Source organism: Girardinichthys multiradiatus, chromosome 23 (assembly GCF_021462225.1).
Source record: "Girardinichthys multiradiatus isolate DD_20200921_A chromosome 23, DD_fGirMul_XY1, whole genome shotgun sequence".
In the NCBI taxonomy this organism is placed as follows: Eukaryota; Metazoa; Chordata; class Actinopteri; order Cyprinodontiformes; family Goodeidae; genus Girardinichthys; species Girardinichthys multiradiatus.
In genome coordinates this window covers 45,502,575-45,574,663 of record NC_061815.1, presented here as the reverse complement: position 1 = coordinate 45,574,663, position 72,089 = coordinate 45,502,575, and the positions used below count along the sequence as shown (strand labels likewise).

General features: G+C 38.3%; 1 long non-coding RNA gene across 2 annotated transcripts; it reads right to left on the bottom strand.

Moving 5' to 3' along the window:
- Nucleotides 1-30,180: 30,180 nt before the first annotated feature.
- LOC124860701 lies at nt 30,181-56,803 on the bottom strand. Of its 2 annotated transcripts, XR_007036420.1 has the most exons (3): nt 55,540-56,803; nt 43,048-43,261; nt 30,181-30,443 (listed from the first exon to the last, which is right to left on the bottom strand). It is a non-coding gene; the product is annotated as an uncharacterized LOC124860701 (long non-coding RNA). The 2 variants fall into 2 exon arrangements; XR_007036419.1 differs by lacking the exon at nt 30,181-30,443 and having other exon boundaries at nt 42,795-43,261.
- Between the last annotated feature and the right edge of the window lie 15,286 nt (nt 56,804-72,089).

Below are 72,089 nucleotides of genomic sequence, written 5' to 3'. Positions count from 1 at the left end.
TTCAGTTTTTATCACACCAAAAGAACAAACTAAAAAACACATGTTCAACAATAGTCCCTCAGACACTGCACATCTAGATGGCACTGCATCATCTATATATGGTGCTCAATTCCTATTGTTAAAAGAAGTGTCACTACAAAGACCAGATATATTGCTCATCAGCTTTGAAAACTAATGGAAAGGCATATTATTTTTTTATGTTTCATACATTTCTAAGTTTAATGACTGTAAAGTATATTATATTTTCCCTTAAATTTCATTCAACAAACTCAATGTGATGTACTCACTGTCTTAACTATCATTATTCAATCAGTTCTTTCTGCCCAATTTAAAATGTAATTTGTTTTAGAAACTATTCCTAAGTTTAAGTATTGCATATTTGTTCACATACCCGATAAATAAAAGCTTGACAAAAGAGCAAAGCATGAATTAGAAGTGATTTTATCATAAAACCTTATATGACATTAAATAAAGAGTATATAGACACATTGTGTTTCATAGCTGAACAGCCACATTTTAAATTGCAAATCATAAAGAGCTACAGACTCCCCTGGTCCCGCTGCATATGGCCTGGCACGACTGATGTAACACACTCTCCAGAGGGAGTTGACAGGTTAAAGAAACAAGCAGTGGCATAAAAGAGCACCTTGTCTGAGTAAACAGCTCAGAGCTTTTCATTTTCATGAATGTAAATGTTATATCCACTGCCAGGTGAATGTACAATCTACTGGCTGTTACTGACTGGGTTTTTTCATTTACCCTCACGTTGTAGAGGACCAGTTAACTCAAAGGAATCATGCAGCCCCCGTTGGTCACTAATCCCTCATCTTGCTGCTTAACCACCAAATTATGATGAACCACTTGACCAAAGTTTGTATTTAAGGAGGGCTTAGTTTCTCTGGCATAGAAACATAGAGCACATATTAGTAAAAATGTTCAGTTAAAACGGTTCAGCTTGATCGGTGACACTTGTGAGGGTGAAGCTGATTAGATACGATGCCTTTTGTCCTCTGGATTTAACTCATTGCGCTCTTTTAGATGAAGATTGATGGCTACACATGACATGGTTCAGTGCCTTTACATTTCCAACGGAAATAACTGATTTTGCTTTCATATATTCCATCTATTCCGCATTGTTTCTTTATTCATTCATTAACAACAACAAAAAAGCTAAATGTAGCAAACTGTAGCACAATTTTTAGGCATAAAGCATCAACTGAATTTCTGTAGGCTTAAATGCCCTGTTCAAAGGCACATCACTGTTTCACGAATTTTATTCTGAATTCTCTGTGATAATGGGGAGCTGTCTAATTTGTTAGAATATACAACTATTACTACTACTACTACTACTACTACTACTACTACTACTACTAGACCTCCAGTGATAATGTGTAGTTTGTTCAGCATCAATTGCTTTTATCAATTTTGTTTTAGCACCACCTGTTAAATGGCTACTCCATTTGTGCACTTAGAAAGGCTTCATTAGCCTCAACCTAACACCTGTGAACTATCCTTCTTTCATAATGAAACACAAGAATATTTTTTATGCTGCCTGTCCACTACGTACTGGATTGGCCACTTCTGTCATCCCAGCAACTGTCACAGACAGTATAATGTGGTTGATATTGGATTGCTCTCCTCCCTTTTGCTGTTGTCTGAGGAAATCCCTAAAACCAACATAAGGAAGAGTTCTATGTTAATGAACCCACATTATATGACCATGGGAAGAACAAAAAGGACTGAACAGCACACAGAACAACATCAAATAAGTATACAGTTTGCACACAGTAGCTCTAGCCATAAGGATATTCTCACAGTACATGTTGCCACTGAGTTTAGTCATAGCCAAACACAACCTCCAGTTTCATTTTTATGCAGATGATCAACAGGTTTTTTTCTGCCAATTGTCCCCAATAACACAAGATAAAATATTTCCAAATTTTGTTTCAGATCTTGGTACTTCGGCTCCTTAATGTAGACCCGTGATGAGGAATTTGATTGTATTGTAAGAGCTAACTTTTTTCAACTCCCACTTCTGGCTAAAGTTAAACCTTTCTTAAGTCAAATGGACCTCGAAAGGCTATGCATGGTTTCATGAGCTCCTGTTTAGACTGTTGCAATGCACTTTATGTTGAAACAAACCAGTGTTCCCTCAATCGGCTCTAGTTGGTCCATCCCGCTGCTGCTTGCCTGTTGACTAACACTAGGAGACACAGTCACATCCCTCCTGTAGGCCTACTTTACTACCTCCACTGGTTTCCAGTACACTTTATATATGATTTTAAACTGTCAATGCCTATTTGTAAAGTTGATAATGACATTGAACCTTCTTATCTACGTGACATTTTACAAGCACATAATCCTGCCAAAGTTCTTCGGTCTGCTGACCAACATCTTGTGGAAGTCCCCAGGTCAAAGTCCAAACTGTGGGGTGATTGTTCATTTGCTGTAGCTGGCCCAAAGCTGTGGAATCCATTACCTTTTGAACTGCGAATCATCAATGATTTATCTTTGTTTAAAGCTAAGTTAAAAACATATTTGTTTGGAAGTGCTTTTAGTACATAACAGCACTGTGACACTTATATATATATATGTTTTGGATGCATTTACTAAAGTCAAATTTTTGTCTCTCTTCTAGGTTGTTTTATTACTCTTGGATTGATGTAAAGCACTCTGGCTCTGTAGTGACTGTTGTGGAGTGCTATACAAATAAAATCTGATTGATTGGTAAGCTACATTTACACCATGAAATAAATATTTATAGCAACTAAATGAAATTACAAAGCTACATAATATACCTACTGTATACAGCTATTTACATCCTATTTACAAAAAAAAACAAAACATTTCACAGTACAGTGGTGCTAGTGGTCTGTAAAACCAGAACCAAGACAGAACCAAACATGGAGAAGTAGCTTTTAGTTCTTATGCTCCACTAATCTGGAATAAAGTCCCAGAAAACATCGCTGAAACCCTAAGTTGCTTTAAATCAAGATGAAAAACTTATTTATTTAGAGTGGCCTTTGACTGTGCTATCTAAGCATAATTAGTTAAGTTTTCTGTCCAACTTTCCTTTCATTTTCTTAACAATCATTTTATTATTAATCCTTCATATTTACTCTGTTTTATTATCATCTTATCATTTTAATTATTGATTTTTTTTCACTTTAATCATTTGTGTTCATAAATTATTTATTACCTTTGTGCCACTGCATTGTACTTTTCCTATTATGTATTTTTCTTTTTTTTCATGTACAGCACTTTAAATTGTATTACTACTGAAATGTGCTATATAAATAAACTTGCCTTGCCTTTTTATTACTACATCCACTGGAGGGCTGAACAACTACCTACTCAACCTCACCTCTTCTTCTACAGCTATACTTTCCTAGATGTGCTGTAGTAATATTAATTGGGTATTGCTTCACATTTAAATCTATGTAAGATTTACTATTTTAACATCTAGGTAACTAGGACAGCTGGTGCCCAACCAGACCTCCTGTAACTGAGGAATGCAACATGCTTCACCTTATGAAAAGCACCAGTTAACTGGGCCCATGTGTACTGGTTTCTTTTTTATTTTTGCAAAGTCCTTGACTTCCTTCCAGGGCTCATTATTATCACAGACAGTCAGTATGCACAAGATTGTAACTCATGGTGGTTATGAAATCAAGGAAAGTATTTTATCCCTGAGGGTTTCTTCCTGCATTCTCTTATGGCAGAGAAAGGGGCCGTAACTTCCCACATGTCAATGTATGACATCTCCATTGTGCCAGGAGAAAACACTCACGCAGAGTAAAGAATGTGAATTTTGACAGTGGGACATATATCAAAGCAGAAACTACATATCACACAGCCCAAGTCAACAGGCTTGCTGGTGAGAAACAATGAGACTGTTAATAATGGGCTTCTTAGAATGAGTTGGTTATTTTCCATGCATTTAGGGGTCCATCAGTGTTGGTGTTGAAGGTTGCAGAGGCTGTAATTCTCCTGGGAGTTCTGTGAATCCCCAGCATAATGTTCTAAGAACATGTTCACAACCCAAACACCCCAAAAATTACAAAGCTGTAAATAAAAAAAGTAAAATGTTGCTAATCATTTCAAACTTATTTGATCTCTTCAATGGTATTGTTAGGTTCAAACACCAAACACTTTCACAATTCTGCACAAAGAAAGACACAGAGAAGTTAGTTCATTTTAACCTGCAGGTGAGAGTGTTTTCAGAGGCTGCCCAGTTACAATCCTCCACCAACACTCTGAAGACAGCCTCTGCTCCCTCTGCATTTTATTGATAAGAGATAAGAGAAAAAACGCCCTGGTTACAAAATGCTCCAACCACTAAAGGGAGGGATGCACACTCATAAGATTGGATACAGCTGCACCGACAGAATGTTCTAGAACATCCTGTCTCTATCTTGCAGCTCTTGTACATATAAGATATAATCACTCTGAACAGCAAGCTTCACTTCTATTAAAGTTAAAACATATATAATCATTAATTAACCCTAACATTTTCCTCCTCTTTATAAATGTTTTAAACACTTGATACATCAATCATTAACCTTTTCTTCTCAGATTTTCAGTTAAGACATCATGGTGTGTTTTATCTGTACATGTCATTAAAAAAGTAGCAGGAGGTCTTTAAGTTTACTGTATACAACTAATTGTCGTCAGGGTCAGGATACAGATCAGGGAAATGCAGAGAAGTCTCTTCTTCTTCCTGGTCATCATCATCATCATCACTGGCTCCTTCTGTCTCCTCAGGTCTCAGGAGGGCATACATCTCTGACATTTCTGTTTTGACTGGCTGAATAGCAGAGGTTATTATGCGAGTGCACAAAGCTCTTATACACGGAATACAGCAACATCCACACAATGTGAGAATAGCTGCAAAGACTGCTATTGACATAAGGATAGACAACACTAATTGTTTATATTTACCAAACATTTCTCCAAACCCATCCCACATTGTGGTGTCAACTCCAGAATGATCTTTCATTTTGCTGTTAAGTGACCTAAGGCCCTCCAGGGCCTTGGTGAGGCTCCCATCAGCTGCGGTGTTATTTGGAATAAATGTACAACATTGATGCCCAAATATTGAACATACTCCACCTTTTTCAGCTAAGAGCATATCGACAGCAATTCTATTTTGGAAAGCCATTAAAGAGGTAGCTGACAATTGTTCATGGATGGCTGAGAATCCTTCTTCAGTTTTATTTCCTAGTCGTTGCACATTGTAATGGATGTAATTTATTCTGTCAACATTTTTATTTATTGTGCACCACCAGCATATGGTGGATTCAAAACCTGCTGCTACTTGATCTGCTAACTTATATTCATCAGGAACTCCTCTTGGTATTCCTATGCTATCTATATAAGTAGGGTCGTCTTTACTCCATCCTGATCTTTTTTCTCTATTTTTCCAGGTGTGTGGAAATATGCTGGCTACTGTACCCAACAAATCTGCTACTGAGAGTGGAATAACAGACACGGGAAATATTAATGACACTGATGCACACAATCCAGTTGTGTTGTATGGCAACCTGTCATACAGTTTATCGTCTCCACACCACCACCAGATGTCGCTGCGTGCTTTAGGTTTAAAGCTGACACCTACTGCTATGATGGAGTGACATTGATCTTTATTGAGTCTGCTTATGTTTGATCCCACACCTGTTCGGTTTATACAGGAAAAATTTCCTGGAGCAACCTTATTTGAAAACATCGGTTTTTGTTTTTCGGCGGTAGTCAAAGGATAAATCTTATCCCACATAGTACAGTTTGTTGAGAGTCTTGTGCTGTTCATTACTTCTACTAAGCATTTTTCTGTCAACGTTGAGGGAACCACTTGTAGCAGGGGTCTGGCTCCCATGCATACTACACAATCTGTTTTTACTGCCTGGGCAGCCTGTTCTGCCATTAAGAGCCAGTTGTTATCTATTTTAGATATTCCTGTAGTTATTTTAAACCAGTCATCCGGGGTTACTGGTTCTGTCTTAAACTCCACTAATAGTTTTAGCCCCATATGCCATTTGTTTGTTGTGTTTTCAGGTGTGGCGGCATCATGCCGTATTACCGCAAGTGGCTTAGTAATGTTTTTAACGCATATTTGAATCTGCCAGTAATATTGGCCTTGGCTAGAATCTACATATGGTGCCGCCACAAAGTCTGTACATCCCGTGTTGTTGGGGGAGATTACAGTCAAGGTTAGACCTCCTTCATCTTTTATCAGGGTCAATTGTCTTCTCCATTTAATTGCTGGACCTGTGGACCAATCAGACCAGTCCTGTCCTGTTTCTGCTACTAAGTATTTCCAACTCCACCATTGCACATCTCCATAGGTCAAATACCACTCCCATTTCTTATACATTGAGGCTTGTTCATTTGTGCCATCACGTGCTGTTCCAAGCGTTCCCCAGGGTATTTTTACTGTAGTGGTTTTCTGTACTGGTACACATAGTTTTGTGGTTCTGATGCTTACATCATTTGGGCAGGAATTAACATTTATTTGTCTTTTACTCAAATCTTTTCTTTCTTCGTAAAAACGTTCCCATAGTAAAATAGCTCCTACAATTACCACTGAGATTATTCCAGCTACTAGCACTATTTTCTTGTGTGTGGGGGTGTACATCTTACTTATAGATTGGAACCTTTCCTAAGCACCTTTAAACAGAGTTGTGGAGATCTTCACCGGTTTGAGACAATTGTAAACTATAATTACAATTCCCTTTGTAGCCGGACTTTCCTCTGTAGGTTTGTTGAAAAGTCACAATGCTACAGCAGATACCACAATGCTATGACCACAACACAAATTATGATGGTTAGAATATACACTGCTATTAAGAAACTTATTTTAGTCATGTTCTATTATTCTTTTACAATGTGTCAGATGGATCCATGAGTTTCTTTCTGCAATCTTAATTGCAGTTCCAGTGGTCAACAACACCTGATAGGGCCCTTCCCACTTAGGTGAATGCCAATGCTTCTTCTTTATGCTTTTTATCAGGACCCAGTCTCCAGGTTCAACTAATGGTTTTTCCTGTGTAGACACAAAAGGCTCATGGTCACTTGCGTGTTCATCTGTTTGTTGTTTTTGCTGTAACATTTTTCTCATGTAATCTGCTAGTGTGCTTTCATCATCAGTTTCCCATTTATTTTTAAAGAATGGTAATCTATATGGCCTCCCAAACAGGGTTTCATAGGGTGTTAGTCCTCCTGTGCTTGTGATGTTTATGTAGAGCTTTACTAAGTCTAAACATTTAGTCCATGGTCTTCCTGTTTCTTCCATGCACTTTTTTAATCGATTTTTTATTGTTCCATTCATTCGTTCTACTAGACCAGCGCTTTGAGGGTGATAAGCGCAGTGATGTCTAAGATCCATTTGTAGGGCTTCTCCTATTTTTTCTATCATTTGATTGACGAAATGAGTTCCATTATCACTATATATTTTTTCTGGAATTCCATATCTAGGTATGATATCTTTACATAGTGCTTTTGCTACGGTCAATGCATCAGGATTTTGTGTAGGAAATAACTCTATCCATTTAGAAAAAGAGTCTATTATTACTAAACAGTACTTTTTTCCTTCACTTTTATTTAATTCTATGAAATCCATATGTATGTGTTGGAAAGGATATTTTGCTTTGGGGAACTGTCCCCTTTTTGGTCTGAAGTTCCCTTGTGCATTGTGTTTGGCACAGATCAAACATGTTCTACAAAAATTTTTTGAATAAGAGTTAAATCCATATGTTGTGTATATTTTGTTCACTAATCCTACCATTCCTCCTCTCGAGACATGAGAAACTCCATGACTCGATATTGCTGCCCATTTGTATAGGTTTTTTGGTAGGATAGGTTTATTTTCTGGTCAGGTGTATATTCCTTCTTTAAGTTGAGCTCCCTTTTTTAGCCAGGTTTGTATTTCATTTTGGGGTGATTGTTGTTGCATTTCCAGTAATGTTTCATCTTTTAGTTCCATTGTTACTAGGAGAAGACTACTTGGTTGTTGTTCTGCAGCTGCTTTAGCAGTTTTATCAGCAAAGGCGTTGCCTTTAGTCACAGTGTCTGTTCCTGTGGTGTGTGCTGCACATTTGCATATTGCAAGCTTTTTTGGCAGTTGGACTGCTTGCAATAGCTCTGTTAATAGTGCTGCATGTGTTACAGGTTTTCCAGTGGAGGTAATCATACCCCTATTTTTCCAATGTTGTGCAAAAGTATGCGTTGTTGCATATGCATACTGGCTATCAGTGTATATTGTTGCACTTTTTCCTGTCATTAATTTGCATGCTTCAGTTAAGGCTACTAACTCAGCAGCTTGCGCTGAGTAGTGTGAAGGGAGTGCTTCTGCTTTTAGTACTTTATTAAGAGTCACTACAGCATATCCGGTTTTTGTTTTACCTTTCTCATCCTTTTTGGAAGACCCGTCTACAAATAATATTTCTCCTTCTGTCAAAGGAGTATCTTTTAAGTCTTTTCTGCTTTTTGCTATTTCCTCAGATAATGTTTCACAATCATGAGTTTCTCCATCCTCCTCTGTGGGGATTAATGTTGCTGGGTTTAGTGCTGTACACCGTTCTATTTTGAGATGTGGTTGTGACAGCAGGATAGACATACAGGAAAGATGTCTTGCAGGTGACAGAAAACTCATTTTAGTTTGCAAAAGCAGTGCTGAAACTGCATGAGGTACTTTCAAAGTGAGTGGATGGAATAGTACAACATCTGCGCTAGACGTGACTGCTAGGGAAGCAGCCACCACTGCTCTAACGCAATGTGGAAGGGCACACGCCACTGCATCCATTTTGGTTGAATAGTAGGCTACTGGTTTATATTTACTTCCATGTAGCTGTGTCAACACGGAGGTCATGAAATTTCCTTTGCAGTCTACCATTTGTACAAAGTCTTTGTTGTAATCTGGTAATGCTAACACACAACTTCCCACCATAGTTTGTTTCAATTTACAGAGTGCATCTTCTGCTTCAGAACTCCATTTTAGGTAGTCAGACATTTTAAGTTCCTCTTTGTACATCAGGCTTTGCAAGGGTGCTGTTAGCTCTGCATAATTTGGCACCCAACGTCTACAGTAATTAGTGAGTCCTAAAAAAGACATCATTTGTTTCTTTGTCAATGGTTTTGGTGCTTGCAGAATTGCAGTTTTCCTTTCCTCCATTATTGTTTTTCCCCCTGAACTGAGCTGATGGCCCAGATATTTCACACTTTCCTTACAAAACTGTAATTTGTTTTTGCTGACTTTGTGGCCTTCTTTAGCCAAATGTTTCAGGAGTGCTATGGAGTCTTTTTTGCATTTTTCTTCGGTTTCAGATGCAACTAGTATGTCATCCACATACGTGAGCAATTGGCTCTGTTGTGGTGGGTCAAAAGTGGCCAAGCTGGATGTAAGAACTTGGGAGTAGATGGTGGGGCTTTCACAATATCCTTGTGGTAATCTGGTATAAGTGTATCTTTTCCCTTTAAAGGTGAAAGCAAACCAGTATTGACTGTCTTTGTGTAGTGGTACAGAAAAGAATGCATTGCTTATGTCCACCACAGTGAAGTATTTTGCTTTTGGGTTCAAAGAGTTTAATAACGTGTGTGGATCTGCTACACACGGAGATCTTTGTATTACTGCATTATTTACCGCTTGTAAATCTTGAACCATCCTCCATCCCACAGATGGGGGTGCCTTTTTTACAGGGAATATTGGTGTGTTACAGGGTGATTCAGCACACTCAATTAATACTCCAGCCTTCTTTAAATCTTCAATAACAGGTTCTATTCCCACCATTGCATCTGGTTTTAGAGGATATTGTTTAACTCTGGGTCTGTACTCTGTTTTTGGTCTTATCACAACAGGAAGTGCTCCTTTTACCAGGCCAACATCAGTAGGTCCTTGTGACCATAGTCTCTCAGGAACTTGTTTAAGTAGTTCCTCTTCTTCTTTTGTGAAAAAGATGTGTCATTTTTGTTTTGGGTCTAGGTGCACTCCAGCCTGGACAGTTACTGTCCAGAACAATGCCTTTTTGGTCATTTCAGTGGACTGGCTATACCATGTGTTCATGCCGGTTACCACCCAATCCCTTGCTCTTTCACCTCTGTCCACTAGTTTTGCTAAGTTTTTCCATTCTTCCTTTTTGTCTTTGCATAAGGATATGTGTGGCCCAGAAAGTTGTCTGAACAGTGGTTTGACAGTTTCTGGCAATATTACTGCAGCTGCTGCATTTGCTTCTACATCTGAGTACACATATGAGACTGTTATCTTTGTTGGGGTCATCCTGTTCAGTTCACTCATGTACTTGGTGTCTGGCTTTGCAGTATACCACATTGTCACATGTAATTCATCTGGTGACATAACATCTTGTGGGCTCCGCATTGATTGTTTGCCTTCATCCACTAACGATGCCCCTGTTGCAGTTGGCGGTTTGTTAGGGATGTCTAAAGTGTAGTAATAATTTGGTGTTCCCGTCCCTTGTACTACATAGACTTCCTCAGGTTTGCCTCTGACCACTCTCAAACCCTCTGGGGTTGGTGTTAGGCTTAGGCAGAGGGCTATTAAGCCATCTCTTCCTAATAGGTTCACTGGACATTCTGGTAACATCAAAACTGATAACTGACATGTTTTTCCTTCTGGATCTCTGATCCATAAGGGTTCTGTTTCATTTACTTGTTTGATTTTACCTTGTGCGGCCTGAACTGTGGTACATTTCCCACTGGGTCTCACATATGGTAATTGTTCTCTAATTGTTGTCCTGCAAGCTCCACTATCACAAAGAAACGTGATAGGTGTGCCTTGTACCAGCAGGGTTATTTCAGGTCTTATTTTTTCAACATAGAATAGGTCATCTAAATTTAGTATTTCCTCATCTTCTGAGGTGGTTTTCTCTTGTATTAAATTTTGATCCAATTCTGTCCCGTTTGTCTCACGATCTAGTCATGCATTTTTAGTTTGTGGGGGAGGACCTCCCCTACAATCCCTGGCTAGATGTCCTTCTTTACCGCAGGACCAACATGCTCTAAGATTTTGTGCTCCAAAGTGTCCTCTACCTCTTCCTCTACCTCGGCCTCTGCCTCTTCCCCTGCCCTGTGACTGTTGATAGTACACAGTGTTGTCCTCCTCTTGGTAAAACACTGCGTCTCTGACTGTGTCCTTTTTACCCTTTTTACTTTTTATAACTTTTTCAGCATGCAGCGCATGATTTATGTAGTCTGCAAGCGAGCCCCCACTCATTCCTATGTAGTGCCGGTTCACCCAGCCATGTATGTCGGGTGTTGAGCCTGAGTGGAGTGCATTTTTTAGTTGCTGCTGATAAGCACCATTTTCATCCTCGCTTGGTTCCAGTCCACTGTGAACTTTAAAAACTTTCGCCATTCTTACTCTGTATTCATCAAAAGGTTCATCTGGTTTTTGTTTACATCTTCCTATTTCAGTGTAATTTGCTCTCTTTTTATATTTTCCTTTTACTCTATCCAGGAGAGGATCTAACTGGGTTGTTAGCTCTCCGCTACCAGCTGCAAGAGGTGCTCCTAATGTAGTTGATGGATTATAACCTCCCTTCACGTGATACCAGTCAGGGCCTAGTTTGCACATCCATGCTTGTTGGACTTCCATTCCATTCAGATGGTAGGCTTTTCTAAGATCCTCCATCTGCCTCACACTCTCATCCACATCCTCTCTAGGGTGTGGGATTCCTTCTACAGCCTTTTTAACATCATCTTGGGTCCAAGTTCGATAAACTCTAATTATGTCTGATTGGCCTTCTGCGCCTGCTCGTGGGTTAGGGAGTTCAATGAGGGGAAAAGTTTGCACATCCCCTCCTTCATCTAGGGTCATGGGACTAACCCTAGGTAATGGAGATAATAAATGTCCCAATGTTGCAGACCATTTACCCACTGCACCAGTGCTTCGAGTAGCAATTGGTGTTCGTGGTGTATATCCAGGTGGTGATGGTGGTGGTGGAGCAGTGGGTGCATCTATATCATTTCTCCCCACTGCCCCTCCCTGTTGCTGCAGTAACTGCTGTTGCAACGCTAAGTAGGGACCAGAATATTCATTATCTTCCCTTCTGTGAAACATTATGTTCTCATGTCCTGCTTCTTTCCATTTTGCTTCCTCTTTTTCTCTCTTTTGCTCTTCTTCACTTGCTTTTTTTTTCTCTTTATTTTGTCGCTTCCTTTCCTCTCTTTCCTGTTTTGCCAGTCTTTCTCCTTCCTCACGTTGTTTTGCTATTTTAACCCAGACTTGAGTCTGTGCATAACCTTCCTTTCTCATTTGTTTTTCATTATTTTTGCATTTAATTTTTATTTTATTCTGTAATTCTGTTAGGGCACTTGTAGACAGCTTTCCATTATAATTATAGGTTTTTATCCAATAACATAGGGGTTCTACTGCATCTTGATTTTCTTTTTCTACCGCTTTCCAATCTTTGCATGTAAGGTTATCAAGTAACTTTTGTTTCTCTTTACTTTGCCCCTTTCCCATTTTGAACTAAATTTAGATCCAGTATGTTTTTTAATACCTGGTGTATTCTAAATACTGGATTTATGTATTTGAAAACAGGATGGTGATCAAGAAGTCAGTTGTGGTAAAATCCACTTCAACCCTGTTCAGGTGGGATTTTCTTGCCTACAAGCATCCACAAAGGCTCACCATTTACTATCTGTTTTCAGTTTATATGAAAGGTAAGGACCTAATGGTCGTTACGATTCCATTCACTCTTCCACTCGTTTTTCAGTCACACTTTTTTACGCGTTTTACTCTTACTGTAATTACTTTCACAAAAACATAACAGAGGACTCCGCCGTCCTGTGTAGAGTTTAATTAGTCTATTTCAACTAAGGGAGTCTACCCTCCTGCGGAATTTAACTGTCTATTTTAGTTCAACAGAGGACTCCGCCGTCCTGTGTAGAGTTTAATTAGTCTATTTCAACTAAGGGAGTCTACCCTCCTGCGGAATGTAACTGTTTATTTTAGTTCACCTGATAGTGTCTAGAATTGTCAGGGTTTCTCTATACTGTACTATTTTAGGTCATTTGCATTTCATCACTCATTCCTTTTAAATGAAAGACCTACTCACTGGTTCTCTGTGTCCTCGGGAGTACCGTCAGCCGTCAGACCCCAGCCTGTCAGGGAGGGACCAGTCCCGGAAAGGGTATTAGTACTGTGGCCACAGATTTGTCTGGAATCTCACTCACCCACTGGGATCGTCAAGCGTCTTGGTCTCCGGCTCGAAGGACCATTTATGTTAGGTTCAAACACCAAACACTTTCACAATTCTGCACAAAGAAAGACACAGAGAAGTTAGTTCATTTTAACCTGCAGGTGAGAGTGTTTTCAGAGGCTGCCCAGTTACAATCCTCCACCAACACTCTGAAGACAGCCTCTGCTCCCTCTGCATTTTATTGATAAGAGATAAGAGAAAAAACGCCCTGGTTACAAAATGCTCCAACCACTAAAGGGAGGGATGCACACTCATAAGATTGGATACAGCTGCACCGACAGAATGTTCTAGAACATCCTGTCTCTATCTTGCAGCTCTTGTACATATAAGATATAATCACTCTGAACAGCAAGCTTCACTTCTATTAAAGTTAAAACATATATAATCATTAATTAACCCTAACAGGTATAAATGGAAAAATAAGACTGTTTTTGTCTTTTCATTGACTATGCATTGTGCCTTTGATTGTGATCTAATCCATTTTTGTTTTTCGTTCATATTGGTTAGGGTTATAAATTATGTAAATCCATCCATCCATCCATCCATCCATCCATCCATCCATCCATCCGACAGTCTCCATCTTATGCAAGTTTTAGTCACTTGGTTAACAGGTCCATGACAGAAACCCAGAGATCCCTGAATCTGGGGTAGATATCACCTCTGTACCAAATTCTACTACCAGTAGTACATGTCTGGAAAATCAAAGGTATTACAACCGGAGAGACATTATTTACTCATGTCTTAAAATCAAACCTCACACTCTACTCACATTGTTGTATTGTTGTGACATACTGTAACACCATGAAAGAATAGAAGGATGCCCCGGGCTCAAACATTATTGATGAAACAGACCAAAAACATATTGAATATAAAGCAGTCAGAAATGTAGTAAAGTTTTGTTTGATACAATTCCAAGATCCTGGCTCAAAATAGACCATTAAACAACATTAACAAAATGTAATACAGGAAAGCACAGACCTGGAAAATAAGCTTTAATGGTAGACAAGAGACAAACAGTGGTGCTGGTTTTTATAGGCGATATCTCCCTGCAGCAAATGATCACAGTAACTGCCCCCTACATGACTTACACACAATTTTTATTAGGGCAGTCTTCACATATGTGCCCATGATAGATGGGTGTGCTTTCTTATTTCTTTTTTTTTTTTTGGCTAACCAAAGTGGGTCAGGGCCATGGTACACTGGAAAGTTTTACTGCATTTGCTCAGATAATCTAATTAACGATATTAGAAAGGATTACCACAAACGTATAGTTAAAAGCTGTTGTCTGTGAAACTAAGATCAAATTTAAATGTATGTAATTGAAGTTGAACCTGCTGGGATTGAATTGTGTTGGTTTGATCTGATTATATATATCTGGATTTGTCAATAATGCAATGACAGTATGTTTTTTCAACAGTTTACAAAAACTCTTACTCCAACTTTTCAAGTAAATGTACAAATGTTCTCAACTTAATATGCAATATACTTTTTTTCTTATTAACCTGACTGGGAGTCAAATTATTAATGCATCTACACATTTATTTAGGACCAAACTAGTCCAGGTGCTCTGCACATCCTCCACAGATCTCTGTTGTCAGCTTTGCCAAAAATAGAACTTGAAGACGCTGTGGTACGGTGTGAAAAATGATTTCTAACAACTCTGACAAAATCCCAAATGGTTCTACATTTACTAAGCTTGATGGTGTTAACAGGTTACTGATATGCTTGCTGCTGTGCTTTGCTCCAGTTATTGGTGACTGCCTTCAGTGTGCCATGATGCATGAAATTGGGGAGTGGTGACTTAGTGGTTAGAGAGCAGGGCATTTGTATCCTGGAGAGGCCACAAGTACACTGGTTCGAATCCCACACCGTGCCACTCTGGGTTCCTGAGCAAGACCCTTAGCCCCTAAATGCTCCCTGGGTGCCACACAATGGCAAAATGCAAAGGATCATGTCTCCTTTGTAAGATCAATAGTCAAAATTATTAATATTAAATTCTGCTTATTTTTTTGGTCCATTCTCATGACTGATATAATTTGATCATTAGTTACCTCTCTGTAAATGATGACTTTAACTAAAGGATGCAAATAACCAAATGTCATGAAAATCCACCAGGACAGGTTATTCAGATTCATTGTAACTGATGGGTGGCTTGGGTTCATTATTAACTATTAAAGCAATATTTTAGGTGTCTATGCAACCATATTTTATAGAGTTTATTTAATAATTCTCTAATCATTTGTTTGTTTATGGTTTGCAGGTTAACAGGGATGTGTATACTTTTGAGAGCCTGTGTTTGTGTGTAAAAATATGAAACATCTGCCTTAAAAAAACATCTCTAAAAATCCAAGAAGTGTGTACACCACCTATTATGCAGTCAGAGAATATTGCTGGCTCTCTGCTGCTGTCATGACTGACATCTATACAGTAAAAGCGAAGAATGGAATTCTGAAAAGCTCACCTCAATAATACATATTTATATTAGTTATCATAATGCTATTGAAATATATCTGACCTTGCCTCAGCTTGGGAACAAAAATGAATTATATATAGCCCATACAGACCTTACTTGGCAAACAAGGGGGAATAATACATACTATGAAGCGCTGAAGATGCACTTTTCAAGCTGTTAAGCCAGGGGGACATTCTTATTGGTGAAATGTCAAAGCCTGGAATCCACAGGAGATGCATTCCTGGATTTGTAAAAGGATTTTCTTTGAAGCGGATGCTGGTGAATATTAATGTCCAGCGGTACTGTGGTTGTCTGGCTTTGTGTGGCTCAAAATGGTCATGACAGCATGCAAAGACACCGCACAGGTTGGATGACTGAAATCAGAGAAAGCAAACTACTTTTTAAATCTACATTTAAAGGTAAATTTGACTTTGGGAGGGAGATAATATAGAGAAAACTGAAATCTCAAAGCAGTATGTGGTTTGACTACTTTTTAGGTTATAAGCGGAAAATGATCAGTGAAAGACTCATTGGTTATTATACTGTCTTTATATCTAATGGTAAACTGCTTTTGTAGTGAATGAGGGCACATAAATTAACTGAATCAAATTCAACTCAACTTCAAGTGGATCCCTTCAGTAATGTCTTTCTATTGGTTATGTTGTGTCAATTAATTTGATTAAACTGAGCAATAGTTTATTTTTAATTATAGGAGCATGTTTTTTTTCTTTCAGATTTGCCTTGACTAATGCTCCACACATGCTAATGCTATTAGCCTTGTATTCATTTAGACCTCTGTCTCAGTAACTCTGCTTTATAACAATTAATCTTCAGGAAGCTTGCCCTTTTAAAGGGGCAGAAGTTTTTAAAAAAGGCCATATGAAACTCAATTTTGAAAGGCAATATGTCAATTTCACTTACACCAGGACCTGCTGGATTTAAGATTATACAACATGAAACATATAATCTTAGAGATAACTGCATTTGGCAGCAGTTTTCTAGCTAAAGTAAAAATCCTTTGTCTGAGAAACCTGTTGTGCTGCAGCATTCTATGCATTACTCTTCCCAGTAAGTGGGCTTGAATGTTTTCCTTTGCTTGTTGTTCAGTGTGCGCCCCCTGTCACTACAATCCCTGTCTATGTTGCCTGACTTATTTTTTTCTGCACATTCTCCCATGCTTCTATCTCTGTCTTTTTGTTCTTGTTTCTTTCAATCATGTCCTCTGACCATTGTTTTTATTTTAAAACTCATTTCACATTTGCCATTTTGCCATTTTAAAACTCCAATATGTAATATTAGGAAAACCAACACAAAATACTGCAGAACTGTGAGGTGTAAGGAAAATTATGCACGATTTTCAAAATCGACTGCTTTACTCTGACACACCTAAATAAAATCCAGTGCTATTAATTATCTTCAGAAATCTTGATTAATCAATTCACAGCATATTTCATTTAAAGTACAAGAAAAATGGATCCAATTCATATCCATATAAAAATACTACAGATCAAACATTTAGAAGCAAGTTAATGTTACTGTTTACAGTTAATCTCTTAAAAATTAGGATTTTGGGATGTATTTAGTGAATAATCAAACTTTGCTTTCATTGATACGCACTATTTACCTCAGTTTAGCTTGAGGTATACATTGATGAGTGTTTTTGAATTGGATTGAATTGAATTGAATTGAATGATACCAGAACGTGGCTGAATAAATGTTAACAAAAAAGGGCTTAGTTTCAAGGTTGAGAAAATTTGCAAGATTTACAACTTCATTGCTATATTAAAAAACAGATTAACAATCACAGTTTGTGTGTCATGTGCACATATGCCATGCTGTTATTAAAGTCAGAAGAGACTTAGTCTGAAGAAAGCAAAATCTAAGCAGGAAAAACCCAAATATCTGATAATTATAGTAAAAAGTTATTATTTTAAGTGACTCTTGATGCTTATTTTGTTGCAAAGAATACCAATGGAAATATGATATTTTCTGGTTCAAATTTCAACATTCTTCCAATTTTTGGCCTGTAGTGTGTATAATCAAAGCAATCCAATTATACAGGCAGACTGGAAGTTCAGTTACATCCATTCCAGTTCAAACTTAGTTATAATACAACGCAGTTAAAGAAGCCCAGTGGATTGCATTGAGACATTTACTTTGCAGCAGTCATTTATCTTAAGCAAGCATGTGGTGAAGGAACCACTCTCCTTTAACAGGGAGAAACCTCCAGTAGAATAAAGCTTTGCATGAGAGGCCACCTGCAGCACTGGTTGAGGATTTCAGAGGAGAGAGCAAAAAGAGCCAGTGATACACCTGTGTGTAAATAATACAACATATTTGTACTGTTCTTTGGCAGCAAAGGTTTTAGATAAGTAGCTGATAGCTGGGTGTAACATAAAAAGTGTAAATAAAAAAATACAGAAACACAATTACAAATACAACTTTAAAAGAATATGTGTGTTTAAAGTTTCACATGGTGATGTGTTTTAAATGCAAAACATATGGAACAGTAGAGCTTAAGTTCAAGTAGATAAATCTGTAGATTTGTCTTTTTGTATCTGTGTTTATTTTCTTTGTGATTGTATTGTAATTGTATGTACGGCGCTTTGAGTGTCTCGTTGCTGAAAAGCGCTATATAAATAAACTTACCTTACCTTACCTTAACTTTTTTATTGAAATTAACAAGCTATTTTTCTAAAGATGAGTAAATATTTATCATATTTTGTTTCTTAGAGTAATGTGTTTAAAACATGACATGGATTTCAGTACATAGTGTTTCCGGTTAACATCTCCATCTTCACATGCAGTATGATGAAAGTGAAGAGTCGTTGGTGGACAGCTGAATGTAACTCCCACTCCTCTCTGATTTCAATCACATGTTTTATGTTCTCTCTTCATCTATACTGAAGGAAGTCACAAAGTCATGGAGCTGCAAGGATGAAGTCATGACCTCATTTTATTTTCAATCACTTTTCATTCAGTATTTTTTACTGATGGTGGGAGCTCAGCTGCAGCACTTTCAAATCCGAGAATGTGTCTGAGAATGATGAATGAATCTTTCAGGCTTATTTATCTACTAAGATTTTATGTATAACTATATTATAAATATGTATTATATATATATATATATATATATATATATAATACATATTTATAATATAGTTATACATAAAATCTTAGCCTTGGTGAACCAAACCTTTCAATTTTAGGGTTTTAGTAACCTAGAGACACATAACACGTCTGATAGGTAATTAAAGCCTCAGATGAACAACAATGGATGACATATTGCAGCCTCTGGTTACTTTTAATTTACAAAAACTAAGCCAAAACCAAAAAAATCTATCTGTGAAACACTGAGCTCACCTATATTATATGTTAAGGTAAGTGGCGGGTATTTGATCATAATCAAATGCATTTGATTTTCTGCTAATCAACAACACTGCCACAAAAATATAATATTTAATACCTGATTATCAGGTAACGATCAGTGTAAAATAATTAGTGTTTGTTACAGACAAAAGAAAAACATATTTTAATTCCTCATTGTACTGCAAGCTTCCAAATCTTAAGCTTTAAAGCTTAAATAAAAAAAGATTATAACTAATTTTCTAATCTAAAAACAGATTTTAGCTATTATAGCCTGAAGCAGGAGAAATAAAAGAGCCTGGGTATGTTAAATGATTCAGTAGTAGAACTCTTAGGTGAATCAGACACATTCCTTTTAAATGAAAATGCAGATCTGCCATTGAATGCCTCTGAGTTGTAAAAACAGATTTAAATGAATAGACCTGGCTGCTTTCCTGTTGGACCACAGTTGACTCCCTGACAGACAGTAGGCAACATATTCATTTGCATATAAGTGAGACCTCATCACAAACCCCCCACCCCCACACCGGACCCCAGCCTAGAGCCAGGACATATTTTAATGCTAGGTGTATATGTGCCTATAGCAGTTAACCTGAGACTGAATCAGTCAGCCTGAACAAATGTTTTTCTCCTGACACATCATGCTGAGGTGGAGATATTTTACATTTTCAAACCAGTATTAATGGTGCCATCGCAGTGGGTTCTCCTAACTTGTAGAACAGATTGCTGATCCTCATAGAAACACCAGACACTTTAGAAATATTTAAGACACAATTGATGGTCCATTGTTGTTTAAGGATATTGAGAAGTAGAGCTTGGAATCTTGATCTAACATATTATGTTATTTTTATATTAAAGTAGAATGTTTTGTGATAACCTTATTCAGTGCCATTAGTGCTTTACTTTGTTTTTCTGGAATGTTGTTTCAATAGTTTGTATCCAATTGTTCAACTGTGACTGCCTCTATTAAATATTTTAGAAATCAAGCATTTTATTTCTCGAACATCAATTTGTTCTAAAGGCTGATGAGTGCCTCATCCTGACCTGGAAATGTAGAAGTCTTTCAGCTCATGATTTCTTTGTAGGTACATTTCAGCATCATTAAGCAGGACTTGAGTTCCTCTCAGACACTCAGAAATCTTAAACTGTTCTATCTGTTGCAGACATCATCACAGATCCTGATTTGACATTTTTTAACTCATGTTTGTGCATGGAGACTTGGGATGGTGCATACAGGTTTTGCTCAAATAGTAATGACTGATTATGTCCATGTAAGTCTTATTCAGGAAGCAGACATGCATCTACTAAGGTGTTGTTGACATTGTGCCCTTGTGCTAACCCAACTCTGTTTATAGTAATCATTATGATCACTTCTCTGTGCTTGATATATCCTAAACCTATTTTAGCTATTTTAAATATGTTTCTCAGATTCTCTTCTCTTTGTTTGTGCCCTCCTTTCTTTGACTTAAATTAATCAAAAGCATGTTGAGGGGACCTCAATACATGTTCTCAGTGAAACATGTGACTTCAAAATAATTTGCAGTTGTTTGACATAAAGCTGTGAGCCAAAGGTTTTGTAGGAATGCTTTTTGTATTGAACTCACTTATTTTGTCCTACAATTAAAAGTGCTTTAAATGTACTTTATATATAAACTGACATTGCCATGTAAACAGTGACACTTACTCCACCTAAGCAACAAAACATATTTGTTCAGGCATAACATTATGACCACTTGCTTGATTGTGTGTTGGTCCATTTTTGGTACCAATGCAGCCCTGAAGTGTTGAGGAATGGACTCCACCATACCCTTGCAAGAATGATGTTGTTTCTGGCCAGATGTTAGCAGAAGATCCTTAAAGTTCTATAAATTGGGAAGTGGGCCTTCCATAGATCAGACTTTAGCCCAGCACATCCCACAGATGCTTGACTAGACTAGTCATCTATCTGAAAATGACCAATATCTTTATGCTTGCCAATCTAATTAAAATCCTCAAACACAAAAAGTTGACCTGCTTCCTAGTATATTCCAACAAATAAACGTATCAAGAGATAATAGGTGTTATTCACTTCACCTGTTAGTGGTTTTAATTTTATGCCTGGTCTGTGTATGCTTACAGAGAAAATCAGCCCATTTTTATTCTGATGCTACTATTCTCCTGTGTTTTCTCAGTATTTCTACAACAGCTAAAGAGAGCTTTGATGGTTTTACAAATTCATGATTTTTCCAGGTTATGAGATTATTTAGATCTATCGTGAAGTGTACAAACTCATAAGAAATTGTGTTTTTAACAACCTCTTTGTCTCCAGCTGGATGTACTAGCAGTCTGAAAGCTAACATCGTTCCATTCAGCAGACAAAATGGTGGATCTGCTGCATGATACTTTTATGCTTTAGTGAATATCTGAGTCAAAGTTCAGTGCAGTAAAGGTAGTAGAGTCTACGGCCACCAACAGGCCACCATAATAGTTGGTTGCCATGGAGACTGAACGCAGGCCAGGAAAGTACAAAAGTGCTGAACAAATAGGTTTGCTGAGTTCTTAGGCCACTACCTCTGCTGGTTGGATACCAAGATTTGTCAGAGGTGCTGCTCTCCTCTAAAGAGTTCTTTGATTCGCTGAATCTTAAAGACAATATTTTACTGATATCTTTATAAGATAAACACATTTCCTTATTAAACTGGGAATACCTATGTTTAATACCAAATCGAAAAATATCTAACAATTGATAAAAAAACAAATGTTCTAGTAACATTTTTGCTGTTAAAATTAAAACCATAAATAAAACACATATGAGTCACAATGTATTTGCTAACATTTTAGGCATTCTTCCCAGGAGCCTTCCAGTATCATTCTTTAGATGTTTTTTCGGGTCTATTAGTTTTTTCCTTCTGATTAAATCTTGAACAGCGTTTTCATTTTATAACATGAGCAGTTTTTGTTGTCCCTGCTCACAACAAAATGAACACATGTGAAAAGTATATCTAAAAAAACAGAGTTCAATAAATTCAGTAGCAGTAAAGAAAAGTGTTTGAAAGTCAAAACCTGGCAGATACTGTAAACTGCACCATGGGGGTATTTTTCCGTTTAGAATTTTGAAGTAGGACCTAGAGAGTATCTAATCATGAGCAGAGCACTGCTGCAAAGAAAGAAATAATGATGAAGATGAGGCTTCACAGACATGAGGAGTGCTGCATGTCTAGATTAGTGGCAGGAGAAGAGATGAAGGAGAGGGGCTGGGATTGGAGTACCGGTGATTTTATTTTTTCAACTGCTGGAATTACCAAAGAACAATGTTTGATATAATTGTGTCTATATGCATAAGGAGCTCTTGAAATAGCTCTGGTTCTGGGTTCTTCTTTGTCCTCCATCAGATATAAAGAGCTAAAAAAACTTTTTTTTACTAAGATTTAGAACCTCATGCCTGTCTAAGTTTTAAATGTGTTCTGCTGCTGTGGACAATAGTGCTACCATGTGGAACTTGTTCTGGAAAAAAACTTTCATATGTTGTGAGTTCATGCTTTCCTTTCAAGATTTATGAAAGAATTAACTTCAGTTGCTCTGGAGAAAACTCAGCCGGTTAATACACTTCTGCTTGGAGATGCTTTTGCTTTTGGCGTCTTGTTTGGCCTGGGTTAATGCTAAAGTGTTTTCTTTTAGTTTCGTTGTTGGAAGAGTGTGACTGATTCTCTTCCTTTTTCACAATTACCCCTAAACATGTGGTCTTAATTGTTTTCAGCAGCAAATTTAAAAACATGTGCAGAGGGAAGGTACTTCCAGTACCAGTTTGATAAAAGAAAGCTTCTGGGCTAGTTGTCTTTGTAATTTTTATTTCTTTTAGGTATGCAGAGCTAGGAAACAGTACAAACGACTGCTCCATTCTCCTATAATAAAGTTGTAACCTTCAAAATTCCTTGCTATCTTGTTTATAAATAAATAGGAATTTAATATCTTAAATAAAACTATAGCCATCACCTATTGTTTCTTTCACATAGTATGCTCACAACAATGTTCTGCCTTTTTATTCTGCTCCTGTGGGTTGTCACAATACAGTATCTTATGCTTTGTTCTTGTTAAATATACAGGGGTTGGACAATGAAACTGAAACACCTGGTTTTAGACCACAATAATTTATTAGTATGGTGTAGGGCCTCCTTTTGCGGCCAATACAGCGTCAATTCGTCATGGGAATGACATATACAAGTCCTGCACAGTGGTCAGAGGGATTTTAAGCCATTCTTCTTGCAGGATAGTGGCCAGGTCACTAGGTGATGCTGGTGGAGGAAAACGTTTCTTGACTCGCTCCTCCAAAACACCCCAAAGTGGCTCAATAATATTTAGATCTGGTGACTGTGCAGGCCATGGGAGATGTTCAACTTCACTTTCATGTTCATCAAACCAATCTTTCACCAGTTTTGCTGAGTGTATTGGTGCATTTTCATCCTGATACACGGCACCGCCTTCAGGATATAATGTTTGAACCATTGGATGCACGTGGTCCTCAAGAATGGTTCGGTAGTCCTTGGCAGTGACGCGCCCATCTAGCACAAGTATTGGGCCAAGGGAATGCCATGATATGGCAGCCCAAACCATCACTGATCCACCCCCATGCTTCACTCTGGGCATGCAACAGTCTGGGTGATACGCTTCTTTGGGGCTTCTCCACACCGTAACTCTCCCGGATGTGGGGAAAACAGTAAAGGTGGACTCATCAGAGAACAATACATGTTTCACATTGTCCACAGCCCAAGATTTGCGCTCCTTGCACCATTGAAACCAACGTTTGGCATTGGCATGAGTGACCAAAGGTTTGGCTATAGCAGCCCGGCCGTGTATATTGACCCTGTGGAGCTCCCGACGGACAGTTCTGGTGGAAACAGGAGAGTTGAGGTGCACATTTAATTCTGCCGCGATTTGGGCAGCCGTGGTTTTATGTTTTTTGGATACAATCCGGGTTAGCACCCGAACATCCCTTTCAGACAGCTTCCTCTTGCGTCCACAGTTAATCCTGTTGGATGTGGTTCGTCCTTCTTGGTGGTATGCTGACATTACCCTGGATACCGTGGCTCTTGATACATCACAAAGACTTGCTGTCTTGGTCACAGATGCGCCAGCAAGACGTGCACCAACAATTTGTCCTCTTTTGAACTCTGGTATGTCACCCATAATGTTGTGTGCATTTCAATATTTTGAGCAAAACTGTGCTCTTACCCTGCTAATTGAACCTTCACACTCTGCTCTTACTGGTGCAATGTGCAATCAATGAAGACTGGCTACCAGGCTGGTCCAATTTAGCCATGAAACCTCCCACACTAAAATGACAGGTGTTTCAGTTTCATTGTCCAACCCCTGTATGTTTCTTCTGATTAGTCTGTAGAGACTGAAAATCGTGGGATGAGCTTAGAATATGCATTACTTCCTGGACTACTGCTGGGCAATTTTAAAACAATTGACTTTAATTAGTTACTTCAGTGTAAAACATTAGTTTTTGCTCAAAAACACCCACTATAAATGTTTAGCAACTGAATATTCAAAAGAAATAAAAAAGACAATTTATTAATCGGTTTTTGTCCACATATGGATCCCAGAAAGCAATGCATCAGTAGTCACTTACTCTTTGCTTTGCAGAGTTACTTGGGGCAGTGTAAACAGCCAACCCTACAGATAGCAATGGCCTTATTCATTTAAGGTAATTTGCCCAAACTGACATTTCCTATCATGCCCGCACAGTCTGCATCAGTATATACAACCTGAATGGAGGAGAACACTTGGGAGAGAAGGAAAGTGAGTGAGAAAATGATACAACACAGTGGAAGGATACAGTGGGGCATTGAGCTTAGCTGGATCATTTAACTCCCCATCTGGGCTTTCCTACCCCAGTTTCTGCTCCTATCTCTTTGCTCAGGGTTTCACCTCAGAAAAATATCAAACTGAGAGACTACTCATTGTTTTAAACAAGGCTTAAACAAGGCTTCAGAGAGCAAAAAATAAATAAATAAAAAAAGAAACAGGACGCCTCACAAAGGCAAATACAAAAAGATTGTGATAAAGAGAGAAATGTGGTTTGCTTTTGGGCAGCGCCACAGTCCAAGGTCTCAGGAAGTGATTAACCCTCGTCAAATGCAAGTGGATGAAGAGTACAAGCATATCTGTCTAACAGCATGTTTTTGAGTGTGTGTGGGTGCATCTGGAGGAAGCTGGTGGGAGTCGGGTGTGGGCAGCCAATCTCAAAAGCTCTTCTCCTGAGGCTCTCCCTAAAAGTGGGGTCATCACCTCCTGATCTCGAAATTGAATTCCGATGATTCTGGTTTCCTCTGTGCAAATCCCCCTCCCTCAGGGCGTCCCACCCTTGCGATGTGCTACAACACCTCTTTTACTGCCTTCATCATTTAATTGCCTAAATTTAAAACTGCGGGGTTTGTAAAAATGTCTAACCTTTTAAACCAGTTTATGATGCATCTTTTGTAAATAGTCTGAAAATTATTAAAATTGTTGTTTATAGTTTAGTCATTCTTTGGAGCCCATAATCGTCACCAGATGCAAAAGCTAACCCAGCAACCAATCAAACTGCTGTAAATGAATGGTTTGTTTTGCACAAAGGGTCAGCAGTAATTTAAATTATGATCAAATAACTTCCTAATTTAGGCATGATTTTTGGCTTCATGGAGAACCTCAAGGCAATCTGTGAAAAAAGCAGCACATTTGGTTCTTTTGCATTAATGGGGGTGATGCAGACATTTGTTGGGTAAATCTGCCAGATGAGGGAACCCAGCCAGTGAGGCGAGAGAAAAATGTGAACAGCAGTTTGGTGCACACCACAGCCCCAGGACCGCATGCCAGAGTGAACACAACGAAGCAGATGCACCAGACAGGTTTGCTCCAAGCAGCCCTTCCAGGCATGCTTTGACCTACACCCAAAAGCCTCAATAGACAGAGGACAAATAAACAAAAAGACAGTGACACTACATAAGTTTTACAACAATAATAACCCCAACATGTAATGTATGTATCTGATCTGCATTTGCAATGATAGGGCTTACTGTATTTTTTGGTAAAAATATTATTTTAGGTTTTTTTAGAAGCTTTTCACAGTAATCAGAAATAATTACCCCCTATGTGCTTTCTTTGTGAATATTGAATTTGCTCTCCTATTATTTCCATATGATAATCACAGTCAGATACAAGCAGCCAAAACTGATCAGAGTTAGAATTAGAGTCAGTTAGTTCTGACCAGAAAGTGGAAATCTTACAAATCCCATCTTTGTCAGATCAGTGAACACACCATGTCTAAGCATTAACAGGTCATACCAACAACAACACTCTTTGGTTGTGGAAACTGTTCATGCAGGATGAAGATGAAGTTATTCTCAATCTGAGTTTGGGTTTTTCCACCAGAGCAAAGAGTTCCTTCACAATCTTGAAAAATCTGGGAAACTTTGGAAACTTTAACCATTTTCCAAACCTGGATAAGTGTGGAAAGAAAGAAAACCAATGTTTGTTTTTTTGTACTTTCTTTTTATCTACTTTTTTGAGAGTATAAAAAATAATGTTTATTAAATGCAGCAATTTTGACAATGATTTATATTTAAATGACATGCCTTGTCTTTGAGCTGCCATGTCACACCTTGATTCTAACATTTTGCCTTGCTGTTTGTTGGTTTTTGACTTAATGACTGAATGCAAACATTTTGTTTTACATTACTTTTTGGACTTCACACAACTTAAAATTCAGTTTGAACTGAAAGTGTTTTAGTAAATTGCATCTTATTGAAAGCCCCAAGACACTAGGGGCATACTGGGGGTATATATATACTGTATGTGTGTGTGTGTGTTAATTGTTACGCTCATCTGTGGCCCCAGTTTCCGTCTTTTCTTTTAAATTTGACAGTTCGGTTGTTTTCTGTAGATGGTAAGTGATTTATTGTTCGTCCTAATGCAAATGGCAGTTTTTTATGTCTGTGCTCCACCTGTGTAAAATCTCCCAGTCCATTAAATTGAACGCACCGATCTCCTTGGCAACCGCTCTGATCTGGAGGTAAGCGCGCATGCGCTCCCGTGTAGCGTATGTGAAATCTCTGGTCATAAGCGGTGTTTTCGAGCTGTACTGTGTTTCTGTAATTCACCAACATAACATGAAACACAACTAGTTACTCTTTCTGTGCTTTTAACTGGGCTATTTAGCAGCGAGCAGACAGACATTAAACGTAGCGGTTTAAAAGCTGGCCGTTCACAACAGCCTCGAGCTCCGAGGGGAGAGAAGCAAAGCAAGAGTATTGAGGCTCCATCATTGCAGAACAGTTGAGAAACTATCTGAAATGAGGGGAAAATAGCTATATTTATGTTTTAGACTGTCTATTGGTAGCGGATCTGATCTTCTTTGTTTGCTCAGGAACCTTTGCAGCCGTAACTGGTTCTGGATGACGGCTTCATAGCAGACCTGTTCTTCCCTCTTCCCGTGGCGCAGAATCTTTTAGTGGTACGCAGTACCGGACCGTACCGGCTCACTTTCACCCCTGGCTGTAGGCCAGCCACTGGCTCTTTACAAATGGTGTTCCACACTCAAAGTGATCATTAACACCAGTTTAGTACTGGAACGAGTTTGATAGGCAAAAATCAAAGTGAATAGCATAAAAACGAAGTCGGTGGAAGCATACAGATGTTAAGAAGCTTTTTGAAAAGCAAACTGTATTTTCTGGAACATGACAAGACATGACCACAGATAGGCAGATAACAGGAACACTGCTTGGATTACAGCAAATGTAACTCTGTGCTATCGGTTAGAGCTTTTAACCTCTGCCTGTTTTAGGACATGGTGGATTTGGAAAAATATTGGAAATCTCAGAGTTTAGAAGAGGATATGTTTTCTGTTTGAAATATATATGAAGAATGTAGTTTTTGTAATGCTAGCCACATTAACTGTTCTAATCTCTAATATAAAATGCTAAATCCAGTTAACAATTTAACATCCTCCACTGACCCCAGTGTTTCTTTTGTTGCCTGGCACTGGACGTGCTCTGAAGGTTGGTAACAGGTAACTTTGCTTTGTAAAGTTAAGGTGAGGTTGCTAACCAGGCCATATAATAAATCTTCAGTTCCATGTGTTGTAATTCAAACTCTTTTTTAAGATTTTAGGAACTAGACAAGCATTACTACATGCAGTTTATAATAACCAGTTGGGCGCAAACATCTAGTTGTAATTTGGGTGAAATAAAAGAAAAAAGACAGAACAGAAGACATACAAAGATAACAATAAATACCCCAAAGATGGGCCAGTGTCAACTTGTGTTTTGATAAGAAACACATGAAACACAGAGTGTGAGTCTGTTATTTTTATACAGCATCTTGAAATCAAAACAGGATCGTTATTAATCATATTTTTATCCACTAGTGAACAGAATCAAAACACAGAATATAATTTACTTTGAGGTTGAGGAAGTTATTTAAATACTAAAAACAAAAGGTTGCTTGAGCATAAAGTGATACTGCTGCAACAATAGCATTAATTTGGTTATGATTATGTCATATTATTATTTCTGATCCTGATATTGTGATTTCTCTGCACTGGCTCTACCCACTACTCTGTTGAGCACTATCCACTGATGTTGCAGAGATTGCAGAGAGCACATAGTAGTAGTGAGATTTAATGCGAGCATTCACACCATTACATCGCTGCTGTTTAAAAGGCAAGCCACTGACTTAGCAATAGATTTTTACTTCACCTTTGACATTTAGCATATTAATGCAGTGCTGAGTTACTTTCCTCTCTCTGCAGCTCCTCTCCTTGTTACTCTCTTTGGCTGGAGAGTAGTGCTCTTCAGCATTATTCAACCTCAATCTTTTCTCCTTTTACACTATCCTCTGCTCCCTCCAGAATCCCCTGCTGCTTTTTCTCACCTGCAACACAACCATTTAATTCAGCAAATGACTGCATCCAAAGTCAAGTGGAAGGCAGGAGTTCGGCACACTTACTTGGACAACTGAGGTGCCAAGTGCAAAATTAGTAGTTTCACATTTTCCTCGCTGCAGGGTCAGTATCCTAGGGCCTATAAGGCTCAGACCCATTCTATTCCAACCTGGTTAAAAATGCTGACTGTCAGCACTTTCGCCAGCAGGCTGGTACTCTGCTTTGTTTTGCCGGACATAGGGTTGAATAGACTTTAATAAATACTGTGGCCTGAGAGTCAGGGAGCAATCTGAGCTTGTCACAACTTGTAACCTAGCTGGTGCACCAGTTCAGACCTGCTATTGGATGTTCACTTAACGGACGAGTGAGTGCAAAACACTCTCATCCAGGCTCTTTCGAAATTGCAGCGGTCAGGAATCTGCAGGAGAATCTCTGCACACATTGACTGAGCTTCACACGAGCAAAAAGAGATCCAAGCAAACACCTGCAGAGTGAAGATTTTAGAAAACTATATCGTATAGAGCGGCACTGGAAAACAAACACTTTATTGAAACAGTTGTCATTATTTGTCAAGCTATTGCAAAACTATTAATGTTATAGCTTTGGTCAGATACCATAGAAAGTAAATTGTTTCTAATTCATGTTTAAAGTTAGACAAAAAACTTTCAACAAAAAAGTAAAGAAGAATCTTTAGGTTATATTTGTGTAAGACTGATAAAGGAAGTGGTTCGTATCTGAAAGCTTACAAAGCACAGCTAGTTTATCCTTAGACTATTTTTTCTCCCCCAAACAAGAGCAAGTTTTAGTTTGGTGGCTCCTTTGCTTTACAGCAACAATATTTTCAGCTGCAGATCCTAGCATAGCCCTTTTCTGTGTGGAGTTTGCATGTTCTTTCTGTGTATGTGTGGGTTTCCTCAAAAAAAAAAAAAAAACATACATATTGGCCTTGTTTGAAACCATAAAACCTTCAATATGTCATGTATTTATTGTGATAATGATTGTAATGATGGTAAAAAGTATTTAAAAATCCATCACTCGTCAGCAAAACCTCTGTCATTGCATACTGGAGCAGAAAATACTGCTATAGGAATGAAATATACCCATCAAATAGGCTGCTTTTGTATCCTGGATACATAAAATTGTGCAATTTTAACACTAAACAGCAAAATAATTACACTAAATTGTGTTTTATTAATAATAATAATGTTTAATAATGAAGATCTCATTAAATTAACTGCTAAAAAGGTAGTTCAAACAACAAATGTAACAATTCCAACCATACTGTCAGGTTGTTAGGGTTTGGAAACATACCAACAACCAACACACTCATCTTTCATTCTAAAAAAGAACAAAAACACTGAAATTGTTCAGAAAAAGACATATTTTTTGGATCAAATCCACAAATAACATATTCTGTGTGCCTTTCCTGGATCGTGCAAATCGTACTGCTCTAAGTGTGCACCCTGGTCCTGCCCTTTGACCCTTTAAGATGATCATCTTCCCCATTGCAATCCTGCAAGAATTAAGCACATTTGAATGATTATTTGATAGTTTGTACACCTTTGTACTAATATCTCAATAGATTAAAGTGTTTTTTTTTTTTTACATAAAACAGTCACTGAAGCATCATTAAGGTAAAACTTCTGAAGACACAAGAAATTAGTTAAATTGAAGATTGTTTTGCTGAATCATTTTAAATCATGAACAACATTAGGTAAGGGGAGTATCCCAGCTTCGTATTGGATGGACACATCACTTCATATCAACCTTTGTCACAGCAATTGACTTCCCTTTAGGCTGCAGGATTTAACTGGGAGTTACTGAAAATTCCTCAGTGGTTTCATCCGGTGTTAATCTCTAGAGATTTGCATTAGTGTCCAGAAACACCTTTGATCATTCTGAAGACTTTGATTGGATGTGTGAATGAGGGGGCCACTTTCCCATCATGGATCCACTGGATTAAAAGAGAGGGGCTATTTATAATTTTGGGACTTGTGTTCAGGTCAGTGCAGGCTTTCAGAAGCAATCAAACAAACACATTTCAGTGGCAGTGGTGCAGAGCAGAGGAAGGAGGCGGGCACCTGGGTATGGTTTCAAACTCAGTGAACCTATGACGACAGCACTCTCTGTTTTCAGTGGCTATTTCCAGCAAACCATGTTTTCATGAATAAAAAGTCAGAGCACTAGGATAACACAGGCAGGAAAGGGGGAAAACCCAGAAACTGTGCTGTTTAAACAGCCCGTATGACTGGACGGGTACAGGTGAAATCACCCACAAATATGCCATTCTGAAATAAAAGACTGAAGATTAAAAGTTGTAAACATGGATTTTCAAATTCTGAGATATGAAACCTATCCTTGACAGCAATCATTGAGAGCAGAGCTTTTTCGCTTCGTCAGATCCATCAGGTTTCAGTAACAGCTGGTCTCTGCTCCCACCATTCAGAAGCCATCAGAACTCGTAAACATGGCCTCAGCGATGCCTGAAACAAGTTTCCATGCTACATTAATGGTTGCAGCAGTGACCAAGAGACTGAACAGCTGCCACCCCTGCCTGCCTGGCAGCAGCCTCACTTTGAATTTGCCATTAATTTGTCGCACCTGACAGCCGACTCTGTTGGGCACCCTCCTTCTACACCTCTTTGCTGCTTTGTGCCTTGGAGGGACATCTTTTACCCGAATGAGAATAAGCCTGAAATATGGTTAGGGAAGAGAATGGTATGGAGCAGAGGCCCAAGGCTGTTACATTTTATGGGTATCTAGGCCAGGCCACACATAATTTGGTAGAAAGTTAAAAATGTAGGACTGAAGTGTATGTGCCTAACTGGGCTGTGCCTTGTTTGACAGAACACGGGCTACATCCAAGTCCAGCTCAGGCAAGGTCCAACCAAATCCAGGTAATTAAAATCTTAAATCAAAGAAAAAAACACTAATTTTTAGTGTTTGACTATTTTTATTAAAACATTTCTCTTCATGTCTACAGAGTAGAACAGTGGTGTTTTATATGTCTATTGTTAATATTAAATTAAATTCTAATTAATTACATTTATGAGAATAGAACCATTTTAAAGCAAATGTAATTTCAGGCTACTTAACAAAAGAAGTCAAGTTAATTTAGGTTAAATTAAACATAGTCCAGTTTCACTCTAGTAATTGAAAGTAAAACAGTACAACTTAGAATGTTATTTTTCATATGATTTTTGTTTCATAAACAGTGATCTAACTACTGGAAGGGTTGATAGTGTTCTGGAAGTTCTCTCAATATTCTGGCTCTATGAAAATGTATTTAGAGAAGTTGCCTGAAGGTCATCTAAGCCAGCCTAAGTAACCCAACCGTGTAAAAAGGAAAGCTTAAAATTATCAAGTAGTGTGTGTAATAGGTGTCTGCCCTGTTAACTCAAAATGGCAGATCTCTCCACAGCAGTGTAATGTTGAAAACCCTAGAAAGCCCAAATAAACCTGCCAATAGATAGCAAAGTGCTACTTTCCTAAAATATGAAACCATGAGATATTGTAGGTTTGTTAGACTGGACTCTGATTTAAAATTGTGTCTAGAAATCAAGAAATTTATTATCTAACACGTGGATGATATTTAGCTGGCATATTAAGTCCATCTGGCTTTATTTTAAAGAAGCAGACCATTAGTTGTATAGTCTTAGAAATACATGCCATGATATCTCACTGACTAGAAACATGAATAAAGCAAAAGGTTTGAATCAAGGCATACAACCTCGTGGAACTTCAAGGTTGTGAGGGGATGTGAGGAGAATTTAACAAGGGAATATGTCTGATAGTCTTTAAAAGCACCACAACCATGAACATTTGTGATACACCTTTCTGTTGACTGTGTCGTAGACCTATAGTTTTATTTTATTCAACAAAAGAACTTCAGACCTGTAGATAATGGTTGCAACATTCCCAGAGTACATGGCAAAACAGAAACATAAAAATAAAAAAATGCAGGTTTTTAAAGTTAGACAGTAAAGCAGAAACTGTAGACAAAATATTGGTGTATCAGCTGAATTTAAAACACTAGTTTACACAACTGTAAACCAACAAGAGCACCTATGTTATAAGTTTAACTTCTTTTTGGCCTTAGCCCTTTGACCATGCACTGACAAATTATTTTTTCAAGAACCACTGAGCCATCTCATCCCCACATTGGTAAAGGAAATACATAGGTCAACAGGGAGCAATGGCCTCTGGATTAGGAGTAGGTTTCTTCAAGTAGATTAAAGGGTTGTGGTAAACAGCCTTTCAGATAGTTTGACCAAATATACAGTAAAAACCTCTTGTCTCTTTGAGAAATAATAAAGGGAAGAGATATTATATTCCTAACAATCATTTCAAGAATGTAAATTTATATTTTATTAAAGTCAGTCAGTCATTTTGTATTTTTTATTTTATTTATATATTTTATTATACATTTTTAATTCTCTTTTTGTACATGTGGTTATTAGAGTTTTATCTCTATTAACTGGCAGAGCAATCCACCCAATCATGTAGTGTTCCCTATATGTTTAATAAAATATAAAATGTTTGCAGATGGTTTGATTTTTTTAAATTATGAATATCTTCTTTTTAGTTTGTTTTTTTTTCACCCAGAAATCTACAATTTATTAAGGACAGATGAAGTTAATGTGACACTGCGACATCAGGTAAATTCAAACTAATTCATCATTTTAGCAAAGACAGTGACGTACCATGGCATATACATTATCATTATCTGAGATGATATTAATCATCCTTGCAGCTCACTGACATTAAGACCCGTTTCAGGTCACTGGAAGCAGACATAGACAGACAAAGGCATGAAAATCTAAAAGTTGAAGATGGTATTGCTGTCATTTTAACTCATTAGGGATCAACACTGTTATTGATGATGTTGACATTCATCTCAGTAATGGAACTTGTTGTGAGTTGATGGTTAAAAGGTTAAAGTAGAATATGCATCTCAGTGTTGAATACTAAAAATCAATGATGTTGTAGCCTGAAGCAAAGCATTCTTCCGCTGAAGTATGGTCCTGCTGTAACACTGTTCCCATGATTAACATGCTAGAAATCTGCAAGCACACGTTGCGACACACATCAGCAGGAAAACTAGCTCACATGGTGGCCTTGGCTTGCAAATGGGCAGCGTTTAACAAAAAGGTCCAATAAATGAGCTGTGATGGCTGGGCCTCTCACCTGTCAACATGTGACACTTAAAACCGTAATTTGTTTCCCTGAGGGGATGTACTTTCAAACAGATTGAATTTCCTTTAAGACCCAAGTTTATCCAGCTATTATCTAGATAAAAACATTCAATTTTTAAGATATATTAAGTCCAATGCCAAAGCCAAATGTTGAGGCTTAAATAGGTGAAAACTAAATCAAATGTCCACAAAGCCCTTATGTCAGGATTTATCAGAGTGTAAGAAAAATGTCAGGGAAGATAACATTTCATAGCCGTCATCATTACATGGCTTATAATACTGTATTTTTTTATAAATATGTTCCCTTAAAAAACATGATGTTAAGAGACAGACTCTCCATTGTCATCGCTGAATGTCAACATCCTATCAGCTCCCTCTACCTGAAACCTGAAACCACCAAACACCTGTTCTTTTGTGTGGGCTGGCATTTTACAGCAGGATTTCTCAGACATGCAGTGGACCCTCTCATTCGGTTCATCTCACTTTCTACTTTCCTTTTACGGCTTGTCACCCTCTTCCCTCTCCTACTCTTATGGTTTTCTTTCTTTGTTTTTAACCATTATCATTTCTCACTCACCTGGTCCATTTATCACAGCATTCATGTTCTCTTCTCATTTCTTCCTTTCTTTAAAATCCTCATTTTTCATTTTGACCCCTGTGCTACATGAGTGGTTCTAAACAGGGACCAACAGGGACCAGTACCCCTGAAGAACTGGTCCTGGCCCCTGTTATGAAGACGTAATAATAAATCCATTTCTTATGATGATATATGCTGGAACAGAAACTCTAACTGACTGGTTCCTTAATTGGACTTATCTTAATTTTTACCTTTACAGTTTTACTTTAACAATAAATAAAAAATTAAAGTGTTGCACTTTTATTTTCAGTCGTATTGAGATAGGATCACAGTTTTCATCTACTAGATCAGGGCTCTGCCACCTGCACCTCTAGAGTTGCAAGTGGCTCTTTTTCTCACTTAATATATGAAAGAATGAAATATTACCCTGTCTTTATTTTGTTTCGTTTTTTTGTTCTGTGTCCCCATGACCTTTTAGACCCATCAGTTTATACTAACTGTCTCATCCTCTCTCTCTCTTCGACTTTTCCAGATGTTTTTAATGTAACACCCTTGTCCATCTGTCAGTGTCATCGTCTCATAACTTCCTCCCGTCACTGTCTGGTTGCGTCCACTTTCCCTGTCACATGTTGTTACTTTTGTTTTCTCTTCTATTTTCAAATCCTCGTTTAAATGACCAAACTAACAATGCTCACTCATTGTCAAACATACATAAATAATTGTAAGACTCAGCTATAAGTGTATCATTCAATTTTCACTAGATGTTTGAAAATAAATTTGTGTCTAAGGTGCAGCATGGGGCACGTTCTCTTGTGCTTTTAAACCACCAAATTTGGTCAACTTCTTTCTTTTTGTTCTTCGCTTTCTTAGAACAAGAGACTCTCTGTTGGCCTGATGAACAATACTCAAACTATTATTAACAGCCCAGTTTCTCTACATTTCATGTTTCTAGTGCCAACAGATGTACTGTTAATAATCTGAACATTTCTCCAGCAACAGGTCACATTAATTCTGTCACATAAACATATGCAAGTTATAATTGTCCAACCTTGAACGGGACATATCTTGCAAAATTCACTTTTTTAACATTTAAATAATTTTTGTTGTTAACCTGTTAAGCCCTAAGGGGTTTTAGAGCAATTTCCGCCTGATATTACATACCTTAAATAAATCAAGTATAGCTTCGCAACTACGAGGACTACATACAAACTTTACTTGTGTAAAGGTAAGACATAAATTAATATATTTCCAGTGGAACCACTGTTGCAACTGTTACTATGTCTAATTTATTCTTGATTAAACACAGAAAATGTTCTATTTTGTGGCCCTCGCCTAAATTGTTTTCTAAATTAACATTGTAAAACATCATGAAAATCCTTTGGAAATCCTAGAACCCCCAGGTTGTATTCATCAACATCTTGGCTATAACTGCAGCAAATTTGGACTGAATCAGTTGAAGCATTTATGTTCCACAAAGGTTTTAGTTGGCAATGTGGCAGGCGGAGCTGGGATTTCGGCACAATTTAGCCAAATGTGCCAAACTGGCATTTTTGTCTTGTTTCTGCGCCGCTAGATAAGTGTTATCAAACTACAAAAATGGCAGAATGGGTTAAAGTTCAGCGTCTTTGACGTAGAGGGGGCGGGGCGTGAAGTGCTTCAGTAGCATTTAAAGAGACGGCGCCTAAACGAGTTGCTCTCAGACGCATCTCAAATAGGGGGTAAAGGAGGAGCCTGTGGGGCTACAATAACAAGGAGTTCAGACCAAAGCATTGCAGTTCCACTTTATATACACCACAACCGGATGATTTAATGTGAAAAGGAAAAATTTAAAAGCACGATATGTCCCGAGTCCCCAGCCTCTGTTTCCACCAGGGAATGCGTGATGGCAGGATTGAGGATCCTCGAAGTACTCCTTCCACCGCCCAGTAATGTCCTCAGTTAAGGTCAGCAGCCCCCCACCCCCACTATAAACAGTGTTGGACTCTTTCATCACCCAGGCTGAAGTCATGGACTCCTGCTTTACTTGCACTGCCATACTTGCACAATGATCACCTGCACTGTTGTATTGCTCTTGCATCTTATACTGCTCTATATTTACTCTCACTCACTTAAAATTGAGCACATATATTTATATTATATTGTAGATATGTTTATACTGTTTAATTTGTATTGTATTGCGCTGACTACGCCAAAACAAATTCCTTGTATGTCCAAAAACGTACTTGGCAATAAAGCTTTTCTGATTCTGATTCTGATTCTGATTCTCCCTGGTAAGGCCTATACGACAGGGTATTGGAGAGGAGAGTCCGGCCGATAGTCGAACCTCGGCTTCAGGAGGAGCAGTGTGGTTTTCGTCCCGGCCGTGGAACACTGGACCAGCTCTACACCCTCTACAGGGTGCTCGAGGGTTCATGGGAGTTTGCCCAACCGGTTCACATGTGTTTTGTGGACCTGTAGAAAGCATTTGACTGTGTCCCTCGTGATGCCCTGTGGGGGGTGCTCCAGGAGTATGGAATCGGGGGCCCTTTATTAGGGGCCACCCGGTCCCTGTACAAGCGGAGCAGGAGTTTGGTCCGCATTGCCAGCAATAACTCGGACCTGTTCCCGGTGCATGTTGGACTCCGGCAGGGCTGCCCTTTGTCACCGGTCCTGTTCATAACTTTTATGGACAGGATTTCTAGATGCAGCCAAGGGCCGGAGGGGGTCTGGTTTGGGGACCAGTGGATTTCATCTCTTCTTTTTGCAGATGACGTGGTCCTGCTGGCCCCCTCTAGCCAAGACCTAAAGCATGCGTTGTGGCGGTTCGCAGCCGAGTGTGAAGCTGCTGGGATGAAGATCAGCTCCTCCAAGTCCGAAGCCATGGTACTCGACCAGAAAAGGGTGGCTTGTCCTCTTCAGGATGGAGGGGAGTTCCTGCCTCAAGGGGAGGAGTTCAAGTATCTCGGGGTCTTGTTCACAAGTGAGGGAAGAATGGAGCGGGAGATCGACAGACGGATCGGTGCGGCTGCCGCAATAATGGGGGCACTGTGCCAGTCCGTTGTGGTGAAGAGAGAGCTGAGCCGAAAAGCGAAGCACTCGATTTACCAGTCGGTCTACGTTCCTACCCTCACCTATGGCCATGAACTTTGGGTCATGACCGAAAGAACGAGATCCCGGATACAAGCGGCTGAAATGAGCTTCCTCCGTAGGGTGGCCGGGCACTCCCTTAGAGATAGGGTGAGGAGCTCAGCCATCTGGGAGGGGCTCGGAGTAAAGCCGCTGCTCCTCCACATCAAGAGGAGCCAGTTGAGGTGGCCCGGGCATCTATATCGGATGCCTCTTGGACGCCTTCCTCGGGAGGTGTTCCAGGCACGTCCCACCAGAAGGAGGCCCAGGGGACGGCCCAGGACATGCTGGAGGGACTATGTCTCTCGGCTGGCCTGGGAACACCTTGGGCTACCCCCGGAGGAGCTGGAGGAGGTGTCTGGGGAGAGGGACGTCTGGGCGTCTCTGCTGAGTCTGCTGCCCCCGCAACCCAGTCCCGGATAAGCGGAAGACGATAAGTACGAGATATGTCTCCTTTAAATGAAAATGTACACATTTATTTCATTTAGTTTAGCATATATACGTAAATGCTGTAGAGAAAATGTGTCTTTTCTAGGCTACTACTAAGCATTATACTAGCGTATAATGTTTGATTCCTGACCTTGCCCCATGTTGCCGACCATTCTGCATATTGGTTGAGTTGAATATGATCTGTGGTGAAAAAGTGCTCTGAGTAGTCATTAGGACTTGGAAAGTGATCTCAGTTTACCATTTACAATGCATACCAAAGTGAGATAAACACAATAGTCCTTTGCTTTGGTGCAAATGTTTATCCCCAGAAGGGCCTGCGTAACGCTAAACATTTCCAGTTTGCTAATAGTTTGTTTATACATGTAGTTACTTTTTTTCATGATATTGAGTTTTTTTCCTTAGCAAATTTATTATACGGTTAAATTGTCTTCTTTCTCCTTCCATTCTCAGTCTGCTTGTAAGCTGGATTGGTAATAACATCACAGAAAAATTAAACCTTGTTTCTTAAAGCTCAGGGCTTATTCACAGCTGTTTTGGTTTACTCTGGAAATGACACAAAGCTTTTTTTCTTTAGCATTCTTTCATCGCTTATATTGTAGAGCTAAACGTTGTCTCAAATACTGTACTTTCCCGTTTACAATAAAAAACATCTTGGACATACATTGCCAATAACATTACAGTATTTAGAAAACCAAAACAAGTAATCCATCCACCAATTGACTTCAGAAGTTGTTTTTCTACAGATACAGCTGCAGGAAAGGTCAGTCGAAAAAAAGACACTGTGAAATATTAATGAAGAACATCAAGTTCTTTGAGTGCAAGGGCAGAAAACCCTCACAGTTAAGGAGAAATACAATTTCTAACTTTCAGTGCAGTGATGTAAAACATTTGACCAACAGATCTTTTTTGGTTGTAGTTTCTTCCAGCTCAATTCAATAAATGATCAATAATGTATCTATGTTTCTCTTATATGCCTTAGCTTTCCCCTACTATACGTTGATTCAAACTTCACCATTCTTACCATTCTGTCTTTTTCTATCCAGCTATATACAAATCTTTTTTTGTTGCTTCTCTTACAACAGGTCATCCCAGAACTCTCATTCTCTTATTTCCCAACAAGCCTTCATTCTGCTTGTATGGAAGATGAGGTAAAAGAAAGGAAAAGAAACCCTCTAACCCTTCCCTCATCTCCTTTCTTTTTTTGAAAGCTAGCCTTTGTGAAGCTGCTGGGAGCAGCTCCAGTGTCTCCAACCGCAGCCAGGGTTCTTTTCATCGGGAAAGGTTTGAAATCTAACTGACCCTATTCATGCACTGCCAGGCCTCTGCCTGCACTCATGCTACATAATACGAGGGGATGCAGAGACTGGGGAATGTGAGTTATTCAGGAAAGGTGGAGAAAACAGCATAAAAGCACAGAGGGGAGACTGGATAAGATCAGCAGACAGCAATTAAAATGCAAACATTTTGATGTACGCTGAGCCTCCTTTTCCCTTTCTAGGGTGTCCTCCTCTGAAGGTCAGCATTTGGTTGCTGTATATCCATGGATCCCAGTTGGACCCCACTCCCAATCTGAGGTTTAAATTTGGCACTTATAATTCTTCTCAGTTTGACCTCATCTTGTTCATTAGTTATGCAGTGGTTGGTCTTTTTGTTCTGCACTTCCCAGTGAATCCCTGTCAGTTAAACAGTTTGTCTGCTGCTTTTTAGCTTCTCCCAGTGGGATTTTTTTTTTCTTTCTGAGGAACAAAAGAGGCTTTTCTGGAGATGCCATGTCCCCTACAGTCATTATACAAAAAAACAACCTCCTATTGACCTTTTTAAAATTTTATACCTCATGTCAATGTCAAAACACAAACCAAAGGCTCTAATGTATTATTTTAAAAAAGATAAAATTATAGATTTGCACAAAATATGTTAAACGCCCAAATTTGAAAAAAGACAGCTTTTTCTTTACAGTTATCTCTCCTTTGCTGTTGATATTGTACAGTTGCATCATGAACCTGTAAATATATATTAACCACTTTAAACTCAATCTTCTGGGATGGATTTTAGACAGTTTACCTGACTGATCCCAGTGCATCAGAGTTTTCCAGTCAGCTGTACTGGTTTACACATTGTTGTAGTCACTCCACAACTTCAGAATATAGTTTGTATTTCTATGAATGGTAAATAGGCAAACAGATGCTTCATTAAAGTTGCAGGTGATGCTGTTATTTCAAGTAGAGATGCACCGATCAGACTTTTCGGACCAATTTTTGATCAGATTTTCAAAGTTTTGACTCGTTGATAGTTGTTCTGATTTCTCTTTTAGAACTGCAAATGAAGAAGGTATAAGAACAGTTTTTAAAATATCTTTTCTAGCCTTTCAGCCATGAATGCTCTTTAATAACTTAGCAGCAGAGGAGACGTCATGACGCTGTATGAGAGTGCAGTCACTGTAAAACAAGGTTTTAACATTTTAAAAACATGGCTTTTGACATCCTTTGCTTATCCTTACCTTTAATCAAAAGGAGAGACAGAGCAACTTTGCTGTACTATGTTTTGCCTTCCTGTTATTTGCTGAAAGTCTTGCTTACTTTCTCAGCCTGAATAAACTGCTGCCTTATCTCAGCTTGTTGTTTTAATGCCTTCTTAAATGTCCCTGCTTCTAATGCATTCATTTTAAACACCTCTATGATGTTGAGACAAGCTAATTGAGATTTCTTCTCTTAGTAACATCACCCAGTGTTGCCACCACAACCTGGAGTTTCTGAGTCTCTGATTGGCTACTAACAATAATAAATGTATTTTCTTAAGTTCTACCACTAACGCATTTCGTGTCTTCCGTCTGTGTCTGCGTTTCTATTAGATGCCCAGTTTGGCTGCTGAGTAACTCCTAATGATTTCCTGATAAAACCAAAGAAAGAATGGACAGATATGCCAGGTTTCTTCACTTTACATTGAAGTTAGCCTGATTACCAGTTTTATAACGTTGCATCCTATTTTAGGATAAAGGTTTTTGAAAAAGCCTTTAAAGATTTTTCACCTCTCTCCTGAAAAGATGTTTAATCTTGCCACTCTGCAGTTACAATTGAAAGGTTTATTAAGATGAGAAAGGTAAATATGTTTCAAAACCAATTAAAAAAGTTGAGTCACTTTTTATTTTAGCACACAAAGTTTTACAGTCTTTATCATCTTCTGGGTCTCTGTAATAGTGTAAACTGTAAAATAGGACAGAGAATAGCTCCTCTTGATTAAATGAAGAACTTTTAATGAAACTGCATCTAAAGGAGAAACAGAATAGATTTTCTCTTAAGAATTTTGTAAAGATGCAAGGCCTACAGGGATATATTCAGAGACATTTTAAAGCCTTTATTACCTCTGAGTATTACATTCGTAGGGTTTCAGTTTTGACTGTGGAAGAAAGTTTAAGCTTTATTAATATATTCTTTAAATAGAAACTGTGCTCATTCAAACAGTCACTTCCAGCTCTTCAGTAAAGTTTTCCACTGCAGCTGTGATTGCACAGTTCAGGTTCCAGCAGACTATGGAGTTAAGCTTGCTTTTATTCCGAGGAAAAAGTTACACTATTTCTAAAATCCTACTCTGTTTAGGAGTGAAACATTAACACTAACTGCAAATAAACCCTCAAAAAGCTGACCAATGTGTAATCCTGCCAGTATAAATATAATCCTAAGTGTTATTTCTTACATGTAAAACATTTTTTCTTAATTGGAAGTGTTGATATTCCGATTATTGAGGAAAAAAGTTAATTTCAATTGTTTTAACAATGCGTACTTCTGTTGTCACAGGTTAAGAGGAAGTTTAGTTTTTTCCGAGTGTTCAGTGAAGTGCACTCAGACATGGTGGAAGGCAGGGAGGGAAATTTGCTTTTATGCTGTGAAGTAAGCACATTTCACTGAGTTTAAAGAGTCAAACACTTCCCGTAAAAAGACATTCTGATCTGCCCCGCATGGCCTGAGAAATGCCACTTGGTAGGACGAGGGGATATTTTAGCTGCAGCTCTGCAACTGAGATACATTTTTCTGATGTGGATCATTACCACAAAAACTGAGTAAAATCCCTGGGGATATTTAATTGTTTTCCGCTTTTCTTTCAAAGGTAAGGCTTATGCTTTGGGCCCTTATTTTATTTCTGTGTAATGTTTATTTCATTTTGGAAAATAAATAAATTGTGCTAACCCCACATTCGTTCAATACATGGTTGTTTTCCAAACTATCTGTCTGCATCATTAGTCACACTCTGCTCCAGCAGAAGAAACCAGTCCAATAAAAGCCTTTTTAGTTTTAGTAATTTAAATTCTGAGTGACTTGTTACAAGAGCCTTTCTTACCTGTTATAAACATGCAGTTTAAATGTATTGAATTAAACTTTTTATTTTTTTAAGCATTGAAATATTCATTAAAATATGTATGCGAAGTTTTGGAGAACACAAGTGAATTGCCTCCCCATTTCCCTTTGTAAGATATATCAATTTCCTCACGGTCTTTAGAAATGTAATTACCAAGAAAACAAAAAGAAATGTAATTACCAAAACATTCCAGAAAGGTTCCACATTTATTCCAAAATGGTTTAAATTATTTTGCTCACCTCAAAATTCTACACACAGCACCCTGTGATGACAAGGTAAGGAGTGTGTTTGATTTGTTTTGCAGTTATTAAAAATGAAAATAAAAATCCCATGTAAGTATTTAAAGCCTTTGCTCAGTATTTTGTGGTAAGACCATTGGCAACACTTGCAGCCTTAAGTTTTATTTTTTTTTTAACTATGACGGTACAAGTGTGGCACACCTGTTTTGGGTCTGTTTCTCCCTCTCTTTCTCTTCTTTGCAGAACCTTTCAAGCTTCATCGGGTTGGATGTGGATCTTCGGTGCACAGCCGCTTTCAGATTATTTCAGAGATGTTCAATCGGGGTCAAGTCTGGACTCTGACTGGGCCATTCAGATCCATCCATAGAGTTGTTCTGAAGCCATTTCTTTGTAATCTTGGCTGTGTACTTTGGGTCTGGAATATTGGAAAATGTTGTTTTATTGCATTCTTATTGCATTTTAATTTATTGTTTTATGACATGCTGAACAAGGAAGAAGGAACTGAGTTTCAAAGATAAGAATGCAGATGTTCTCTATATATAATGATGTTTAGACAAGGCTGTTTAAGGCACCATGCTGTTCCTGCCACAGAATGACATAGATCTGTTTTATTAACATACTCCCCCATCTGACAGTCTCCAGTGACCCCTACCTTGGCATTTACAACATAGAGTTTACGACACTCAGTCTTTGACTCTGTTGCTGAGCAGATAAGATTCTTGCTCTGTGACTAGAGTGTTAATCAAGCTGAGGGACTGCCCCTAGGTGAGGGAGGGGTATTTTGTGACCATGTGTTGTTATATATTTGCTGCTACTCCTTTTAATAAATCAGAATCCTGCATTTTGCATATACTTTGGTGAGTGGTTTCTCCCTCTGCAGCGATACGGTTTAGGGCTGCGCATATACAGTATAGGACTGTAATCCGGCAACCGATTTGGGATCGGTGATCCGGTCAGTGACCAACTGTAATTTTTTTTGACCATGACTAGTCTCCTAGTTGCATCAGCTAAAAAACCACAGCTTGCTGCTACCACCTTGATGTTTCATTTTAAGAAACATATAATGTGTAGTTCATGGCTTTCCTGCCTGGTATCTTTATTTTTATCCGACCTGTATTTGGGTTTGTAGTTACGCTATTTTTTGCAGGCAAAAACTAGTCTGGCGGAAAAACCTCTTTCTGAAAGGTTTATTAGTTATACTTAGCATCTAAAAGGCAATGAGATGTGTTGATACATGAAAAAATGTTTAATTTCCGATGGGAAAGACCTTTACAATTTACTGTGGACTTATGAAGACATTTTGAAATATATTCAACATTTAGAAGGATACTTCAGGTGACCTTAAGTATCTCCAGATGGAGGATTTGCCCAATTTCAACAACCTGGACCTCAGCAGCTATAATCTGATGCCATCCAGCAGAGATATTGAAGAGATAGGGATGCATACAATTAGCTAGAAGATAGCTAAACGTTGCCGGTTGGATGGTTCTGACCAAGAATCTTTTCCTCTGAAGATAAAATAGCTGTGTTACATACTTTATTGGTTTTTTTTCCAGAAGGGGCTTTGTCAGGGGAATGGGTGTGTGGTTGTTTGTGGAAGAACAAGAGGCTCTTCCATGTCAACATTAATGCATGAACCACGCCTGTCTGTGGGTATGCATATGGTTAAACCCCATCAGATCATGCTGCGTGAAGGAGCTTTGCTTTTAGTATTTAAGGAAATCCTATTAAATATTAATTACTGAACAATGGCTTTTACACTTGAATTAGAGCCCATGTAAGAGCCTGCCAATTTTATTCGAGTTAAACTAGGTTTCAGTGGTGCGCTAAAACATGATTTTTAAGGAAAGAAGCAGCAAAATGGTCTTTTATCATTGTGAGGGTTTTTTTTGTTTTTGTTTGTTTGTTTGCTGTAATAAATACTGACAGTGATTTACTGCCAGTGAATCATTTCAAAACGATGAATTTTGGACAGTTACTCGGACCAACAAATGAAACACCAATTGCACAGGACAGCTATACAACATTTTCATCCATGTCCATATGCACATATGTTTTATTTATAAAAAACAGCCAGAGATCCAAAACTATATCTGGAATACACTTTTAATCTCTTGCAGCATTCCCCTATGGTCAGCCCAGATTAAACTGGCATTCTTTCTGTTGTCTAACCCATCATTCATAGAACCAGAGTAAACTGAGCATATGGCCAAAATGTGCCTGTGTAAATACAGACAAGCCCAATGTTATGTTTATTTAAACCGCTCAATAGGACGACACAGAGGCTTTGCTGGATCATAATGGGAACACCAAAGTGTAAAATATTCTATGCAAAGAAACCAGGCAAGTGATGTAGCACAGAGCCACCATTTGGCACTAAGCTGAAAGGGTCAGCAATAAATGGAGGCTAAAGAAAACAAACCACTGACAGTCAGCTTTGGCTGCTGTGCAACAAGTAAAGGGGTGCCTTCCAAAGCTGGCTGAGTGAGGGAAAATGTTTGCAGAACGGTTTTGTCTCACCAAGCAGAAAAATTAACACTCAAGATTTGTACAATTAGCCAGCAGAGCTTTATTTATGTGCAAATATAGTGACATAAAATCTCAGCAAATAAGATCACAGGGAAACTGAAACAGGTTTAAATCTTCTCAAATACTTGATTTAGTCTAGTGGCTAACACCATCTAAAGGAATAAGAATGATATGAAAACCTGAGCTGACACTTTGATGCAATCTCCTGTTTTTTTGCAAACCTGAATAATGTTTAAAAAGAAAACTGCAATGCACTTTTTGCATCACATAAGCATTATGAGTGACAAAGTATGAAATTCCTTTTTAATTACACATAAATAACATTTATATTTATATAAAACTCACATCCAAAATAATAATATACTGTTGTGTTATTGAAGTATTCTTGTATCTTTTTAATAAATTTAAAAAAAGTAAGAGATTTAAAAAGAGAAAATTTGCACACAACAAATGTATCAATGAAATATGCAAAATCCTACAAAACAAATTCCTTTAGTGTCAATAAAATAATAGCTGTTATGCCAGCAACACTGACTGCAGCAACTGTTACGGCATAACTAAGACCAGGGACCAGAGAGTGTGCTGTGGAAAAGAACAAGAAGAAGGATTCAAACAACAGTTTTTGGTTGTCTGGTTCACATGTGTTTTGTGGATCTGGAGAAGGCTTCAAACTGTTTCCCTTGAGGGTTACCATTTTTGTGGTGGGGGATGGGGTGCTGTGGGGTTTAAGGAACCTGGGTAGCTTTTAAGGGCTATTCGGTCCTTGTATACTCAAAGCAAGACCTGTGTTCACATTCTCAGCACAGAACCTTGTTTCCACTGTGGAATCTGCTGTCCCTTAGTATTGATCCTGTCTGGGGTGTTCATGTTCAGGGGAGGTTGGGGTAGAGCTGCTGCTCCACCATCCTGAAAGAAGCACCCATCTATTGCACACCTCCATGTTGGAGGTTTTCAGGAACATCCTACTCAGAGCAGACCAAGGGCAGACTCAGAACCTGCATGAGGAAATGTACGTCCCTTCTGGCCTGGGATCCCCAGAATGAGCAGTAGAGTGTTGCTGGGGAGAGGGATGTCTGGATCTCCCTCCTGGACCAGGCACTGCCAAGACCCAATCTCAGATCAGTGGAAGGTGGAGGAAGATGGATAAATGGTGAATTAAATGTCCAATTCATCAGGGTTTCCTGAACTGAAATCTATATAGAATAAGCATTAATCAACATAATAAAACGCAACATAAAGTTTATGCAACTTTTTCCTCATGTCATATTGGCATGAAAATGTTCATAAAGTGTTAAGTGCCATTCAGAACTTAGGCTTTCAATTTTATATTTTAACGAAATGTAATATAAGGCAGACAGATGCAAAAGACTAATAAAACTACGGAACAACCTTTTAGCCAACACTACAAACAAAAAGTATTCATCTTCAAACAAATCCAAGATGTTTAACAAAACACATTTTCAATTCTAAAACAAAGTGTGGAACCCGCTAAGAGTACAGGCAAGGTTTAAGGAAAATACCATTCTGGATAACATTTGTGGGATGAATGAAATGTATCAATTACTATGACAATTACTCTCCAAAGTCATTAAACCCAGCACCCTGTCAAGATTGTGTTTCCTGGAGGAACTTTGCTCCTGGACCCCTGAAGAGCTCAGCAAACATCCCAGCACAAACACATCCAGGCACATTCAGCTACACTAGTGTGACGCTCAGATTTGCTCTGTGACCACCGTCATGGCTTGTTGAGCATGAAGAGGGCTGTAGGTGGTAACGGCTGTGAAATAACGGTGTGTGTGTTCCGGGCAAAGGGGGGACACTTTGCAAGCACTCTTTTGTTGTACACAAAAATAAACTACAAATAAAGGAAAGAAACACCTAATATAAAGAAAATACATAGAAATGCAAACAAAAATTGACAGTCAAACAAAAAAGGAAAAGAAAATTATATAACAATATATTTAGAAAAATGTTTGGACCTTGAAACAAAACCTAAAAAGTACTGAAAGAGTGTCTGTCCTTATCTACTTAATGTAATGATATCAACACAAAGAAAGAAAACTTGTTGTAGTTTTCCGCCAAACAGAGTCTTTGTATCTAAGAAGCAGTGGCAAGAAGCCACATTCCTCTCTGCCAGGCTTTAAGGAGCTCTTATTAAATATTGGTGACCTTAGCTGTAGCCAAACGAAAATAGTGATTACACATGGCCAGTATATAAAAAAAAAAAACAAATGATAAATGTTGCTTAGTAAGCTGTTGTAAATATGTTTGTGTTGATTTTTATGTAAGAAACGATTTGGTCGACACAAATTAAAGCTTCAGTTCAACAATTAGTGTAAATTGCTCAACACTGAACTAAATCCACAGTGGTTTTAGTGAATGTGTAAGTCTGTGTTATTAAACAACCAGATAGCTGGGTAAGTTAACATGTAACAGAATGAAAATACACAAACACTCTGGCTTAGTCTCAAATTAAAATTCCCCAAACCTAAGACTTGTTACGTTGAATTCTAAAAGTCCAATCGTGTCTTCTTAAGCAGCAGAGAAAATCATACTGGTGTACAATGATGTCAATATTAAGTTATAATGAGCTATATTAAGATATCTTAAGCTGTTCACAACTTACATAAAATGACATGGCTTTCTCAGCTCTCATAAGCCAAACGTTTTAGTATTTGTTTGTAAATCCCAGAAAATCCCAACAAAATCCATAAACCTGTTGCTGTGATGTGACAGAATGTGTAAAAAGTTGAAGTCCCTGAAAGCAAAGTCTGTTTTACATGTTCAGCCAAAAAGAGTAAATAAAAACCTCAAACAATCTAAATAGGAATGGCCAAAAGCTGTGCATGGGTCCATTAGGTTGTTGGTGGTAATGCAAGCTAAGGAGCCTACAGGGTTTTTTTATGGGGTGCAGTTTCTTCTGGCTGTGACTCAAGAGTTATCTGCCAATAATGTCTGTAGATCCGTCTCCAGATTACACCATCAGAATTCCCGGAGGCAACATTTCTCATGATGCATTTATCTCTCGCCCTCTGTGTGCACAGAGACCATGAAGTGTTGTATGAATGCATGTGTACATTGCTGAATGTGGCCTGTAAGTGTAAAGTGCCGGGTGAGATCCAAAGGACAAGGAAAGCGTATAAATGTAGTTGGCAGTCAAGGTTGTTGTTGTGTTTGTGTCGCTACAAATTACATCACATTACTTTTTTGGACTGTGGTGTCGCCTTGCTATTAACTATCCTGCCGACAATGAGATGGCACTAAATAGCAATCGAAGCGAACCAAACCATGTAGAGCTGACCAGAGTCGAGTATAGTAGGTACTAATGGAAAAGGAGTATTAGAGACCAGGGTAACTAAAGCAGAACCCAAAAGATGCAACTCGAGACTCCCTGCAGAGTCTTCCTTTTAGCTGACGACTAATGATGCAGAGTAAAGTTTTCAGGTTGTCCTTTCTTATTGCCTGCATGCTGTGTCAACAAAAGAAATAGTTAAAAATCTATTTTAACCTTAACTGACAAAATGCCAAACAGTATAAATACTTTCCTGCAACAGTACAAAAAATAACTAAAAAAGGCATTTAATATGCTCAAGTAAAGGGAAATTAAAGTTAAGTCTCAAGGTTCATTAAACGATTGAACTAAATGAAACCTAGGGGAATAGAGACCGTTATTCCAACAAATGCTAGGCAATTATCTATTTTGGTCTAATTTATTTGACTGTCAGCACATAGATAATAGTGTGAAACTTCAGTATTTAGCCATGCAAATATATTTTGCTGAATCTAATACTGCTTATATAACCTTGGAATGTTGAAATGGCTGCAGATATCCATCATGAGATTGAAGAGTAAGTGAACAACAAAGACCTGTTCTACCGTCTCTTTTAAGGAGAAACTCTTTTGTCCACTGAATGTTAAGGGTTGAATGTTCTTGCTTTACAGTAAATGGGAAGTAAACGAATAAACCTGGCTCCGGTGCTTCTGAATAATCATGTGTCACATTCCAGTGCAAAATCTGCGTGAACAGCTTGCAGAGAGTGTGATTCCTTCCACCTGGCTGTGTTTTATTCCTGCTGACTGTTTCTGCACCACTAACCATCTCACCTTCAGTGCGTAGTGTGAGGTCAGTGAAGATTGTCAGTTCTCATTAGAAATTGTGCCTTTCTTTAAATCTCTGAATTAAGCATATTATTTACCAGGTAATTGTTTTCATACAAAACATGGGGAAAGTTGAGACATTCTCATTAAAATATGAATTTTACAACACAATGATATAATTACACTACAATGCCATAAAAAAAAGTATTGATATCTGTTAAACTTTTAAATATTGTCACGTTATGACCCCAACCTAATTGTATTTCAATTCAGTTCAAAGATAGTTTATTGATCGCCGATGGGAAATCAGAATTCCAGTACAACTCATCTAAACAGACATCATGACACAAGACAAGGGGGGGAGGCTTTGCTGCCCACTCACAGGCGCTGCCCTTGTTAGATGAGAAAAGAGGCCACATTAGGTAAGTAGAGGGAAAAAATCATATTTCACCCTTTATCCTTAGCAGGATACGGTTTGAGATTGCAAAAAACCTCAGCACAAAGAAGCAACAAGTTTACAAAACAACATCATGCCGGAATCGGTGAAGGCGGTGTAAGTGGGTGCATATGTTTATCTTGAGCATGTGTGTGTGTGGAAGTGTGTGTGTGCAAGTAAGTCCATGAAGCACTGTCACAGAGGCCATTGTTCTTGATGGTACGTTGGAATGTTCATCAAACGGCCACAAAGTTCTGAGCAGGTCCACAGATGTCTTCAGGGAAGGGAGGGGGCAGAGGGAGCAGAGCGTCATGTTTACATAACTTCCAGGAGAAGTTGAAGATAGCCAGCCATCAAGGCCGTGCAGGGGAGCCAGATTCAGAAAAACAATAATTGCAACCTTTCATTGGCAATTATGTGTTGAGCAACACAAAGTGGTGATGTGGGGAAGTTGATGAAGAAGGTTACACAGGTTTCCATTTTTGGAAACCTGTTTAACCTTAAACTCTCAGCCCCCTTTATTCTGAGACACCTACATACTATTCAGTCCAACTAACTGGCCTCAGAAATCACCTAAACAAGTTCAAAAGCAGATTGAGACTGCATCAGAGGATTGCTAGACAACATTGGTCGACAAACAGCATCATGAAAACCAAGGAACACAACAGACAGGTCAGGGAGAAAGTTCTGGAGAGGTTTAAAGCAGGAATATGTAAAAAAAAAGAAAAAAAAAAAAAGAAAACCAATATCTGACACTTTAAACATCTCATGGAGCACTGTTGTAAATGGTATGGCACAACTGCAAACCTACTGAGACATGGTCATCCACCTAGACTGACAAGCTGAGCAAGAAAAGTATAAATCAGAGAACCAGGAGGACCATGGTCTCAGCTCAGGTGGTAGAATCTGTTAACAGGACAACTATTAGTCAGGCAAACGGTAGATCTAGTTTTCATGAAGAGCTAAAAGAAAGGGATTGCTGAAAGAAATACATGAGAAGTCATGTTTGGAATTTCCCACTAGCCTTATACAGGACATAGCAACCATGTGGAAGAAGGTGCTTTTCGTCGGATAAAACCAAAGCTGAACGTTTTATCTAGGAGCAAAGTGTGGCAGAAAACCAACACTGTAAACACCTTCCTAACAACAACTCTAAACATACCTACAGAATTACAGTAGAATGTTTTAAATAAAATGTTTGTTTTTATTGTATTTCTTTCAGACGCTCTCCATCCAATCTAACTAAAGAATAGCCAGAAATATCAGTCTCTAGATGTGCAAAATTACTAGTGACAAAATCCAAAAGACCTGCTGCTGTAACTGCAGCCAAAGGTGGTTCACCCAACTATTTACTCTATTGCACTAAATACCAACGCAAGCCACACTTTTCAGCTTTATACTTGCAAAAGGTTTTGATAACCATGTATCATTTAATTCTGCTTTTTGTTGTGTTATTCTGTCTCATAAAAAATTTGTTGTTGTAATGTGACAAAATATATAAAACTTCAAATGTTATGAACACATTTGAAAGGCAACTTTTTAAAGAAACTGGACAGATTATACAGCTGAAGAACTGCATTAACAGAACATTTTGCCTTTTTATTTATTTATTTAAATTTAACAGTTAAGGAAGCTGTTTTATAAACCCTTAAACCACTATTATGTTTTAAAATCAGACCCTTAAATACATTGAAGTCTACGGTTGTTCAGACAACCATGATGATTTAAAAGGCTTGTCAGTGACATTACATATGAAACACACATTGCTAACTGGAATGTGGTCAGTTTTACCAGCAGACCTCGTGAAAAAATATGGTCATTTAAAATAACTATACTACCCTTTACCTGGTGTACACATTTTTGTCATCTGTACCGAATCGCATTGCGATTGATGTTTGAGTATTTAGCTGGTTGAAAAATAATAGGGCAAGGCCACAATGACATGTTGGTGCATCTCAAACTTATTCTGTATATGTAAATATGTCTGTGCTTTTTATCCTTAGATTTCTAAATCATCAGTTTGTCTTCAATTGTTTTAGGTAGGTTTACAACAGAAACAAAAGCATGTCATTGTTTGCGACAGTGATGCTAAACATATTTCCAAATGGAGACACTGGGGGCAAAGTTAACTTTAGTCACTTTAGCTTTGGTTTTGAATCCCAGCTTTGAATGCTTGTTTCCAAGAGTTGTAGTCTGCTCCTTCTGTAGAAAGTTCCCATTTTTAAGCATTTGCTGAAACAAAACTTTGGTTTTTGGTCTCATCCACAAGAACAGTGATTATGTGTAATTGCTCTTACACTTGCCTCATCCTTTTACATTTAGCTTTTTTCTCTGAGCTGGAATCTAATACTGCTTCACCAAATAAAAGACCTTAATCAGTCCAGCGGCTAAAGTAAATCAGCCTATGAGATGTTTTTTTTGCTTGAGCAGCTGAGAAATGTTCTTAATGCGGGACCTCTCTAAATGTGCACTTGGCCAAGTTGCAGCCCTCTCCCATAATTCTCTAAGTGCTTGTTTAAGTGGAGTTGTATTTTTGCTCCTGCTTTGTAATGCTTGGCCATTGAATTCATTCTGGAATGTTTTTTTCCTACTGTTTAATTTTGGAGGAGGAAGAGGTTCAGGGCAAAGAAAAGAATTATACAAGAGAGAAAAAGAGAGACAGAAAACAAAAGACGCCTGCACAGGAAGGACAGAACAGTAGAACCGTCTCATGACTTAAACATTCTGGGGGATAAAATATTCCCACATTGCATGGATACTTTTCCCTGTAAAACATGAAGCTTCAGCAGTGTGAGAGAAATGCATAAATGAACTATTGTATCAGTGTGTTGTAATGACTTCGTGCTGCCCCGGGTCAGATGGAGTTTCTGTGGAATGAAGTGAAAAGCACGGAGAAAACAGAACAATGCCAGAAACTGCCCTCTAAGCTGAAAATACTATTCAAACCATAATGTGCGCTTCTTGTTGCGTGATTCTGGCTTCTTTAACAAAGAACTACAAACTAGATTATATTCAGGAAATACACACTTAACCTTAATCAAATGTTCAGATTGCAAAAATTCTGATCCAATTATTTTGAAATGTCCTCATTTATGCCTGGCACACTTATGAAGAAAGGTCATAAGTGTCATAAAGTCAAGCTTTAATAATATATGATAATACAATGTTGGAGCTGACATGAGCAAATCTCTTTTATTATATTTCCATACAACTTAAAAAGAAAGGAAATGGGACTTTATACCAACAGCTGTGGTCCTGAGTGACACATTTTTTACATTAAAGCACAATGAGCGCTCTAAGTTTATTTAACATTTTTAAACTTGATCAACTTCATTACTTTTCATGCCTCAACAAAGTGGCAAGTGCTATACTTTTACAGAAGAATAAACAAAATAAACTGAATTTAAAACACAAGACACCGTAAGATCAATGCCCTGTAATGCACCGACATCCTCTCCAGGGTGACCCCGCCTCTTCTCTAATGACCACTGGAGAAAGGCACCCCCCACCACAACTCTGCAAGGATAATCAGGTATAAACAATGGATAGACGCAAGATCAAAACAACTAAGATCTTACCCAGAGACAGTTAAAATACAGCAACGTAGCGTGAAAAATAGCATTGTCTGTATTGGAATCTGGATTACAGACCAGACTTACACAATCAGTGCTGTAGGAAATTGATTAAAAAAAAGAAAGATATCCAGTTGTACTATTTTTGTTATAATTGAAAAACAATTTTGGCATTCAAAATGCCAAAAGATATACAGACAATGTTTACCTTAAAGCCAGTTGAATTCAGATAGATGCAGAGAGATTACAGCACCAATCTCACAAAGGAGGATATCCTTGGAACCAGTCAGAACGTCATTTAAATCTACGCTTTTAGTTTCCACGGAGACTGGACCAGAGCCAGCTGGCACTATCAGAGATGTTACATGTGATTTTGCATAGTCTCCAGCAATGATCTTCTCTTTCATCTTTATGTAAACTGAAGCGTTCACAAGACAAAAATAATAGAAGCAGCAGTTTGAAAACGTGTTGAGATTTTATGAGAGGTCCAGCTGGGATTCAATCTTCTTCAGCAGCAAGTTCAGTAAAATGCCTAAACTGGTCTTCCTCAAAAGGTAGCAGCTTTTGTGCAACCAAGTGGTACAATTTTATTTCAGATTTTTTTATTTATTTATTTATGATTTGGTTTTGACATAAAAAACAAACTTTATATTAAAATCAGCAGGGAACATTGTACAAACTTAGCACACTGAAGTCTCTGCATTATGAGTTTGTTAATTATCCCCTTTAGTCCAACAACAGGCGAAAGGCGGAAAACTGAGTCATGTGGCATGCTGCTGGCGTTGTTGCTGCTTCAACCAGCACTCAACACAAACTGGAATGCTGTGAAGGTCAGATTCCATTAGAAATGTTTTACGGCTCAGAGCGACTACAGGGCCCAGAGGAGGGCTTGTGCTCTCACTTGCCTCGCTGACTTCAGAAAAACCACAAATTCCTCACGGATATTTATGTGTAGCCAGGTGATTTCCAGACCTGACAAGCTTCACATTGATATGTGACAAGAAGAACAAGAGTTTATCTCCACCCAGAAAATTTCAACAAAGCCTGGGGAAAAAGCTTTGGAAAGCAATATCTTTAAGTTTGCCTCTAAATAATTCTGAGGCAAAAAAAAAAAAAGGTAAGATAGATATTTTTGTGAAATGGATTTTTAGTTAAGCTGAAAAAACAATGTATGAATATTATATAAATTCTTGAAAAACGTATCTTTTTCAACAAAATATAATGTTTTTCCATAATTATCTTTTATTCATGTGCCAAATGGTGTAGTGTTATTTCTGCTGTCTGATCCTCAACAGTAACTGAACAGTTCAGCATCTTGTCCAGGAAGCCAAGGACCAAACATACACCATTAGAAATCTAAATTGCATGACCTTTGTGCCAGTTCTTATGTTTATTTAGCAAATAAACCAGGTAATTGCGCAAGATATTTGTGATAATTTGTGATATCTTAATAGACTCTGCCCCCACCACCACCACTGTTATTTGGTTTGTGAAGCCTACTTTGCTCTTACTTTGATACATGGAAGCATTAGCATTTAGATAACCCTCCTGAAAATAGGACTCAGGGGAATTGAAAACAAAAAAAAGAATGATCAGAAGTTACATTTAAATCAACAGTTTGTATTTGATCATTTAAAACAAAGCTAAAATGGAAATTCTGTCTGGTTATATTGTGAAAAATAAATAAATAAAACCAAAAGGATTTTAAATAAACAGTATTTATTCAAATGTCCGCAAACCCAGCTGATGTGTAAATGTGGGTAAACTGGAACATAGAACTTTGTTTCTTTTTAAATGCAGAATGGATGCTTTATGGATCATTGTTTATATTTAAACTGATAAGATATCAAGTCAAGCTATAATATGTTCAAGAAATTTGTAGTTTTGTAAACCTTTACTGCAGTACAATATAACTTGTAATGATAATTTCTAGAAATAATCCAATGTAATTGTTTAATTCTGTTTCATTGACATGCTGTTTGGTGTTATTTGAGTTAAAAAATGTGAAATGTTCTTTACATTTTAAGCCGAAACAGAATTACAGAGTTGTTGGCGTACCTGGTAAAGATGATCTCTCTTTATCATCCAGAGTCCTGTGTCTTCTCTTACTCAAACTGTTTTTTCAACTAATCTGAACCCACTGTGGTTTTGTTTGGTCTTTTTAGGCCTGGGGACTGTGGTGGACAGCAAAGCAGTCATTGCATCATGATTGCATCACTGTGACTCAGTGAGAAGAGTAGTCGTCTTGCAATCCGAAGGTTGTGAATTCGATTTCTGTTTCATCCTGCCTTACATCGACGTGCAAAGGCAATTAACCTTGTACACCGATCTGTGTATTGGTGTATTAGTGTGTGTGATTGGGGGAATGCGGCTCTAGTGTAATGTGCTAAGTGGACGGTATGACTGGAAAAGCGCTACATAAATTCAGTCCCTTTTCCATTCTTTGAAATCCCAGGACATTTAAATAGATATTCTGGTTACTGCCACCATTAAACTAAAAGTGGGCTGTCATTTGGCATTTCAGCAAGTTATGTTCCAAACAGTGTGGTCAAAACAAAAGTAACAGTTTCCAAGGCCATTGTTAGAGAAACATGGTCACAGAATCACATATCTCCACCATACTCAACAATGGTATGACGTATTTTTACAAACTCAGAATGCTTGTTCCTGAAAAGTTCAATCTAATAACCCCCAGTAACACAATCACGTCTTTCATCACAACTGGATGATGCTGTAGGACACTGTTGCCCTCCTACAAATTTAGCACTGTAGCATACACAGAGCAATCACCAGATAAACTAGGGTGTCACAGATGTTTTGGACAGGTCAAAAATTCCACCTGCTGGAGGATTACTGATGTTTGCAACTTCCAGTGTATAATAGGAGCTGTTGCAGCTAAGCATCATATTTGGGTATATTGTGAGTACATTTGAAGCAAAAGGTTACACATTTGGCTAAATTTCTTTATTTTGGTCTGTTTGGATAATCAAACACCTACAGACATGCCTACTTGTGCTGTATGTGGCTGCACCTTCATTCAGACGTAACTTAACCTGGGGCTTCAGCTGGTGCGTCATAAAGGTGGATTATAGGATTAGTGGAGTATTTTTGACTGGTTAATTACAGATGAAGATGACGAAGTTGGCTGAAGAATCTAATTTGTCGGATTCTGCATTAAAGTCATTTAGTTTTTACTCCAAGCTGTGGATAATTGGTGTTTTAGTCTTCATGTAAATTAGTGGCACTGGATTTATTTTTTCATATGAACCTCATGTTTATAACAAAAAGTATGCATGTCTGTCTGCTTCAAGAAAGTGGACTAACTAACTGACAAACATTAAAGCAGGCACTGAAAGTCCTGAAGGTGTGGTCTGTTACCTGTAAATTAAAGCCCAGGAAGGATAAAAATCCAAAACCTAAAACAAGAAATACCAGGCTCTGGAAGGGATCAACAGCCCTGCTGAGAGCAGATCACATATGATTTTAGATTTCAAAAATAGATTTTTTTATGAGCGGGAAAGATTTGTTAGTGAATGACAGAAAAAAAAGCACTTACAAAAGTCAAATACTCAACACGTGCTCTCAGTGACTTACAACAATTTAAAACACCAGATCAGAACCATATTAAAAGTCCAGATTTTACAGATTTTCTTCCATTTCTTCATGTCATCTTCCCTGTCTTTAAAAGACAATGGGACTGGTATGATGATATTACCATTTTTCAGGTGCAAAAATTGACCTTTCCAAATGTTTTTTACCCACACAGGCTCTGTAAGAGCCCACTTGTTTACATGTAAAATGGCAGATGGGAAGCTGCCAGTTCCCTCCATCTTTCACCTAATCAAGGAATACAGTAGATAGAAACTGATGAGCTTTCAAGGGCATCAACAATTTTATTATTATTTTTGTTGAAAATAATTATTTCTTTATGTGGCAAATGTTATCAAATGTAGATTTAATCAACAAATGTACTAAATTAAAAGTATAAGGCTTTTAAACACCTATACCCAGGGGTGAAAGTCAGCTGGTACGGTCCGGTACTGTGTACCACTAAAAGATTCTGCGCCGGTACGCAGTACCAGGAAGAGGGAAGAACGGCTGTCTGCTATGAAGCCGTCTTCCAGAACCAGTTACGGCTGCAAAAATTCCCGAGCACACAAAGAAGATCAGATCCGCTACCAATAGACAGTCTAAAACATAAATATAGCTTTTTCCCCCTCATTCCAAATAGTTTCTCAACTGTTCTGCTATGATGGAGCCTCAATACTCTTGCTTTGCTTCTCTCCCCTCAGAGCTCGAGGTTTTTGTGAACGGCCAGCCTTTAAAACGAGCACCGCTACGTTTTAATGTCTGTCTGCTCGCTGCTAAATACCCCAGTTAAAATCACAGGGAGAGAAACTAGTTGTGTTTCATGTTATTTTGTTGAATTACAACAACACAGTACAGCTCGAAGACACCGCTTACGACCAGAGATTTCACATACACTACACGGGAGCGCATGCGCACTTACCTCGGAAACAGAACGGTTACCAAGGAAATCGGTGCGTTCGTTTTAATGGGCTGGGAGATTTTATACAGGTGGTGCACAGACATAAAAAACCTCCGCTTGCATTAGGACAGTACGAACAATAAATCACTTACCATTTACAGATTTTTAAATAAAATCGCGAAAACAACCAAACTGTCAAATTTTTAATTTAAATGAAATCAAAACTTGACCAAAAAGAAGAGAACAATAACTTCTTTGTTCAAAAGAAAAGACGGAAACTGAAGATGAAAAGTTATGCATCAGAAAATGGTTTATCATTTCATACATGGCAGTTCTTTAATAATTGATATATATATTATATTGTCAAGTGATTCTAAGTTCTGCCTTATACAGACAGCCTACAGTAAAGTAAAATATTGATACATTTTAATTAGTTTGAGTTTGGACTTTGCTGAGAGAGAGAGAGAGAGAGAGAGAGAGAGAGATCTCGAAGGGGCCACAGATGAGAGTAACAATTACAACACCACACATTTTATATATATATATATATATATATATATATATATATATATACACATGTATACCCCCAGTGCCTCCCCAGCCCCCCATCTAGCTCCGCACCTAAGTACCGGCAAGAATTTAAAACTTATTTCACCCCTGCCTATACCTGTAAGGGACAAACATGTTTGCACAGATCTGTGTGTGCAAATTAGTTTCAACTGAGCAACATGGACTTTTGATGCATCCCATTTTCGCTAATTCTAATTTTTCACATCAAAACATACACGTCTTCCCATGACTGATTGCCTAAAATAGTATAGTGTCTTGTAAAATATTCTGCTGATTTCACCTTTACATGTCAGTATAAAGAAATGCATAACTTTTAATCTCCAGGTTTTTTTTTTTTCTGTTAACTGAAATGTCTCATCTTCTGAAGCAAAATAAGAAGAATCCACTGTTTGACTGATCATACTGTATATCAATCTATTTGAACTGCTTCCAGAGCGCTGCCCTGTTGTTCAACATGTTTGTTTGTCTGCCTTCTCAACAAGCAGCAATGATAATATGCAGACAGTGTCTTTAGGTGAAGTAAGCTGACAATCTTATTTCACAGACATTCAATAAAACCCAATAAGTATAAAACACTGATGGTGCAGAAAGCTTACACATGAAGTAAAGAGATATTTCCAGTTGCTTTCATGCACTGCTACTATGTTTAGCATAAGAACTGCATGCTTGCCAATATGAATTATACCATATGGTCACCTGATGTGGGAATATTCCAACTCTGATCATGTTCATATAGGTCCTTGTTTAATGATGTGTCGAATATTGCATAGATAATGCATTTTATGAACTCTGTGACATTCACCGGCATGTCTGAATGAAGCATGAGGAACATCAGTGAAAATATGACCAATGCCAATATCATGTACGATGAGGCTCAACTGAGTCTGCTGCATGAAGTGTCGATGTAGAAAGTACTCCTGGATTTCCTGACCTGAAACTAGAGGAGAAGCAGAATTTATGGAAAGATGGAAAATACAAAGCGGTCCAATTTTAAGCAATTCTACCCTTAACTATTACGTTTTTTCAAAATCATAACCAAGTCTTTTGATTTATGATTGCCAGGTCAACAGAAAGACTGAAAGAATTAACATAGCAAAACGAAAACTGCATTTTCAAAGGGTTCTCTCTGATACAGGTCCTCTCTGATCTCTTTCCATTGCCCTCATTACCTATCTGATTAGGTATTACTGCATAATGGATGTTTGGTTTCAGTGTTTGCTATCAGGAAAGCCACCAATTCGGTTACAGACGCAAAAGGAGAACTACAGTGCTTTATAAGTCGTAGAAAACTGGTGTAAACAGTGGCTGACCAAACACACCCAGTCAACATGTTACATGCTGACTACGTGGGATTGTCCATGGGCAAAATAACATCTCTATGTTAACGGCCTATGAGTTCGATACCTAGGTAAAAAGAAGGGCCCATATGGAGCCTAGATATGTAGTGTACTTTGAACTGATTATTTAATGATAAGTTCTGTATCCGGACTCGAATGATTATTTTAGTTGATGAGCCGTAAACAGAAAATACAGACTTTTTTTTCCAATTAGTGAAACCACCATACCAAGCAGGACCAGGTCACACTGACAGCAGTCTATGGTGTATAAACTGTTACTGAGTGAAGAAGACTCAGTTAGTGGATTTCAGTATCTCTTTACAAAGTCAGAGGAAGAACAAAGGATGTTAAAAGGCTCCAGAAAGGAAACAGTTTGTTTTCTGCTGAGAGATGTCTTGTGCTTATTCAGGCTACTTCAAAAGGAAATCAGACTTCAGTAGATAAATCATACTAAACGCACTAAAGATAGTTTAAAATGTCTGTCCTGTAATTATGTTGTCCTAGTATTAAAATACCTGTGAAATCTTGTTGTTGTGACTATAAATCTGAAACTATTATTTAATATGTAATATTAATACTTTAATATTTTATTTGAGTCCTATTGTGACCAGTGACAGCTGGATTTAAGCTTATCACTCGGTCCATCAATAATGTGCAGTTGTGGTTTATTCATTCTCATTTACAGGTCCTTCTCAAAATATTAGCATATTGTGATAAAGTTCATTATTTTCCATAATGTCATGATGAAAATTTAACATTCATATATTTTAGATTCATTGCACACTAACTGAAATATTTCAGGTCTTTTATTGTCTTAATACGGATGATTTTGGCATACAGCTCATGAAAACCCAAAATTCCTATCTCACAAAATTAGCATATCATTAAAAGGGTCTCTAAACGAGCTATGAACCTAATCATCTGAATCAACGAGTTAACTCTAAACACCTGCAAAAGATTCCTGGGGCCTTTAAAACTCCCAGCCTGGTTCATCACTCAAAACCCCAATCATGGGTAAGACTGCCGACCTGACTGCTGTCCAGAAGGCCATTATTGACACCCTCAAGCAAGAGGGTAAGACACAGAAAGAAATTTCTGTACGAATAGGCTGTTCCCAGAGTGCTGTATCAAGGCACCTCAGTGGGAAGTCTGTGGGAATGAAAAAGTGTGGCAGAAAACGCTGCACAACGAGAAGAGGTGACCGGACCCTGTGGAAGATTTTAGAGAAGGGCCGATTCCAGACCTTGGGGGACCTGCAGAAGCAGTGGACTGAGTCTGGAGTAGAAACATCCAGAGCCACCGTGCACAGGCGTGTGCAGGAAATGGGCTACAGGTGCCGCATTCCCCAGACCTGGGCTACAGAGAAGCAGCACTGGACTGTTGCTCAGTGGTCCAAAGTACTGTTTTCGGATGAAAGCAAATTCTGCATGTCATTCAGAAATCAAGGTGCCAGAGTCTGGAGGAAGACTGGGGAGAAGGAAATGCCAAAATGCCAGAAGTCCAGTGTCAAGTACCCACAGTCAGTGATGGTCTGGGGTGCCGTGTCAGCTGCTGGTGTTGGTCCACTGTGTTTTATCAAGGGCAGGGTCAATGCAGCTGGCTATCAGGATATTTTGGAGCACTTCATGCTTCCATCTGCTGAAAAGCTGTATGGAGATGAAGATTTCATTTTTCAGCACGACCTGGCACCTGCTCACAGTGCCAAAACCACTGGTAAATGGTTTACTGACCATGGTATCACTGTGCTCAATTGGCCTGCCAACTCTCCTGACCTGAACTCCATAGAGAATCTGTGGGATATTGTGAAGAGAACGTTGAGAGACTCAAGACCCAACACTCTGGATGAGCTAAAGGCCGCTATCAAAGCATCCTGGGCCTCCATAAGACCTCAGCAGTGCCACAGGCTGATTGCCTCCATGCCACGCCGCATTGAAGCAGTAATTTCTGCCAAAGGATTCCCGACCAAGTATTGAGTGCATAACTGTACATGATTATTTGAAGGTTGACGTTTTTTGTATTAAAAACACTTTTCTTTTATTGGTCGGATGAAATATGCTAATTTTGTGAGATAGGAATTTTGGGTTTTCATGAGCTGTATGCCAAAATCATCCGTATTAAGACAATAAAAGACCTGAAATATTTCAGTTAGTGTGCAATGAATCTAAAATATATGAATGTTAAATTTTCATCATGACATTATGGAAAATAATGAACTTTATCACAATATGCTAATATTTTGAGAAGGACCTGTATTTACAGTGCAAGCTGTTCATGATAATGCCCACCCAGGGACGTCATAAATATGTTGTGACTGTGAATCTCAAAATATTATTTAATATTAATACTTTAATATTTTATCAAATAATATTTCAGTCTGTTAAGGGTTGTCCTGTGAATACCAGCCCAGTAACGCGGTGGTATCAGGACAAAATCGAAAAGAGTGAGCCAAGCTCTGACATTATTGAACAGCAAAACTCTGCACACACATGGAATGAATTCACACAATTTCTTAAAATACAAGAATTTATTAACAAAAATAAGTCAACTCAAAGTCAAACATATTTCAACCAACAGACTCTTCACTATGCTAAAACAATCCAACTAAACTACTAAGCAGAATTAAAGAATAAGGAAGACTAAATGGGCTATGTACAATATAAACAAGTTGATCAAAGATGGTTGAAAATCATGACCAAAAGAGTGATGCAACATTACCATGGAATGTTTATGTTTGAGAACCAAGGATTATCTTGAAGAATCTGGAAGTGAAGTTAAGTTAGTCTTGGAACCAACTTAGGCAATAATCAGCATACCTTCAGACAACCATTCACAATGCAAGATCAGATAAAACATTATTTTATTAAAATAATGTTTTAAAGAATGATCTGCTGAATAAAATCAACCTTCTGGATGACTAATTCGCAATGGTGTCTCATTAGCTGCTTTTATTTATTAAAATAATATTTAAGGAAATATTATTAAGGAAATGGTAAAATATTTAAGGGAACATTTTGGAAAAGAGCCAAATCTTTCTGCAGAGATTGGGCTTAATTGTGTTTACTTAGTTATCAAGTTTAGTAAAATAATGTTTAGGGAACTATTATTTACTGGATTGAAAACTAACAACCTTTCTGGGTAAATATTCTTTAGCAGGCAAGCACGTGTTCTTAGCTGTTAGTAGTTAAAGCTAACAAAAGAAGCTGATAGCTTAATACCAGAATCAAACACACACCTTTAAAATACCGTTAATAAAAGGGTTTAAATGCATAAGCGCGGACGGCGTGTTATGATCAGTCTTCTGTATTTAAAATCACCCTTTAAGTAAAGTTTGTCTTAACTTTAAAAACACACAAACATAGAACACAACATGAGCACGTGGTGCTGAGCAGATAGCCTGCTCGCACCAAGAAAGCTGAGTTTGACACAAACAAAACCAAACTTCATAAAATTAAAAACGTTTAGATCATTTTATCCTAAATATCTCTCTATCACTCTCTCTGCCCAAACCCTAACCTCATGAACTGTGCTGAGGAGGAGTTGTCCGGGCGACGATGAAGTTTGAAGAAAGCTCTGTGAACAAAGGGTTAGCTTCCAGGTAACCTCCGGAGCAGTGACTGGGTGGCTCGCTCTGTCTGCTGACCACACTGCACGTTAACTGCCGTAACCACGGTGATGCGTTCCATTGTTCTTCCTTTGGGAAACTGCTCCACTCGGCGTTGTGCTAGGAACTCTCTAGAAACAGTTAATCTCTGTAAATCTCAGAGAGAAAAGTCAAGCCACGCTTTTACCTTAATTATCCCGTTCATGAATGAATACCGGATACACAGACAGTGATTCATTCGTACTTAACCTAATGCATATGATCGATGATCGTTTGACACTCTCGGATCCAGTTGAAGGGTTATGTCTTTTTGCCAGCAAAGAGACATTACCGCGGTGGGTCTCTCTGTCCAGGTCCCTGTGTGACCTGCATAGAAGAGATCGGACCATTGGAAAGGTGGGGGTTTTATATGGCCAGTGGCATCATGGGAAGTCCGCTGTGACATCCCCCCCCTCACCCCCTTTCCAAATGTGCTGGAAGTAGGTTAAATGCAATTTTTTTTGAAAGTTCCAGAAAAGTCTGTACTGCATCTTAAAGTTTTAATCCATGGCTGTGGGTCTCAACATTGTTTAACTGCAGAGCTGTGTTTGAAAAAGTCTGATAGAAAACTAATGGGTTCTTCTACTGTGTGAACACAGGCTGTGAGCTTTGAGCCTTGAGTCAGCTTACCCTGATTCATCATTTCCAATTTATCTCCTGTTCTCAGGTATTCCTTCCAAAATACACTTCTTCATTGATTTGAACCCCCAGTCAGAGTGTAATAAATGACTAAAACCTCACAGAGATCAATTTGTCCTTCTGGCTGAGAAAGACATATCTCTTAAAGTGACAGTGCAACAATTGATGGTTTTAAGAGTTTAATTGTGTTGTTTCCAATGATCTATTCAAACACGGCCCACTAATGTTACTTCTGTCAAAAAAAAACACTAAGAAATTTGAGTCAAAATTCATTACAATAACCTCATTTTCTTTTCCTAAATTAAAGATCACATTTGTTCTGCAAAAAATAATTCCACAAAGCCCAACAATGCAGCGTCATACACACATAAAGGGACAAACAGCAGCACGTGCTTTTCAATATCTTCATTGAAATAAATGAATGTCTTTTCAACAGGCTGCACCCACTGCATTTTTAGCTTGAGCGAAAGGGAGGGGAGCAGAGAGCAGGCAACGGATGATTAAAGCCCCACAAAAGGTTGGGAGAAATGACAACATGGCTGCAAGTCAATCAGCGGGCTGCAATATGATCACCAGACTCCAGGTAATGTACACGAGGTTAGGAAGAGGGAGGAAAGGAGAAATGAGAGGGAGGAGAGGAGGAATAACAGCCTAATGTTGCACAAAACAGTCAATTTTCAAGACCCCTATAAAAGACCAGTGAGACAATTTATTCCCCAGTCAACAAGAGTGTATTTTTGCTGGAAAACACTCATTAAATAGCAAGGGATATGCCCTTTTTAGTGCTTGGATAAAAACTGTTCTGATACAGAGCTTGGAATAAGTAAAGCTGCCTGTGTAAAAGACCTCAAGGTCTAGAGGGCCTTTAGCAGTGGCAGGTAGTAGTTAGGATTTCAAAGCTTAAGCTCTCTGAATTCCTAAGATATTTCGTAAAGACAGGAGAACAAATAAACAAAAGGAAGGTTCTGAGGAAACAAAGACCTCATCTGAATGGTAGGAAGACCTGTGGTGATGGAAAGATGAGCTCTGGAGAAGAATTTCTGAGCTGTCACCCAATATATGAAAGTTCAAAAACCACCTCATTTTGTTCTCTCAAGGGCATTTTTGGCTGAAACCAAGCCTCTAATTTATGTAATTCATGACCTGTGGGTGCCTGTTTGTACACAACAACAGAAATGTGATTCTGAATATTTGTATTTATGCGTGTGTGCTGGTACAACCAAACGAAATGTGTGTCGGTGGGAATGTGCTTTGCCTCTTGCTCTTGCTTCCACTTGCCAACACCCTCCTGGCCCTCCCACCCCTGTCTGTCAGGAGTATGGGCGTCTGATTGGGGGCCAGCAGCTCAGTCGCCACAGAAACTGCACCAAAGCAAACAAAGAGGTGGACTAGAGCTTAGGGAGTACAAGGACACAAAGGGGCTACAGAGCACAGTGGAAGAGGGGACTCAAACAAAGCTGAGCTGCTGCTACACAGCGAAGCCAGAATAAACACTGCTTGTTGTGCCTCTCATTAACAACACGGCTTCTTAAAGCTGGGCGCAGGAATCTGTAAAAACCCTGTTGTGCACAAGCCTGAGGTATTCAAATGAATGCAATCATCTTCCTCTCCCAGATTTGGTATTACATTATTCACAAATGCAAATGACTGCTGTGGTGATGTGATTAGAAAAAATGAGCAAATTTCCAGGCAGTGCATAAATTAAGTCAGAGTCATTTCAGTTCATCCCAAGCTCATCTCGGAGCATTTTATCAAACTGCACTGACTTTAATGCTGATTATTTCTGCTAAAGATCCATTAAAACATGTCAAAACAATCAATACTGTTATAAAGATAAGTGTAAAAATGTCTGAAAGAGTATTACTATTATAAATTAAACTCATCATATTAAAAAACATATTACTATTGATTGTATAAAGGTTTTGAATAAGCAGAGTACTACTGGATATATTCTTTAAAAACTCAAATGTTGACCAATGTTAAATGGAAGCTGAAACTGGAACAAAGAGGAAGTCAGTGGACTAAAAAGGGGATTAGATTTTCTTGGGGGCCTGTGGTTGGTCCTATCCTTAGGGACTCATTAAGAATGGCCTCGACATTAAGGGCCCTCTCCCTTTCAACCTGTGTGCAGCCATGATGCTGAGATCAAACGGAGTGCTATAGGTGAGGGCACTTTCAATGGCCTAAAGCTGGTCATTCATCCTTTTAAAAGACAGGAAATCAGGCTAAATGGGGGCCCAGCTCCTCCTCTGTGCTGCTAAAGACACTTCAGAAGCTCCAGAGTTTTTGCAGTGAAGAATTTCAAGTGGTCATGGCCCTTTGATGGAAAGTGCAGAGCCAATAAAACCCAGGATTACTTGTGCCAAAGAAACACACCTGCACTTCATACATTGCCTGGCTCTTTTCCTAATCGCTAAACCCAGGCAGGGTCAATGAAATACTTTTACTGCAAGAAATTCTAAATCCACAACAATTTTGTTTTCAAAATTTCTTACATGTTTTCGCTTGTCCACTATGCCTTTCCCAGTGAATTTTTTTCTGGTGGTCAAATTCCTCTTGAGAAACAAAATCCTTTTTTTTGATTGGGCTAACACTTCTTTGACTTTAGACTAGTGTTTATTTCAGAACTAGTTATTGCACTTTTCTTAATGACATTTCCTCTTGATCGGTAAGAGTTTTCTACACCTTATATATTGTTATGATTATGAATACGAATATATTATTTAATATTTTAATATTTTATCAAATAATATTTCAGTCTGTTAAGGGTTGTCCTGTGAATACCAGCCCAATAAGGTGGTGGTATTAGGACAAAATTGAAAGGGATGAGCCAAGCTCTGACATTATTGAACAGCAAAACTCTGCACACACATGGAATGAATTCACACAATTTTTTAAAATACAAGAATTTATTAACAAAAATAAGTCAACTCAATGCTCAATGCTAAAACAATCCAACTAAACTACCAAGCAGAATTAAATAATAAGGAAGACTAATGGACTATGTACAATATAAACAAGTTGATCAAAGATGGTTGAAAACGATGACTGAAGGAGTGATGCAACATTACCATACAATGTTATTTATGTTTGAGGACCAAGGATCATCTTGAAGAATCTGGAAATGAAGTTAAGTTAATCTTGGAACTAACTTAGGCAATAATTGGTACACCTTTCGACAACCATTCACAATGCAAGATGAGATAAATAACAATGTTGATAAAATAATATTTTAAAGAATGATCTACCGAATAAAACCAACCTTCTCGATGACAATTCGCAACGGTGTTTAATTAGCTGCCTTTATTTATTAAAATAATATTTAAAGAAATATTATTAAGGAAATAGTAAAATGTTTAAGGAAATATTCTGAAAAAGAACCAAATCTTTCTGGAGAAATGGGGCTTAATGGTGTTTACTTAGTTATCAAGTGTAGTAAAACAATATTTAGGGAAATATTATTTCACTGGATTGAAAACTAACAACCTTTCTGGTTAGATGATCTTTAGCAGGCAAGCACGTGTTCTTAGCTGTTAGCAGTTAAAGCTAACAAAAGAAGATGATATTATCATCTGAATCAAACACACATCATTAAAATACCATTAATAAAAGGGTTAAAATGCATAAGTGCGGACGGCGCATTATGATCGATCTTCTGTGTTTAAAATCACCCTTTAAATAAAGTTTGTCTTAACTTTAAAAACACACAAACACAGAACACAACCTGAGCAGGTGGTGCTGAGCAGATTGCCTGCTCGCACTAAGATAGCTGAGTTTCAACACAAAAAAAACAAACTTCACAAAACGAAAAATGTTTATATTATTTCATTCTAAAATACTCCTATCACTCTGCCCAAACGTGACCTCATATGAAAGTTGTCCAGGCGACGACAAAGTTTGAAGAAAGCTCTGTTAACAAAAGATTAGCTTCAGCTGATCTTTGTAGCTGTTGGGTGGGGCGGCTCACTCTTTCCGCCGACCAACTGCACAGTTACTGCCGTAACCACGGTGATGTGTCCCGTGGTCTTTCCTTTGGAAAACTGCTTCACTCTCACTTGCTGGGAACTCTCTGGAAACAGTTCGCTTCTGCAGTTCTCAGAGAGAAAGTCAAGCAACACTTGTACCTAAATTACCCCTGTTTATGAATGAATACCAGATACACAAACAGCAATTCAGTCGTACTTAACTTAGTGCATATTATTGGCTGATCGTATGACACTCTTGGATCCAGTTTGAAGAGTTATATCTGTTTGCCTGCAAAGAGACATTAGTGCGCTGTGCCTCTCCTGCCAGATCGGCAGAGGGATCTAGGTGGAAGAGATCGATTCATTGGAGAGACGGGTGTTTTATTCAAAACAGTGGCGTCACGGGGAGTCCATTACCCTTTTCCTAGCTGTGCAGGAAGTAGGTTAATGCGATTTATTTTGAAAGTTCCAGAACCGGACTTCATGTAACCATGGCTGTGGTCCCAACAATATGAAGACACCAGCAGTTTTAATGCTATGGTGCTAAACAACTAGACAATTTTAAAAAATAAATCTGTGCAGCTACTAAAGCAGATGTCATTTGTGTTTTGTTGTGATTGTCAAAAGGAATGCAAATTATCAAACTCAAACAAATGAATCATGTTTAAAATAAGCAGAGGAGTAAAGAACAGATATTCAGATACTTGGGATGATGGTAAAATAACATATTTATTGCTTCTTGTATTTCCATGCCATCTCTACTTCATAAAGGCTAGAGCAGGGGTCTACAACCTGCAGCTCCAGAGCTTCAAGTAGCAATTTAGAACCTTCCAGAATGTATCTTACTAACTTTGAAAATTACCGTATTTTCCGCACTATAAGGCGCACCGGATTATAAGGCGCACCTTCAATGAATAGCCTATTTTAGAACTTTTTTCATATATAGGGCGCACCGGATTATAAGGCGCATAGAATAGAAGCTACTGCAGTCAAACGTTTGACTGGGGTTGCGTTATGCATCCACTAGATGGAGCTGTGCTAAAGAGAATGTCAACAAAACAGTCAGATAGGTCAGTCAGTCAAACTTTATTAATACACTACAAACCAGCGTTCTGATAACTCCATTCACTCTCATGGTAAGGTCTCCTCTACATAGAATTCTATTGAATAGAGCCAACCACACGTTAGGAATGCATTGGAGTCTATGAAGTTGAAGTTGAAATCAAACGTTAGTTAAAACTTGAAAGGGAACTTTTCCCTGATTCAGTAAACACGTAAAAGAAACAGTTTGATGCACTAAATCAAATGTTAGTACTGTTAACCTTTCCTGTTTCTGTCCCCTGACCGTAGTCTGATGACACAGGGGAGACGCTTTCTCCAGGGCCGAAGTTACTAGTTTCCTCGGGGTTAACTCCCTCACTCATACGTTGCTGAGTTGAGCATGAAGAAACAGCATCAAAACACTGAGTTGTTGACGAGATTCGGGGTTCTTTTTAATGACTTTGCAGCACGTAAAAACACAGGGCTTACAGACTCATACACCGCTGCTCCGGTCGCCGTCTCTACCCACCCCACACACACAATAATACCGACGTCACTCCTTCACTCTTGATTCTCAGCTACGGCAGCACACAGCACCACCTCTGTCCGGAGGAGTAATGTCAACATCTTCCATACACACACACAAAACATACACCCCACACACTGAGCTTCTAATCACATATAGTTCAGGCAATTCCTGCAACAGTACATTCAAACGTTATACACACACAAGTGGTGTTGGACTAGGAGTAAGCACAGTACAGGTGTTTACCGCTATTACTTCGTCGACGCCCCTGACTACGGTAGCCGTAATGCTGCAAGCGGTGCGGCTTTGTAGTTTACCAGTCGTACTGAAACATTTTGACAGAACGCCGTGTACAACCAGTATGGATCAACCAATTAACCAATTGATCCATATATAAGGCACTCCGGATTACAAGGCGCACTGTCATTTTTTGAAAAAATTAAAGGTTTTTAAGTGCGCCTTATAGTGCGGAAAATACGGTAAGTGCAGATTTGAAGTGTTTTAGTTTTGTTCCACAACAAAATAACACTAACAGTACCACTAATATTTTTAGATCTATTTTTCTTGTCACTAGGTGGAAAACTATGTGCCTTTTTACATCATCTTTCACAAATATCAACATCTCATAGAAAAAAATGGATCCAGCCCCTTTCTGCAAAAGTTTTATGTTTTTCTTTCTTTTAGAAAAGGTCGTGCAATTTTTGCGGCTTTAAACGAATTTTATTTTACTGGTCTGAGAGCAAAAATGGCTCTTTGGATCATAAAGGGTGCAGACCTCAGTGCTAGATTTAGGGTAACAGTGATTTCCTGAGCCATCTATAGAGATATCCTGCTAAAGGTTTGGCTGTAGGAGAACACTCTAATCATGCAATTATTTTCACTACTATTTAGAACAATCATTGTCGCTATTAACTCTTTATTTTGTTTGCTCAGGACAGGGAAGAGTTTTTTAAAGCCAACATTTGTTGCAATTTAATTTTTTCACTAAATGGTTAACTGAATCTGGTGGTATTTTAGAGGCACAAATTACATCTGAAACAGACTGCCTTGTACTGATTATACTTAATTGAACTGAACTGTATCCACCTGGATATAACTTAAACATATTTTTCCTGTAAATGGCATTTGTTGTGAACTGAAGTCATGTAAATAAACTAGGCTGAACTATATTTGCTTCCTCCTTGTTGTAGCTTCTCCTGCTCACTGATCCATGTGGGCAGCAAAGGGTAGCCTGTGTGATTTGATTGAAATGCTAACTACAATAGCTCACTTAGATGAACAAGTTAATGTTGGTTCTTATAGAAAGGAGTCAGAATTGATTCACATATTGTCCTGTTAAAGGCATTCTTCCAGATTTCCTGTTATGTTGTTTTTGTCACAATTAATCTAACTCATGACCAATCAGGGGAAAAAAACCAAACCAACCTGTGAAAACATAATTGTCCCTTAGACCCAATAACTGGTTCTGCCACACTTGGTGGCAACAATTGCCATCAAGCATTTGGATTAACTGTCCTTTATATCTCTAGATAAGGAGTTTTGTTCCACTGTCTTTTGCAGAATTTAGTTTTATTTAGCCAAATTGGGGGGTGTTTGAGTTTTAACTATCTGTTCAAGGTCATGCAACAGTATCTCAAACATATTCAGGTCCACACTTTGACTAGGCCACTTCAAAAACTTCATTTTTTCTTTCTTTTAAAGACTTTGAGTTTTTTTTTTGTTTTTTTTTACAAATATGAGATGCACCTTGTGTTCCTTTTGGTCTGCAGTGGTTTTACCTTGAAACTCTCCCATGGATACCAGTTTTGCCCGGTCTCATTCTTATTGTTGAATCATAAACCCTTAATCTAGCTGAGGCGAGTGAGGCCCGCAGTGCTTTACATGTTGTTCTGGGTTATTTTGTGACCTCCTGGATGAGCTGTCGATGCGCTGTAGAAAACAAATTTTGGTGGGACGGCCACACCTTGGAAGGTTCACCACTGTTCCATGTTTCTCCATTTGTGAACAATGGCTCTGACTGTGGGTGGATGGATTTCCAAACCATCAGAAATGACATTGTAACCCTTTCCAGACTGATTGATATCAGTGACTTGCGTCTCATCTCTTCTTGAATTTCTTTAGATCAGGGCACAATCTGTTGCTGAGATCTTTTAGCCTACTTCATGCTGCCAGACAGATTCTATTTAAGTGATTACCTGATTATACAGGTCAAATGGTAATAAAGGCAAGGCATGACCAGTTTATTCATATAGCACTTTTCAGCAACAAGACAATACAAAGTGCTTTACATGATGAAAAACCTAACATAAAAAAGTAAGGTAAGGTAAGGTAAGGTAAGGTAATTTATATAGCGCTTTTCAGTAACGAGACACTCAAAGCACTGTACATACAACTACAATAC